The 72,089-nt window shown below is 36.8% G+C and overlaps 2 protein-coding genes across 2 annotated transcripts; both read left to right on the top strand.

Moving 5' to 3' along the window:
• The first annotated feature begins 36,172 nt into the window (after positions 1–36,172).
• LOC128996224 (uncharacterized protein K02A2.6-like) lies at positions 36,173–37,378 on the top strand. The gene has a single exon (XM_054421380.1). The coding sequence runs from the start codon at positions 36,173–36,175 to the stop codon at positions 37,376–37,378; it is 1,206 nt and encodes a 401-aa protein (XP_054277355.1).
• A 9,552-nt stretch (positions 37,379–46,930) lies between these two features.
• LOC128983251 (deoxyhypusine hydroxylase) lies at positions 46,931–71,855 on the top strand. Its single transcript, XM_054402486.1, has 4 exons — positions 46,931–47,569; positions 55,864–56,187; positions 62,994–63,115; positions 71,597–71,855. The coding sequence occupies exons 1-4, from the start codon at positions 47,290–47,292 to the stop codon at positions 71,777–71,779; spliced, it is 909 nt and encodes a 302-aa protein (XP_054258461.1). The 5' UTR covers positions 46,931–47,289; the 3' UTR covers positions 71,780–71,855.
• Positions 71,856–72,089: the final 234 nt, after the last annotated feature.

Raw genomic sequence — 72,089 nt, 5'->3', positions numbered from 1 at the left:
TCCAAACCAATTATGGCAATAAATAAACTGTATAATAGCAGTCATAACATGCTAAAGCTAATGGAGTATAATTGTACCGCGTACTGCAGCTACAGTAATGGAAACACTATTTGCATTGAGTTATAGCTCTCTTTTATGGAGTTCCGTGTTTCCTTAGACAACCAACTTATTTTCGGTTAACGAATATTACAACTTTGTGTCAAAATGTTGATTATTCATCTTGGTGTGCATGTTTCGAACTTGTTACAGTTTATCATCAGAATCAGCTATCAGCGTAAATAATTTTAAAACTATAGTACTCATTGTTCTATGTTTGTCAAGTACATATGAACACACAAACGAATGGCACGAAATATTTACATTTGGTAAACTCGTCCGTCACATATATGTAGGCGTACGCTAAACCGGACTGGTTACAAGTTGTAGGTCTTGACGGTCTATCTTTATGTATATATATCCTAGGCATATTAGGGAAGTTAGAAGAAAGTTTAGGTACAGTCCTAATCACCACTTTTCATTGTAGTCTAGTAAAATTATGATTTGACCTGGGCAAAATTGCTTCATAAGCGATTGAAGTGGTATTCTACTCAACAAATGTCGCTTTACAACATATCCAAAATCCGACAAAATCCATCCATGGGAAAGTGACTAAAATCAGAATTTAAAATGGCGGCTTTTCCCAACATTGGACAAATTGAAAAAAAAAAACATATTTCACATGCATTTGTTATGCACATTTTTCGAGATATTGACTTAGGACCACCGCCTGTATTTATTGGGTGGTTAGTACTTCATTTTGATAGGGAACATTTTTTTGGCCGCCATCTTGGATCCGCCAAATTGGACATACATAATTTTTTTCAATGCAATGATAGTGTTGTGACACATCGTTACCAACTACATTTTTACACTGATTTAAATGCCAAAATCCGTTTTTAAATATCTTTATTCATTTAGAAGATATATTCAAACGAAAACTCTCCACCATACATTTCTTATGGACGTTTCGTAGTTTGATAATTGTTTTAACATTATGTTTCTTATATCTCCAGTTCTTATTGACGCTTGTAGTTCGTTCTAGGCTTAAAATATTCAGTAATGTAAGGGCTTTCATTTGAGCTCTTGATCATTAAAATCAGACGAGTTAAAGACCAGCTACGAAGCCTCAGAACAATATTAAATTTAACTTTTTAGTAATATATTTTTATTTGATTTATAACTCGGGTTGTTAATACGTCACAAAGCTATTTCTGGTCTCAAATTACTCAGTAAATGTTTGGCTTTAATTTTATTGGTCATTAAACAAAATCTGACAATTTTAAAATGAGTCATGGACCATAATTTAACATTAAAATGTATTTATATTGAAATTTCTCTTTAGTTAAAGACGTATATCCCCAATTCTAAATAACTCCCAAAACTCTTTATAGTCTTGAATAATTCACCAAATTATTGACTTTTATTTTAGCTATGGATTACTTTCCGGGAGTTATTAGGGTTTGGGATATATGTCCTTAACTAAAGACAAATTTCAAAATAAATACATTTTAATGTTAAATTAAGAACCATGACTTATTTTAAAATTGTCAGATTTTGTTTAGTGATCAATAAAATTAAAGCCAAACATTTACTGAGTAATTTGAGACCAGAAATAACTTTGTGACGTATTAACAACCCGAGTTATTAATCTTTTAATAAAAATATATTTCTAAAAAGTTAAATTTAATATTGTTCTGAGGTTTGTCGCTGGTCTTCAACTCGTCTGATTTTAATGATCAAGAGCTCAAATGAAAGCCCTTACATTACTGAATATTTTAAGCCTAGAACGAACTACAAGCGTCAATAAGAACTGGAGATATAAGAAACATAATGTTAAAACAATTATCAAACTACGAAACGTCCATAAGAAATGTATGGTGGAGAGTTTTCGTTTGAATATATCTTCTAAATGAATAAAGATATTTAAAAACGGATTTTGGCATTTAAATCAGTGTAAAAATTTAGTTGGTAATGATGTGTCACAACACTATCATTGCATTGAAAAAAAATTATGTATGTCCAATATGGCGGATCCAAGATGGCGGCCAAAAAAATGTTCCCTATCAAAATGAAGTACTAACCACCCAATAAATACAGGCGGTGGTCCTAAGTCAATATCTCGAAAAATGTGCATAACAAATGCATGTGAAATATGTTTTTTTCAATTTGTCCAATGTTGGGAAAAGCCGCCATTTTAAATTCTGATTTTAGTCACTTTCCCATTGATGGATTTTGTCGGATTTTGGATATGTTATAAAGCAACATTTTCTGAGTTGAATACCACTTAAATCGCTTGTGAAGCAATTTTGCCCAGGTTTAAGGGTAATTTGTCTTAGTTTGACTGGACTATTGTGTTTTTTGGGTCGCAGAACATGAATATGAGGTTTGCTGGCATATTTTATGCCCGGAACATTGTTTTTTTTTTTTTTTTTTTTTTTAAGAAAACCCTTCAGAAGTACCAAAAATCTATGTATTTAATACGCTAGGCATATTTTTGTCATAATTGTTTTGGAGCAAAGGTGCTACCGATCACCATGTCCAAGGTGTCGTTAGAAAGGTCTTAGAATGTAGTTTTGCCATCAAACAAAAAAACTTTGGAATTCCATCAGGGCTTTGCCCCAGTGGCTTTTTAAGTTCCCATGTTATTCTTAGGGAGAAAATGTTTGTTTACATTTGAACAGATAAATACTTTGAAATTGACACTAATATTTGGAACAGCTGGTTATACTAAAATTGGAGACATGTGCTATAAGGAGTTATTAGATTGGTTAAACCAGTTTTTATTTGCACAAAATCAAAGCATAACCAAAAAATCGTTCGCCGTAATGGAAACTATAAGACGTCGACCAGGATGGCCAACAGGAGGAGGCTGACGAACTTTATTTGGTAGACGCGAACGAAATACAAATAATACTATTGTCGTTGATAGCCGAATACTATGTTAACGTTTTAAAGGTGAACGTTCGGATATATACCTAACATCAGAAAGAGACTGGAACAAGATTGGGAGATGGGCCATTATGAAACTCAGTTTGTCACAGGACATGAACAATTTCAAGGTGAATTTGTGGAGATTTACTTGGTGGAAGAGGAAGTATGTAGATGTGGAGAAATAAAAACCGCGAGTCACGTATTTATAAATTGTTCACTTCAGGAGACAAATAGGAGAGAACAGGAAGAAACAAACAAAAACTAAGAAAGAAAAGGAATGAAAACTTGCCCATGAAGGGGAGAGGAAAGGTTAGAGTGAATCTCAATGATACCTATCGCTCAGGGCGGTACGGGGAAGGGAGTCGTGCTGTTAGGCTTTTGGGAATGAAAAATGTTCATTCCTTTTCAATTTTTCATAATGTGTCTGGCCGAGGATTGAAAGTGGCTGAAGCCGAAAAAGAAAGAAGATTTTCATGGGGAATCGGCCTGGCAAATAAGTCCCAGACATAGGCCAGAGGTGGTGGTGGGAACGAGTAGTTTGCTACAAACATTTACTGACCTTGTTGAAATGAAATAGCCTATTTTATTTTTGAATTTGTGTTAGCGTAAATATTACAATGGAAAAAAGTGAGAGAGCCTGGATAATTTGATATACTAAAAAGAAAACTGAGTTAACACTGTGCTGCATTTCTTAGTAATCATTGAAAGAGCAAATTTGCAAACTATGGAAACGTAGGAATGTCATAGAACACCACCAAGGAGAAGAAATAGAAATAATGTTTTTTTTTTTATTTATAATCGTTATTATGGACAACCTAATGCGGCTATGAGTAAGGCTATTTATAGAAAACACTATTTACAAGAAATGTTGATTATATCGATCTGTTATATGCATCTTGAGTATTCCCATAATCTTTGAGTAGATTTTTTTTATAGTCATCAGAAATTATGACTGTTATTCGTTTTAAAATAACGCCTGTAATACTTAGCAATTGCTCGAATTCGAACAACAGGTACACTAGTGAAAATAAACGCTGCCGTTTTACATTAGGTTTCCATGGAAACCACCCATGTTACGATAATTTTAACTATTTTATTCAAGATAATAAACTGAAACAGACTTAATAAATCTGCGCCATGGTGTATGACTGGCTGCATGAATGAAAGTCATTGAAGAGTCGTAGATCAGTTTAATTTTAGTAACGTCAAATTCGAGTGTAGGACTTTCGGCCTGGGGTGATTATGAGGAACTTACCCTCTACAACAAACAATAGGGAACATGGGTAGCTCTGAGTCTGTTGTCCCAGTAAGATTACCTATAGGTTAATTTAAAAGGTTTTGTGGGTAAAAGGAAGTAGGGAGGAAGGGGAGACAGGGGTGTGTGACACAGCAAGCTGGGCAAAAACTATGAATAGGATTAGGTACTTCCATGCAGGACCTGAGCCCCAGGGCACTCTAGAGCAGGCATTAGATGGATTAAATTCAATGTCCAGACTGGCTTAGCAACCAAACACCGATCTTGAAATTGTATATTAACACAACAGTAACAGTAACAGTTTTTAACCGACTTTAACGACAATTTTACCACGTATGGGTCAGCCCAAAAAGTTCTAGATACCAAAACAGTGGTGTATGTATAAATTTACCATTATATTAGTTAAAGACGTTATAGTTTTTATAGATAGGTTACTGTAGAAGGTGGGGCAACATCCGCCTCATTTAATATAGGTAATACATTTTTATAAACCATTTATAAATTAAATAAATTATTTACACGAAACATGTACACAATATTTAAAAAAGCATTTTTACGATGAATTCAACTTTTCCAGAATGTTTATACGACATATACATGTATACATAAAAAAAACAATCGGTTACATGTAATATGTTATTACAAAAAAACCAATTACGTGACTCTATTTTAACTACTTCCACATTACCGACTTTTTCGTAAAATTCGTCATGTGGAACGAACTGTAGTGACAAAAGTTAATAATTAAGACTCGTTTGCCTTAGGACTTAAACATTGAAACAAATTCCAGACCATTTAACGTGCAGAAAAACTATTTTTTTCAAATTTAGGACTCCTTTTTACCCTAGTTAAAAATTAATTGCTTAACACCACCTCACCATTTCATAGGTACGATACCATTAAACATTTTTATTAACAATTGTACACTTGTTTTTTACAGTAACAAATAAGGTGCTTAAGCGTAACAAACAAACAAACAACCACACCCATATCAGACAAACAGATCAAATTGAGTTATTCAGCTTAAAATTAAATACCCCCGCCGCAGCAAACTGTAGACTAAGCGAATTTCAACTTGACTGATTACATTTTTACTAAAATATTTCCATAAATAAGACATATTTATTCCCTATTTGAATAACACTAGATTTAACGAGTGCTTAGGTTTGCTGCTATGGGGAAGGTAAAAAGTGTTTTTGACCATACGTCAATAGTATAGGAGGAAATAAATAAATTTGCCAAATTTTATCAGTATGGGCCTATATCCATAAACAAGTAAACTACAACAAATTTAATTTTCTCCATAAGAATAACATGGAAATTTTAAATTACACTATTTTTTTTATTTTCTCCGTGACCGTTAGGCATAGAACAGTGCTTCAATATACTAAATTATTTATTTTTTAAGCTCTACAAAACGGTTTAAAATAGGAAAAAATAGTTTTTAGATCAAAATTGGGTCATTTTTGCTCGAGTTATCGCGCTAACGGACACACACACACCCACACACACACCCACACACACACATATATATATATATATATATATATATGAATTTGAACGGGTGGTGTTTTTGGCCTCTAGGGACCCCAAAATGGAAAATTTAATCGGTCCCGGGTCCAGGTCTTACCATGAGTAGGCTCTTCTTTGTTTTGATACAATTTCATAATAAACAAATGTTTAAAATAGCACTTGCACTTAAAGAAAACTCAAACCTCTACAAACATCTTTTGGCTCACATTGCCTGATGTAAATTATAAATAACATTCTACTTTATCAAAAGATTACATTAGTTTTGGTAATATGGGTGGTCACAAAAATATATTTAGGCTACTAACCTATTTCAGAAATAAATGCCTACTAATTCAAGGCTGAAATAAGTACCTACTACGGTAAAATACCTTATTCTTTACATGGGAAATTCGCTAAAAACCATGCTTAACAAAACAACAATGTATTAGCGAAGTTCTTATTTTATTGATTTAACTGGTCATAATCCTCTTGGTAAATCCGGAAAGGCAAGATATTTTATAGATTGAGGCATATATTTAAATATTACATTAGCTAATATCTAACATGGACTTAGATCCAAAATAAAATTATTTTTGCCACATTTAAAACATTTCCAACGAAATACAAAAAGACAACTCCATAGTATCAACCATATACAGAGTAAGTCTTCTAAGCTGTCCTAAACAGATTGCAGACGAACATCTTGTCTTACAGAGATGAAACAAAACTTTTCCCCACTAACTCATACCCAAGGAACAACGTAAAAATATTTTTTACATTTTAAAAATACAGGGTGTTAGAGAAAATGGGGGTTATAGGTTCGAATCTTAGAGTTTTCAATCGTAAACATATGTCATGTTATGCATAGTTTTATAGCTCTAGACTAGACAAACAATTTAGTGAAAACAGAACTCCTTTATCTTCATCCGTTTGAAAATGGCGACCATTTGTATTGAAAATGTTGATACTTACTTTAATATTATATGCGATATGTTAAAGTTTTAAAAACTAAATATTTTTTCAATGATTTTTTATGTTGGTAGCTATGTAAATAATAAAAATTAAATAGAAACATATGGCAAATGGCGTATCATTTTTAAGGTATTACAAAAACAAACAAATTATAAATTCAAACCCACCGTCTATCTTTGGTAGTTTTCTAGTAATTAACAAAAAACTCCAATTTTCCATATAAAACCCATGTTAAACGTGCAGTACTGGAGATTAGTGGATGCAGATACACTATCCAATACAGTACTGCACTTTTAAATTTTTTAAATCTAAGATTCGAACCCATGACCAAAAGTATCAACCACGTTGTTCCTTGGGTATGAATTAGTCGGGGAAAGTGTTTTTTTTCATCTCTGTATGTCAAGCCGTTCGTCTGTAACCTGTTTGGGACAGCTTAAAAGACTCATCCTGTATATTTAAATATATCTCGCTTAATTGGTATAACCACTATACAACATTTTCATCTTATGATATATTCGGATATGTAATAATATATCTAATCAAATATGAATCTGTCAATTTTGTTCAACAACTAATGCAATTTGCAATCAGTCCCCCAATTAGTTGGGCAACTGTTGCTAGACTCAAAATCGTCTATGTGCGCCTGGCCTAACAGCACGACTCCCTTCCCCATACCGCCCTGAGCGATAGGGATCATTGAGATTAGCTCTAACCTTTCCTCTCCCCTTCATGGACAAGTTTTCATTCCCTTTCTTTCTTAGTTTTTGTTTGTTTCTTTTTTTAGTTTAAAAGCCTGTATGTATCCCTGGTTATTCCTATTTCTCTAGCTACTTTTCTCAACTTCTCAATTGTTTCCTTGTCATTCATCGTGTTTCATTTTCTCATCTCTAGACCTCTTTTATCTAATACTTCTTCCAGTTATCTCCTATTTGTCTCCTGAAGTAAACTATTTATAAATACGTAACTCGTGGTTTTTATTTCTACACATATACATACTTCCTCTTCCAACAGGTGAAATCTCCACAAATTCGCCTTGAAATTTTCCATGTCCTGTGACAAACTGCGTTTCATAATGGTCCATCTCCCAAGCTTGTTCCAGACTCTTTCTAATGTTAGGTATATATCCGAACGTTTACCTTTAAAACGTTAACATAGTATTCGGCTATCAACGACAATATTATTATTTGTATTTCGTTCGCGTCTATCAGTTAAAGTTCGTCAGCATCCTCCTATTGACCGTCCTGGTCGACGTCTTATAGTCTCCATTATGTCAAACGTTTTTTTTTTGTTATGTTTTGATTTTGTGCAAATAAAAACTGGTTTAAAACAGTGAAACATCAATCTTTTCAACTAATTTAATAAATCCTCATAGCACATGTCTCCAGTTTTAGTATCACCAAGCAGCTGTTTCAAATATTAGTATCAATTCAAAATATTCGTCTGTTCAAATGTAAACAAACATTTTCTCCCTATAGCATGGGAGCTTTGAAGGCCACTGGGGCAGAGCCCTGATGTAATTCCAAACTTTTTTTGTTTGATGGCAAAACTACATGCTAAGACCTTTCTAACGACTAGCTGGCCTTAAGCTAGAGCTTAAAAAAAATAATTTAGTATATTGAAGCGTTATAATGCGCCAAATGGTTACGGAGAAAATTCCAAAAAAATGTAAATTTAAAATTCCCATGTTATTCTTATGGAGAACAAGTAAACTGTTGTAGTTTGCTTGTTTATGAACATATTTTGATAAAATTTGGAAAATGTTTTTATTTCTTACTAACTATTAACATTTTACAAAAAAATAGTTTTACCCTCCCTGATGCAGCAAACCTAAGTACTTGTTAAACTAATTCTATTTAAATATGGAATAAATGTTATATTTTTAAATAGTCATTTTAGTGTAAATCCAATCATGCAAATGGAAATTCGCTTAGTCTGCAGGTTTGCTGCGGCGGTGGTATTTTATATATATAGATTCGTTTTGATTTTATTTGATTTGACTACACCGGTTGACATTTGGGTACTTAGGACCCAGACCCCAGCTTAAACGTTCTAAAATCACTTTTAAACTATTCTAGGACATCTAAATAAATAAAATTAGAGTTTTGTCTGTACATTGCTCAGAATCATAAATTTTCAGGTTATTTTTACGTTTAATACATTAAAGAAGCCGAAACGAGCCTCATCTAAATTTCCGTCTGTCTGTCTGTCTTTCTGTCTGTCTGTAACACTCAAGATGGCATTTTACGCAATATTCTCCAGGAAAACGAGAGTACCTATCAAGATCCAAGTCATTTTAATGAATTCACTGAATTGGCGAGAGTGTCTTTAGAGCCATTAAAATATGGCCTCACTACTTTTAAATTACGGACGTTCAAAAATGCAGTTGTAAGGGTTCATAAAATTCGTGAATATTTATAATCAAACTAAACCCTTACTGGCAGAATCGCCTCGCCAATTCACCGACGTTAAGTTTCAAAATGTAAACAAAAGAAATTAGCAGATGACACAAGTTCAGCAACAGCTGATCTTGTGGTTCACCGCCGTGCCACCGGGCCGCGCATGAGTCGCCCGCGCCTGCGCAGGAACCCCAGCCACAGCGCTGGATGTGCGCGGCGCTCGCAGAGACAGTGAGTCGGGGTCGGCGAGAGTCGACAGTCAGCAGTCAGCAGGAGCAGTGGCCTGAGCAATTAGGCAGAAGAAGGACGCCCGACCCTACCCTCTCGCTCACGCCAAGTAAGTGGACGACATTCGCCGTTGTTGTACCTAGGGCGCCTAGGATAACTCGACCTCACTCGCAATCGCTTTTATTACGCCGACCGTTTATTTCCTGTTAATTAATTACGCTATTTAAGTCAAACGTCCGCGGGAAGTTTCGTCTTAAATTTAATTGATTTATTAACAGAGATCGATTTATTTAAACCGGTGGATATCCCTATCGTTTTGCTATAACATAGAGTGTTATCTGTTTTGTTAAAATAACTTTGTAAATATATAACGATCAGCTTTGATTTGTGGAATATCTCAATTTCGTTCAACAAATATTTTAGGGACCGTGAGTTCAAAGAAGTAACGGTCAGAACGAGATCCGCCCGGTTGTAATTACTTTCTGTTTTAATTGTGTTGTTTTATTTGTATTGTTTAAATCTATTCAAGTTCGATCGGTTTCGGTCACGCAAGGTGGCTTTTCATGTTCGTGTGTTTTTTTTTGTTTGCTTTGTTTATCGCGTAGGTCCGTGAGAACACGGTGTTACCGGTACCTAAATATAATGTGTGGTGTTTAGTTTGTAGTCAATGTTGTTCGTAATTACTGTAGCAGCACTTCAGCTGTGAGGTATTTTATCTATGGGAATAAGAGTTAATTAATAGTGGATTTATTAGAGTGATTTTAATACTTTGTTGGCTTCTTTACTAACTAACACGCTTTAATTTGCTTGTACATATTTCAGAACTATACTAACCATTGTAGCTATTCATTATCTTTTATACTAGAACCAGTGCACAGTAGTTATGTTCTATGTCGTTGCTTAGCCGCTGTTAAGTGTTAATGTTCTATGTAGTTGCTTTACTATATTTGCCACTTCATTATTAATTATTCATTTAGCCTTCCACTAATTATTGATGTGTTGAACAATATGCATTTAAATATTCTAACTCATGATACGACTCCGCTACTAACACACTAACCTTAGAAATTGCTTCAAATCTTAGCATAACGCTTAACCTTTGCTTAACCTTTGACTATTAACGCTTAACTAAGGCTTTGGGGATTCGTATTGGCTTTGGGAATTTTAATTCGCCGTGACGTTAGACAGTTAAGCCCCAACTTCTCTTTCCATTCTTTACCATTTCCTTGATTCCTGGACTGTTGCTAATTGAGTGATCTGTGTATCGTATGTGTTGTGTGTGTGCAGCTAACTGCTTTGGTTAGCTGTAGTTTGCTAAGTAGCTTTTCTTCTTTCTCTATTACTTCGGGCACACCGGAAATAAGTTAGTCATAAGTTAGCTTTAACCTATTCCGGAAACCCCGGAAATAAGTTAGTTATTAGCTAGATTTAATCTATTCCGGAAAACCCGGAAATAAGTTATTTATAAGTTAGCTTTAATTACTTCGGGCACACCGGAAATAAGTTATTTATAAGTTACACGTAAGCTATCCCGGAAAATCTGGGAATAAGTTAGTTTTTAGTTAGGCTTAATCTATTTGAAATAAGTCTTTGTGTGCTCAACCTGTCTGTGTGTGTGTGGGTGTGTCTCGTATGTTACTCTTTCTATAACGACCCTTCTCCGCCCTACTCTGTATGTTCGTTTGCACCTTTCCATATTCCTACTCTCTCACGGGGCTTTGAACTAGTCCACTCGCCCGAAACGCATTGTATTATTTTAAATAATAAAGACGCATCTAAACTAATTCTGCTCGGTCCGTGGCGCATGGACGTAGGGTATTAAATTAAATAAATAATTAACACTCCACCGAGGAGGTTGTGAACAGAGTCGCGCACGAAGCTATAACTACGAAACAAAATATCGCCCTCCCTTTTTTATTCACTCGTTTCCTGGCAATGATGAGGCACGAATAAAGCCAAGAGGCAAAATATTCCCGCCTGAGCCAGGAAGACGACGTTAGGAGACAAAAGCGGGAAACTCGACCAAAATTGACCCCCGGAATAACCCAGCTCGGCTAGGCTATCAGGGACGCGTAACGCCCCGACCCGACAAATTAACGAAACACACCCGGAAGCGGGTTACAAAATGGTGCCCGAACAGGGACTCTTCGCATAATATATTGTTTGAAATAGAGAGAAAAATGGCAGGCGCAAATGAGAAAAACGACGGGGTAACGCACGCGACCGTCAGTACACCCGAAACTACTATTGGTCCAGTTACGACCTTTTTAACGCACACAACGCAAACATTTACCGCTGTTTCCGTACCTTCAATAGGACAACCTATACCAACGTTTACAAGTACCGGCGCGATCCCAAAACAAAGAATGGAATCAGGGTGCGACTTGTCAGACCTTACAGCCACGCGAAAAGTAGGTTGGGTCTATTATCTTAAGAAAAAGGAATTAAAAGAGAAGATGAGCGAATACGGTCTAGACACTGAGGGTAACAGCGATACTCTCAGGAGCCGCTTTGTTGAATTCTTAAGACAATCCGCTCTGCCAGAGACAGAAGCCGGGGCGGAATTTAGTGAAGTTATACCTCCAAGCGGATATGGGGGCGATCATTACTTTACTAGTTATAGTAAAGACGACAGAAACGCGACCAGCGACGAATCAGTCGTTGTAAGGGAAATGCTTGGCCTGCCGCCTGACGCGAGCGTGGACACGGTAAAACGAATGCTCTCAGTCATTTCCATGGCAAACATCGCCGCTCTTCCGCCAACGACGCGTCATGAGGCCCATTACCCGTTGAATTTAAATACTAACACGGGTAGGTTTCCAGCACCGAATGTGCAAATGACTTCACGTCCTCAACATAATTTCCAATCAAGTAACGCACCTCTGCAGTATTCAAGGGAAACCAATTTCGCTAATCCGCTTTCCGCAGCAGCGATTTGTAACATCGCTAGAAAATGGAATCTCCACTACGACGGAGACCGTAACCCCGTATCTTTTCTAGAGCGCTTAGAAGAATTAAGACAGTGCTACGAGATAGCCCCCGCTGATATTTTGAAAGCTCTTCCTGAGCTGTTGCGTGGAAACGCACTTCTATGGTACAGAAATAATAAGGATTTCTGGCAAACTTTTGAGGACTTCAAAGAATCTTTTGAGGTACAATTCTTGCCCCCGGGGTACAAAAGAAATCTTGAAGACGAGATTCGCTCGCGAACTCAAGGCGAAAATGAACCATTTCGCAGCTTTGTTGTCGCGCTGACGACTCTTATCCGACGATGTGGTGGCTATAGTTTAGATCAAACCCTTGATCGGTTATTCCTCAACATGCGACCCGAATATAAGCTGACACTAAGAAGAGACTTGTGTATCAGTTTATCTGATATGATTCAGGAAGCTGAGAGATATGAATCTTACATTAGAGATAGAAATCTCTACCGACCCCCGCCGAACCCAGCACAAGCACTCGTACCAGAGACTGCTTACTACGCTAAAAATAGGAATCAGCGAAACGTGAACGCAGTTGCCACTCCAGAAAGACCACAATTTTCGCCGGCGAGGAAACAAACTCCCACAAACGTATTCCAAAGTAGGGGTAGGAACGTAGAGGACGATCCTCGACCCCAAAACCCACGCGTGGGAGAGTTCAATAATCCCCCAGACATTCCAGTTCGTAAGGATTGGCAAAAGCCGGTTCCTAATGCAAGGAACAATGATAGAGTTCCCACTTGTTGGAACTGCCGTGAAAACGGCCACCGGTTCAACGATTGTCCAAAGCCCAAAATAATAAAATGTTTTTATTGTCAAAAGGAAGGCATGCGAACAGTTAATTGCCCATGTAGGCAGGGAAACGCCGGGAGGGTCCCAGCCACGAGTGGACCGCTGGGGCCCACTTCGTCCAACAATTACCAGTCGAAGTAGACAAACCAACTCCAACGATAGAACCAATGGCGAGCTGTGGATATTCAAGCACGCGAGACAATAGACCCTTTGTAAATATCAAAATTCTAGGTGAAACCTTCAAGGCTCTTATAGATACAGGAACTATGATTAGTATAATTGGGGAAAAAGTGAAAGATCATCTTCAAAACGCCGGCATAGTACCTGAACAGATCAGTCAACTCTTACAGTTGGCAAATGGAGTCCAAACGTCTGCCACAAAACGATATGATTTTACATTTGAATTTCCGTCGTCAGAATATGATTTATCAGCATTGTACTTACCCAACTTAACAGTTGATGTGGCATTAGGCATGGATGTTGTAAATAAACTCCAAGTAGTGAAATTTCTAATAAATCCTGAATATGAGTCAGGATTAAATTATTTAGACTCGCCAGTTGACGCGATCGATGAGCTACAACAGCTAGACTTTGAGGTGCGCTATAGGAAAGGTTCCCTAAATAAAGTGGCTGACGCACTTTCTCGCAACGCACTCCCTGCAATCGACACTACTGAAATGAGTGAAGAGGTCGCTCAGATAAAACAGATTTCCCCGACCTGTTTAATTAATACACAAGACCCAGAGGAACCGTCCGTATCTCACGAAGAACAGAAAGACTGGTACTTCCGCATTCTTGGCAAGGTTCAGAAAAACCCAGATAGTTTTGAGAACTACAGATTAACTGAGGATGGCAAACTCCTTCGTAAAATGTCGACGCGAAATCGTAACAATAATTACGACCCTACCACAGAGTGGAAACTTTGTGTTCCACCAAACCTTCGTCCGATGGTATTGGAAGAAAACCACGATCGCCCTGAAGCAGGCCATCTTGGTATTAGGAAAACCTTGGCACGGGTAGCCGCAAGGTACTACTGGCCTGGTTGGCAATCAAGCGTCAAGTCACACGTCCGGAAATGTTTGTCCTGTCAAAAGTACAAGGTAGAACATCGCAAACCTGCAGGGAAAATGTATTTTCGACGACCTCAGGCTCCTTGGGTCACGGTAACCCTTGACTTGATCGGTCCGTTGCCGCGCTCGAAAAAAGGAAACAAATTCGCCCTAGTTATTCAGGACAACTTCTCTAAGTGGGTAGAAGTCGCACCACTGAGATCAGCAACCGCTAAACAAGTAGTAAATCATTTCCGAGAACTGGTATTATTTCGGTATGGGGCACCAGATGTGATCATCTGTGACAATGGGACGCAATTCACCTCCAACATTTTTCGCGATTTAGCAAAAGAATGGAGCATTCGCCTTCAGTTCACAGCACCGTACTCGCCTCAGGAAAACCCGACAGAACGAGCAAACCGAGTCTTAAAAACGATGATATCGCAGTTCGTGAAAGACGACCATCGCGCTTGGGACGAGAAGCTCCCCGAATTCCGTTTTGCTATGAATTCGGCGATCCACGACTCCACTAAATACTCTCCCGCAATGCTGAATCTGAACAGAGAAATAAAGATGCCGCGGGCACTTTATCGGGATACTCTGCAAGGCAGCAACGATCCAATCGAACCCCCACTTGAAGAGGTCATACTGGAGCGAAATGCTCGTATGCACGCGCTAATAGGGAAGGTAAAGGAGAATCTGGAGAAAGCGTACCAGAACCAAGCTCGATACTACAACCTCCGCCGCCGTGACAATCCGTTCAGAGTAGGCCAGAGGGTTTTAAAAAGAAATCACGTGCTTTCGTCCGCAGTAGACGCTGTTGCGGGTAAGCTAGCCGCGAAATATGAGGGTCCGTTCGTGATATCAGACAAAATAGGCGCAAACATCTTCATGTTAACTGTTAACAGACGAAAAGGGGAAGCCCGCGGGGCATGTCCATGTAAAGGATTTGAAGCTTTTTCACGACACATAAAGCACCTCACCTTACACTTTTCTCACACCAGCAGCAGCTTGCATATAAGTACCTATACCGCTGAACATTCTCGAAGCCAAAGAAAACGTATTTTTTCTTTTTGGTCATTTTCTTTTTACTTTGTCCGAAGTGGGGAGGGAGTGTAAGGGTTCATAAAATTCGTGAATATTTATAATCAAACTAAACCCTTACTGGCAGAATCGCCTCGCCAATTCACCGACGTTAAGTTTCAAAATGTAAACAAAAGAAATTAGCAGATGACACAAGTTCAGCAACAGCTGATCTTGTGGTTCACCGCCGTGCCACCGGGCCGCGCATGAGTCGCCCGCGCCTGCGCAGGAACCCCAGCCACAGCGCTGGATGTGCGCGGCGCTCGCAGAGACAGTGAGTCGGGGTCGGCGAGAGTCGACAGTCAGCAGTCAGCAGGAGCAGTGGCCTGAGCAATTAGGCAGAAGAAGGACGCCCGACCCTACCCTCTCGCTCACGCCAAGTAAGTGGACGACATTCGCCGTTGTTGTACCTAGGGCGCCTAGGATAACTCGACCTCACTCGCAATCGCTTTTATTACGCCGACCGTTTATTTCCTGTTAATTAATTACGCTATTTAAGTCAAACGTCCGCGGGAAGTTTCGTCTTAAATTTAATTGATTTATTAACAGAGATCGATTTATTTAAACCGGTGGATATCCCTATCGTTTTGCTATAACATAGAGTGTTATCTGTTTTGTTAAAATAACTTTGTAAATATATAACGATCAGCTTTGATTTGTGGAATATCTCAATTTCGTTCAACAAATATTTTAGGGACCGTGAGTTCAAAGAAGTAACGGTCAGAACGAGATCCGCCCGGTTGTAATTACTTTCTGTTTTAATTGTGTTGTTTTATTTGTATTGTTTAAATCTATTCAAGTTCGATCGGTTTCGGTCACGCAAGGTGGCTTTTCATGTTCGTGTGTTTTTTTTTGTTTGCTTTGTTTATCGCGTAGGTCCGTGAGAACACGGTGTTACCGGTACCTAAATATAATGTGTGGTGTTTAGTTTGTAGTCAATGTTGTTCGTAATTACTGTAGCAGCACTTCAGCTGTGAGGTATTTTATCTATGGGAATAAGAGTTAATTAATAGTGGATTTATTAGAGTGATTTTAATACTTTGTTGGCTTCTTTACTAACTAACACGCTTTAATTTGCTTGTACATATTTCAGAACTATACTAACCATTGTAGCTATTCATTATCTTTTATACTAGAACCAGTGCACAGTAGTTATGTTCTATGTCGTTGCTTAGCCGCTGTTAAGTGTTAATGTTCTATGTAGTTGCTTTACTATATTTGCCACTTCATTATTAATTATTCATTTAGCCTTCCACTAATTATTGATGTGTTGAACAATATGCATTTAAATATTCTAACTCATGATACGACTCCGCTACTAACACACTAACCTTAGAAATTGCTTCAAATCTTAGCATAACGCTTAACCTTTGCTTAACCTTTGACTATTAACGCTTAACTAAGGCTTTGGGGATTCGTATTGGCTTTGGGAATTTTAATTCGCCGTGACGTTAGACAGTTAAGCCCCAACTTCTCTTTCCATTCTTTACCATTTCCTTGATTCCTGGACTGTTGCTAATTGAGTGATCTGTGTATCGTATGTGTTGTGTGTGTGCAGCTAACTGCTTTGGTTAGCTGTAGTTTGCTAAGTAGCTTTTCTTCTTTCTCTATTACTTCGGGCACACCGGAAATAAGTTAGTCATAAGTTAGCTTTAACCTATTCCGGAAACCCCGGAAATAAGTTAGTTATTAGCTAGATTTAATCTATTCCGGAAAACCCGGAAATAAGTTATTTATAAGTTAGCTTTAATTACTTCGGGCACACCGGAAATAAGTTATTTATAAGTTACACGTAAGCTATCCCGGAAAATCTGGGAATAAGTTAGTTTTTAGTTAGGCTTAATCTATTTGAAATAAGTCTTTGTGTGCTCAACCTGTCTGTGTGTGTGTGGGTGTGTCTCGTATGTTACTCTTTCTATAACGACCCTTCTCCGCCCTACTCTGTATGTTCGTTTGCACCTTTCCATATTCCTACTCTCTCACGGGGCTTTGAACTAGTCCACTCGCCCGAAACGCATTGTATTATTTTAAATAATAAAGACGCATCTAAACTAATTCTGCTCGGTCCGTGGCGCATGGACGTAGGGTATTAAATTAAATAAATAATTAACACTCCACCGAGGAGGTTGTGAACAGAGTCGCGCACGAAGCTATAACTACGAAACAAAATATCGCCCTCCCTTTTTTATTCACTCGTTTCCTGGCAATGATGAGGCACGAATAAAGCCAAGAGGCAAAATATTCCCGCCTGAGCCAGGAAAACGACGTTAGGAGACAAAAGCGGGAAACTCGACCAAAATTGACCCCCGGAATAACCCAGCTCGGCTAGGCTATCAGGGACGCGTAACGCCCCGACCCGACAAATTAACGAAACACACCCGGAAGCGGGTTACACAGTTTTGTGCGATTTTTGTCAAGAGATCGTCCAATTTGTATCACATTTAAACATATATGAAATAACGAACAGCTGTTCGGATCAAGATTGTTTTTTCTAGCTGTCACTGATATGTTTACACAAATGCTGTTTACAAATACCACAACTATTTCCGATCACGTTTTGAAAGCAAATCCCAACCAAGTGAGATTAAAAACGTTTTTCTTACATAACGGATTTAATTAATCGCAAGTGCAATAATATAGTGTAACCGTAAATGAAACTAAATAACTAGGCATCATCCAGGTCAGGAACCAGAGATTCTTTGTCTATAAAATTGTTCTTGAGTTTTCATAACCAGAAAGAAGACCTTGAATCAGTGTTGATAGGGCTGGGAAACTTAAATGTATTAATGATCGTCGCCAATAGCTTACAAACAAGGTTTCCACTCATTGACGGCGCTTCAATGGCGGTTGTGTAAAGTGTAAAGTAAAAAATCACAACTGCAGTGGATGATTGTAACAGAGGTTTACGGATGATGCTAAACTCGCTTTTCCAATGTGTCACTTTCTGTTCCTACTCATCGTGTGATGCAATCGCTGGACCATACATCCAATAGGTCCATAGCCCATCTCTTGGGTACGTATTATAAATTACCAATCTAAATCCTCTATAGTACTTCATTATAGGTATATAGTGAGCCGTCATTTCGACAGCATTTCGGGTCATCTCCGGGCTAAGCAAATATAAATTGTTTATGATAAAATTTGATGACATTAACAAAGATTTTAAATACAAATTTTATATTAAATTTATTATGCTTAAAACGTGGCAAACCCCCTGATTAAGTTCTGTATTTTTGTTTTTATGTTTGTTGGTAAAGCATAATGTCCTTATTTCTCAGTGTTTCACTGAAAGGACAAGAGCACCTTTGATAATGAAAATGTCAACCCGAATAAAGTGTTAAATGGTGAGGTTGAGGTAGTACTTTAATACTTTTAACCATTTTGGATAGCAGCTTTCAATTATAGGCCTACCTTAGGGCCATGCCTCATATTATTAAAGCAGATCTATAAATGATTTTGTTAGTTTAATCATTGGATTTAACATATGGACCAACACGATCCGGGTGACATTTAATTGCAAGCATTTGTTTTGGCTTGATATACTGTATTTGCGAAGGTTTATATATAATAGTTTTGCCAGCATATCCGCAAATATGCAAACCAACTGCTGTTCTTAATATAAGAAGGTTTCAACTTACTAGGGCTTACTATAAGATCCCCGTGCGTAGAACGGGAACACAGCTAATCAATACTAAAACCTTATTAAAGGATATTTACCGACATTTGAATTGCCAACCAAAAATTTGGTATACCAACATAGTCCTGACATTATTAAATAAATCGTCCATAAGTTAACTTGGAAAACACACATTTGGAGAAAACGGCAACAACTGAATTTAAAATTTAATCAGTTAAACTGACTCGTCGGAAGAAAATCAAAACTTAGTCTAGAAAACAAATTACTGCTATATAAAACTAGGTAGGCTATATTGAAACCAAATGGACATATGGATTGCAACTATGGGGCTCGGCGAGTACTTCTAATATAGAAATTATCCAAAGATACCAATCGACAATGCTGAGGAAGATAACAAATGCGCCTTGGTATGTCACCAATAGAACACTACATCAAGACCTTAAGATGCCTACAGTTAAGGACGAAATCATGACCTTAAGTGAACGATATATTACGAAATTGGAATCTCATCAAAATCATTTAGCATCTATATAATTAATACGCTACATGAAACTTTGTCGGAACTACTCCTTTGTCATTTCTTAACCGATTTTATCCATCGACGTCACATTGGAAAGAGCGTGTCACGTAGATTTGCAAACTGGCCTTACATTTTTGAAAAAGTCCCTTGGGCTCTGCCCCAGTGGCTTTGAAAGTTCCCATGTTATCCTTATGGGGAACTTAATTGTTTACATTTTGATCAGCTGTATAATTTAATTGCTGTTGTTTATTTTTCAATTCAGACGCATTGAGTATATTTATTTACTATATAAGTTTTTGTAAACATAACCCCCAAGACGGATCGTGTTAGTATGGTTGTATCTTAAATTTGTGTTTTATCGTTGTTTTGTGTAGCTATAATTTGTATATATGTTGTTTCTTTCTTTTAAATGCCTCCGACGCGAAGACAACGAAACATAGACAGGAGGCGTATAATCGTGATTACGACAGCAGCTACAGAACAGTGGCACGTAATACCACAGAAAACATACTAACGGCGTAATCAATCAATCAATATTTAATTATTGAGATGGGGACGCCACCTAGGTGTGTATTTTAACCCAAATATGAGTGAAGGATGAGTGTAGAATGGTGTGTGATGACCTGTGTAGCTTTGTTACTGACTAAGATCAGCGGTTTCATTAGTCAGGATCATTTATTTAAAGCCCAATGATCAGCTATCAATAAGCCTTAACTCATCATAGTCTGCACCTGACCCTGGACAATCTCAACTATTAGGTTACAAATGTGCCTTAACACTACCCCAAAACGACTTTTCGTTCTCAATTGGCCCTTTATCAATAACCTGTGTTGCCTGTACATCAGCGAGGCATTTTGAGAAGGAGAAACCCGGCCGGAATGCTTTAGGTTTATCAATAACGAAGATAAACATGGTCTGAGTTGCACACCGGTAATCTTTGAGTTGACTCTTTTAAACTCATTGTAAATATGAATGTTATTGGTTTTGAAATAACTCCTGTAATACTTTGCAATTGCTCGAATTCGAGCAACATGTACACTAGTTAAACTTATTAAACAACACGGATACAATTTACAGACTTAAGAGGCCATCAATTCTGGACCTGCCCTTCAGATTTTTGTAAAGTGTTATATTGAAAACTTTATTGTTGACAGTGCTTAACAGCTATTTTTAATGCTTAAAAGTTAATTTGTTTTATTACATAGCATTTACTTATTGTTCAATATATTATAGAACAAATTGAAAAAAACCTATCCTTTGTATCAATTTTACTGCATTAACTGAAATTAGTAAACAACGAAAGGTAATAGTATATTTCATTACTAGGACCGAAAGTGGCATTTTCCGTCGCGCGCCCAAGTTTTTGTGTGAGGCGAAGCCGAACACAGGGAACCCCAATTTCACGTGCGAGGCGAAGCCGAGTATGTGAGAGCTTTTCACGTACGAGGCGAAGCCGAGGACGGGAATAATGGAGCAAGTGCCGGATAATAACTTTCGGTACGAGTTATGAACGATACTTTTCATCACAACGCAAAAATACACAAACACAGAATAGCAGACCTCAGTATATTAAAACAATTTGATTTCTCAATTAATTTGATTGAACATCAAAATAAAATAAAATCTTCTAAAAAGAAACCTACGTATATTTCTCAATAAATGTTGTTTAAACATCAAAATAAAAGAATAACACAACTTTTAAAAATACATACAGCTGATTAAAATCATTGAATTAAACCGTAACAAAACACTGGCGCGCGTAGTGAATAAATGGAGAACTAATTGAGAGCGAGGGAAAGAAAATTTAGAGCGAGGGAAAATCAGCTGATCGATTTTCCCTCGCCCTAAATTAGAGCTTGGGAAACGACTACTTTCATTGATATCAGCTGTTATCGAAAATAGTTACTTTCGTTAAGGAGTGATGAAAAAATAATGACAGATAGAGTAGATATAATACCAGAAAGATACCCCACTTTCGGCGTTTTGGAGGCACTTTTAGGGCACTTTTTATAGGGGAAAAATGAGAAAAATGAGTGGCTCATTTTTTTGGCCACTTTTTTAAAGACCCAGCTCTCGACCTATACACCTCTATATAAATTTTCTACTTTTTTAATACTGAAAAACACGTCTGGAATATGGCTCATTTTGTTGGCCACTTTTTAAAAAATCCAGCTTTCGTCCAATACACCCCTATATAAATGTTCAAACTCTATTAACATTTCAAATCCACATCTATTCACATGTATATTCTCAAAATCATGTGAGATTTGCACGTGAACTCGGGCGCGCTCCCAGCTTATGATGTGCTCCCTTGGACATCCTTAGTGGAAATCCATGAGTTCTGGCTACTTGGGAACCCAAGCCATTTGACATACAACGAATCACCCTTTCTCCTAATTACCTTCTCTACCAAATACATGTCCTTATACTTGGTCTTTAACAACTCCTCTGTATAGAAGCCTCCCCTGATTATATTGCCATTTTCATCTTTCAAGATATAAGTCACAGGCTTTGTATTCTTAACTTCTGCTATTGTAAATAGTTCCCCTGTCCAATTTGGAGTATAACCTTTACTAAAAACATGTTTATACTTGGAAATCCTTACGCTATCACCTACCTTATATCTTGGCTTTTTAACTTGCACTACTTTAGAAGTCAACCTCTCATGCACATATTTACTATTCTTAACATTCACTTGGTTAGGCTTCATTCCTATAGATCTATGCACCTTATTATTATATTTTCGAATTAACTTTGGAAGTAAATCCAACCATTTATAACTCCCCTGAGCACTAAATTCTCTATATAACCAATTCTTTAAAGTTCTCTGAAACCTCTCCACAATTGCAGCCTTAGTTGTAGAAAATGTGTGATAGTGATTAATATTTAATTTTTTCATTAGTTTTCTAAAATATTGATTAAAAAATTCTTTTCCATTGTCAGATTGAATGTTTTTAACCCCCTTTGGTAGAATGGTTTTAATGGCTTCTGTAACCACCAACCCTGTCTTATTCTTTAGTGGAGCAGCATAAGCTTTTCTAGAAAATGTATCTATTAAAGTTAAAATATATTTATTGCCAGAATTTTCTCTAGCATAGTTTTGCATATCAATTAAATCTATTTGTATGGTTTCGTTTATACCCAATACTTTAAAAGACCTTCTAATGAAATTCTTTCTTGCAGGCTTATGAAGTTCGTATGCAATTTCATTCATTTTTTATAACATCATCCTTTCCTGTAACTCTAAATACATCACCATTAGCCCCAATCAATAGATTATCTTCCATTCTTTTAAATACATAGTTTTCTGGTATATATGGTCTATTATCTATATACTTAAATCCACTCAAAGATGTGGGGTCAGCAACTAATAAATCAGGATTATATTCCATCAAATTAAAATTTTTTTCTCCATATACAAATTTTGATCTATCGTAATGCATAGATTGTGACATTAGACAAATATCATCCAAATGTTCCCCCTCTGGTAGATTTCTTATAAATTGTTTTTTGGCATCCCAACATTTTTCTTTTTTATCATAAGTTATAGTCTGTTCTTTTATAACACAGTCAGTGTCATCAATGGCAGGTTTAACACGTACTAACCTTTTACTATTAAAACTCCAATAGCCTGCTTCCATTTTTGGAACTTGTGAAACATTCACAGCATCTTTACTATCTGTACCTTCCATCAAATTACTAATTTTCTGTTTCTTTGCATTCCAAACACCATTCTCTGATTCTAAAAATTCATAATTATTATCATCTTGTACAAATTTACCATCTTCTTTTCGTATTAAAGTCTGTTGTAAAGTGGGCACATCATCTAAACTTTCACCCTTTTCTACATTAGTAATTTTCCGTTTCTTAGCATTCCAAACGCCATTCTCTGTTTCTAAAAATTCATAATTATTATTGTCTTGTACAAATGTACCATCTTTTTTTCGTATTAAAGTCTGTTGTAAAGTGGGCACATCATCTAAACTTTCACCATTTCCCACATTAGTAATTTTCTGTTTTTTAGCATTCCAATTTTTATTCTTAGATTCTGAAAACTCATATTTAGTTTTACCTTGTAAAAAGACATCACCTTTTCCAGTTAATGTCTGTCCCAAAGTTGATACATCATCTACAAACTCCCCATCTTTAACATTACCAATTTTACGGTTTAAACAATTCCAACTATCGTCTTGTAAATTTAAAGTAGGTTCATTACTAGCCCTAGGTTCTGCAGGCTTATTATATGGATTATATAAACGATAAAATTTATCTATAAACATATTTTTATTTAATAAATAATTCCACTTTCTCTTAATTCCTCAATAATGGAATCTATTTCATTATCCACTCCTGAGTTACCGGCTTGGCGACTTAGCCAAAGAAGTCTTAACCTTTCTACAAGCTCATTAGGATCATCCCAATAAATATAGTCTATTTTATTACCAGTCACTTGTCTCAAACCTTCACCAACAGATTTAAATAGAGGTTTAATTATATTAAGATATTTAGTATGTCTATTACTTGAAATTGGTGCACCATTTTTGTAACTCTTTAAATGTCCATTTGTAGCTTCCAAAATCTCTTTATAATTTTGCAAATCAGCCGGAGTATAATCCTCAGGTTCTTTTAACGTTAACAATTCCCATAAACCTTTTGTCCCCTTGTAGGTTTTATTTGCAACTGTAACATCATCATTGGCAATATCAACTTCCTTATTTCCAATAAAAAATTTATTTGCTTCTCGTCTAATACCATATGTAGTGTCTGTCATACTACTTTTACTGAGGTAATTTCCTAAATAGTCTGATGCTAAAAGACCAAAATCTAATTTCTGTGGGGTGGATGGTTGTAATGGTTGAAATGGTTGTAATCTTGGTATCATTGATATTCTAGATGGAGTCATTGGGAGTATCTCCATTCGAGGCCTCTCTGATGTGATTTTCTTTAATTCTTGTAATGGCTCTATTAAAGGTTGGAATGTTTGGAACCTCTCTTCAGCCTCTAGAAACTTGCCACGTTTTAAAGCTCTATATTTCTCTCGTATTTGATTTGCAGAGTCAACCAATTCTTGTTGAATGTTTTTCATCTTTTATTTACATTTTATTTATCTCATTTGACAAAGGATTGTACTCAAACACTTTATCATGTATTATCAAACAATATGCAGATGTATTTGCTGGTACATTTTCTGCAGTTTCAATCTCTAATTTAATATCAACAATTCCTTCCTTCACTGTTTCGTTCTGTCTAGAACAGTCTATTACAATTAGTGGATATTTCTTCATAAACTCAGCCCTACTAATCATAGGATCTGGGATAGTATTATAGTAAGTCTCTCTAAACCTCATAAACATCTCATAAGCTTTAGAGACATCTCCATTTTCAAAGTCGAGATTTAAATCACTATAAGGATAATATTCAGAGTTTAGAAATACTTTGAGATTTTTTAACTTACAGTGATCAAATTCATCAGTTCTTTTTCTTGCACTATTATCCCTAGCTGTTTGGAAACCAAATATAATATGCCTAGGCTTCTCCAAACTTGAAGATGTCTTTACTGACCATGTATGTCTTGTAGTATTGGGATATGATGGAAGTTCATGCAACTCTAAGCTTCTAAATGCAATTTGCAAATTTTTATTTTGCAGTAACATCTTTTGTAATTGTAACTTCTCCCCATCTGATGGTATTACATGTGGCATCACCCATTGAATTGAGTTAAGTGTAATTTTAGGAATCATATCAGCAGTACCACTGGCTGGAGCACTAGTGGTTGTTAATATACAATTCAAATCATTTTTCGATCTTTTCAACACCAATTCTTGTTTGACATTTACTAATACCTTATTAAAATCCTCAAATACACCCATTAACAGTTCTAATGGCAAACAAGTACTATAGGTCGGCCGCTTAGAAAACGACCTCCTCCAGCATTGGTTTAGCATTAGCGCGCAGGTCGTTTTCTAAGCGGCCGAACTATAAACTTGCCACCTTTATGGAACTCTTTTAAATTCGTGTCAGAATCAAATGCCACATTTGACAATTTAGTTGTTTTATTGTAAGAGCTCAATATTTTCATAAGACTAGAAATTCCTGGGTTTCTTACAATGTCTATTTCTTTACCTGCGACTTCATAATATAATTTCATCAAATAAGAATGCAAATGCATTATTTATAAAATGACCTTTATCATGATTTTCAATTTCTCCCTTAATATACAGATAACTCCTACATGGGAGAGTTAGCAAATCTTGATTATTAATACATATTCGAATTTCATCAGAATTATTTATTGCCAAAGTGTTGTGGGGAACATAGTGATTTGTAATTTTAACCACACTATCGTCGAATTGGGATTTCCCTGTAACGTCTAGAAAATCTTCCATTTTTATTAATAGAAAATTTTAACTTTAGTCCTATTGACTTTAGGAACCTACCATTTTGTACTGAGCCGTGACTTGTCCACCAAGCGTCCCACCAATGTCACGCCTCAGTGTTTTTTGTATAGTGCGAGTGCTGGCCTTGCGCCGGAACTCAGTCGGTTTGGGTCGGGCAGCAATCCTGCAACCCAGAGTCAATGTCCGCCTTCTGTCACATTTTCACCAGAAGGCCGGCGATTGTCAATTTGTTAAGACTTGGGTATCTTCGATGAACATCAGTGTTAATCCTTTAATGTCACTGTTAATATTGTTCATCCGTTCTTCGTAGACTCAAGTCATGGTCATGGTTAAGTGTTTCGCAAACGTCAGATGAGGTCCCGGATGGAGGGTTTTCAATCGGCTGCTGTCCTCAGAGAGGGTCGCCCGGGGGGGACACTCTACCTTCTCCCTCCGCTGCCTACGGCCCTGCTTCTCTCGACACCATTATGTCGTCTTCCGCCATCCACTTTCCAAGATGGATCACCGCCGCCCACCACTAGTGTGATGTGACAAAAATTTGCCACCATAACCGCAAGTTGCCTTGAACTTTATGAACATTTTTAATAAGAAAAAAGGATTGCTTTTTTAAAGGGGCCCCAAAATAATTTATTATTCCGTTATTGAATTTTGATAGTTAACGTTATTTATTTAATTGTTAATTTTTTCAAAGTTTAAAGTATGTTTACAGTTACCATCTTTAATTATTTCTTTGTTAGACCTAATTTGTTACTGGAACCAGTTTTTGTAATTTAGAAGGGTAAATTTTTTGAAAGATTTTTAAATTAATTCTTTGGATGGCTGACATTGTTGTTTATTGTTATTTTGTTGATTTTGATTAATTATAGGCTTTGTTGACAACTGTTTGTTTTTTGATATTCACCCACGGCCTTTCATTTTTGTTAGGGATGTGGGGCGGCCACTCGCACTGTGACTATGGGGGGCATGCTTCCAATAGTTGTTCGTCTGGGGGCGGTGCGAGGGGTCGGCTCAGTACACTTATAGATAAATTCTTATAAATTCTCATATCTTTTTTATATGACAAGTAATTGTAGTTTCTTCTCCGTTAAAGTCAATTGCCTTGTCGTGCTGATCGGCAAATGTAATACTGACAACATCTAAACTTCTCTTATTTACAGGAAAATATATAATATTTCTTGGAACTTCAATAATTTTGTAGCCAGGAGGAGCTTCTGGATAAAAGCTATGTATGGTGTGTGATTTGTTGCCATTTAAATAGGACCCGTTTGCAATATTACATTTTACTCTAATCACATTTACATTATTAATGTTTATTTTATTTGTAGATTCAAACTGAACACCAGGAGTAGAAACACCTTTAAATCCCAATAAAACAGACCCTAAACATGGTTTTGTAAAATCAAACACGTGGCTAGAAAGTAATGTCGCTTTCATAGTTTTATTATTAGCTGTAAGGAAAAAGTTTGGAATTTGCTTTTGAATTTCCTTTGCAAGCTCAACCACCTCATATGTTCCTTCAGAAATTTCTATTGTAACTGGAGCATTGTGGTTATAATAGAAAACATCATCACCTTCTCCAATGGTTAATTTGTTGCCTTTAAGTTGATTTAATTTTGGAATAAGCCCTTTAAATAAAAGTTTGGATTTAGTATTAATTAATGCTTCTCCATTTTTATCTATTATAACTTTAAGTTTACCATTTAATAATTGGTTTAAATCATCAACTAAGATCTCTCCCTTTGGTAAGGTTATTTTCTCTACTTTGTAATATGTTAAAGTATTTAGTGGTTTTTTAACATTAAATATAGAATTATAACTTTGAAAATCTACTAATCCAATTACATAATCATCATTTAATTCAATTGGAGGAAAGAACACTGACTTTAGCTCTGGCTCTGTACCCGAAAATGCTATAGTAAATGAATCCATTTTTATAAAAAAAGATTTTTATGAATGATAAACATAAAATTCCACAAATGGAACTATTTAAATCTTGTATTTGATCAGTAGTATAGAAGATTTTATGTCCCTCAAAATATTTAATTACTTCTTTTGGAGGTTGGATTCCAAACGGGTCAAAATAAATTACAATATCTTTATTTTTACGATATGCTGTCCAATGTGTGCCAGATGAACTGTCTAAATTAACTATTCCGCACTCTTTTACTCTTGGTGTTAGATTTTTTAGCTCGTTTTTTAGGTACACCCCACGGAAGTGACGTCTTTTGCGGCCTCTAATAGCTGGTAGTTGTCCATCTTTTTTATTACATTTTAATCCCATTCCCATTTTTGCTTTTGCCTTCATTAAATTTGTCACGGCATAAGCAGCTGCTCTTTCAGCAAGATTTGCGTCCTTGGCCGTTACTCTAGTCCAAGCTAAGTCTGCTAATCTCATGTCTGCTTTGTTCCGAGCAGCAGTATCGGGATTATTCATGTAGAATATGTCATGCTCTTTACAATAAGAGTCTAGCTTATTTTTTGGAGGTACATTTTTGGCTAGATTTTGACGTATATTCGTTCCAGGTCCACAGTACCGATATGATGGTATGTGAAGTGGAAATGGAAGATTATTTATAAGAGTATTCAATAACCCTCGACCCCTGTAAGGCTTTAAGAATAAACCTTTGCCCTTTTTACATGTTTTCTTATTATTTTTTACCATTTTTATTATATAAAAAATGTCTTTTATTCAACAAAAACATAAATTTAAAATAGTACATACTAAGGAAAATATACCAAAGAAGTTGGGTCTATTTTCTACCAATATTCGATGTGTTATTTGTGGTCCAAGTGGAAGTGGGAAGACGGTTGTAATTTACAATTTAATTGTAAGAAAGGAAGGATTAAAATTTACAAACTTATATTTAATATCTAAATCTTTAGAACAAGAAAAATATAAAAAAATAATTGAAATATTTAGTTTGTGTGACGAAGTGAAATTACACACGTTTACTGACTGTGAAATCACACCAAATGATGTAAAATCACAGTCAGTTGTTGTATTTGATGACATAAATAGTCAAAATATTACACAATTTTTTTCAATGGGTCGACACAAAAATATTAACTGTTTTTACTTGTGTCAATCTTACAGCAAAGTACACAAACATTTACGTGATAATGTAAATTTCCTAATATTATTTAAACAAGATGATTTAAATTTAAAACATGTATATAACAATCATGTTGGTAATGACTTTTCATTTAACCAATTTAGAAATCTCTGCCACCAATGCTGGGATAAAACTAAATATGGCTTTTTCGTAATAGACAAAGAAAGGTCAAAAAATAATGGCAAATATAGATTTATGTTTGATCAATTTTATAATGACCAAGTGCAAGAGTATTGATACCATCTTCCAGAATAAACCTCTTGTCATCGTCAAATGATAGTACTTTCTTGTTCATGGTTAAGGTTTGAAGATGATGATTTGTAGATTTAATTCTTGTCACATTCTCATAGTAATTTTGTCCAGTTATAAGACAGTTTAAATAATGTTGATGTCTGAGGAGATGTTTAACTGTAGCACCATCAGCTCCTTTAGCTTTTTTGACCTCTAAAGCTTGCTTGTCTTCTTCATATAACCATTTTAGAGGAATATAAGAATATAACTTTGGTCTTAAACCACAATATTCATACATAATATGACCATCTAATTCGTCTTTAAACTTGCCAGTGACTTTTTTATTTTTATCAGAGTATAAGAAATGGTCTTTACTATATCCAGAGGTATCAAAATAGTGCAAGTCACATTCTATTTCCTTGTAAAAGTCCTCTGTAACTATAGAATACATTAAAGAATCTGTATCTGTCATAAGAAATCTTTTGTTCTTAAATTTTGACATATAATTATATTGGAAATCGTACATTATTATTTTACTAATATCCAAAATGGTCATTCCCAAATATATCGGCTTATTAAACTTTACAACTAATTTATTTAAATGTATAGCATGTAAATTGTTATCGAACTTTTTGCTACAGTCGAACCTTGGATTAGTGACATATTTAGTTAATAGTGACTCATCCTTGAGATATATATCACGAAACTTGCGTTGGTTCATAATTGTTCGACCAAAGAGACTATTATTTAACAATTTGTAAAAGTCTTTTTCGAAATCATTTTTAGCACATTTGCGTTTTTCAATATTAAAAATAATATAGGGCGCAAGCCATTTAGACTGTCTAAATTTTAAAATTCTATGGTATTTTGTAACAATCAAACCCAATTCTTCATATTTTTGTAATGCTTTATAATGTAAAATATATTTAGTTTTGTCATTTAAATTAGGTATTAATTTGCCATTCATTTTCTCAGGTGCTAATGGATAGTCATTATGTAAATCATGTAAGCTTTTATCATATTTTAAATCAACTTCTAAAATGTATCCAAACTCATCATTTTGATTGTATTTGTAGTCTATCTCATTCGTCCAACGAAATCCATCCATGGGTAGTGTCTCACACATAGCTGTGGAGTATAGCGAGTTACAATCTAAATATACTAAATACACACTCTCTTGTTTGGGGTCATAATGTTCACCCATATATCTATTATTGGCTTTAGCGTAACGTGTGGAAATCATACTGACTCCTCCTCTGATTGCACTTTCTATGAACAAATGCATGTCAATATCTTGAAATAATTGTAATTTTATGCCAGTCATTCTAAGACAGGCCTCCCATGTTAATCCAGGAAGTGAATATATATGTATGGGGTCAAATTGTAATCTTTTAAACATAGGTCTCTAAATGTCTCAAACACATCAGCCAGTAGCAATACATCTGTTTTAAGATATAAATCATGATATTCTTGTAAATTGTTTATATTAAAATGGGTCCAGACATTTTTAGCATGTTCATATTCTATGGGAGAGATATGTTCTTTAGTTAAAGTACTGTAAAATTTTTCAATTGGAGGTAGAGACTCTGCAAACTTATCTGGTCCTGTTATATATTCATAGGGAAATACGCCTTTGCGTTGTAGTAGTGGATTGTCTATGAATCTAAATGTATTTAAATTGGAAGCTAATTTGTATAATGGAAGGGACAGAAAGTTATAGGAATCTAAAAATACTAAATCATCAACAGAAAATGAAATGTACTTTTCCATATCTTTGGCTATGCAATTTAATTTACGATTAAACTTTCCCAAGTGTTGCATTATTAAATGTCCATCATAATTTTTCAAGTTATGGAAGAATACTGGTATTTTCTTTGTTACTTTATAGTTTAAATTACAATCATTGTGGGCAGCTCCACGGTATTGGCCATTTGAATGACAATGTTCCCGTACCCTATCAAAATATAGAGGCTTTTCACAAATATGACAATGTGTTGAGTTTTGGAAAGATGCCTCTTGCTCAGGAGTCATTACAAGGGGAATATATATTGCCATTTGATTTTTAATGAAGTCATAAGTCTCAAACAACCTTTCAAAAAACACATCCATAACATTTGTGCCACTATATAACTCTTCAGAAATAATCTTAGACTCTTTCACTACAACGAATGCAAATCCCGATGGAATATGTATATTGGAGTTTATAAAGCACTGAAAATCTGCATAAATTACAAATGGGGCTTTAAGTTGATATTTATAATTTGTAAATTGTAATGTATCTTGTTTAGACATTTCCACTCGTTGGACATCAAAGTTTTTACAATATGTTATATGACGCTCCAATTTATCTTTGGTGTAAAAATGTTGTAAACAAAACTTGCAAAAATGCTTTTTACTGTTATCTTTTGTTGACCGAAGCATTAACCTATTAAAATCACGAATTAAACAGTAATGTGATTTACGACCTTGTTGTAATAATAATAGATCTATATGAGTGTTACTATTCAGTTTGGTTCTTCTTAATGGATATATAAATTTTCGGTCTTCAACTCCAAATACATTAACACTTATATTATTTTGTCTTTCAAATTTATCTATATCAGATATTTTAACAGGATACTTTATGTTTGTCATATTTAACTGATTTTCATAGGGTGAATAGCTAGAGACTCTATTAGCATGTTTAGCATTCCTTGGATATAAAGCTGCTAAAATTGACCAAAGTAAGCATTTATTATCAACATTCTTTATATTTAAAACTGCATGTTTTGATTGAATACTTTTTGGTGTGGGAATGTATGACTTTGGAGTTAGGGGCTTATACTTGTAAACGTGCAACTGCCAATATTTAGTATAGTCATATATCCATCCACTACCTTCGGCTTGGTATTTGTGCATGGAAGTGTCAATCTTTAAAAGAGCATTTTCAATTTGATGCTTTAAATCTCTCTTCTCAATGGTTAGGATAGTAAGGCTTCTAAAATCTGCAATACATTCTTTCTCATTAACTAATTTTCCATTTTGATCTATTGTATATTTTATAAATTTGATTCTCCTTACTAAAGTCCATTTCATCGGTAGAGGACAAGACTGAAGAGTACTTTTAAGTTCAGTTTTAATCGATTCACCGACAAATTTAATCATTGTATATGGACATTTGTTACAAGAATTTACGTGTCTTTTAAAATGACCAACAACATTTCTTTTACAGAAATTACAAGTCTTGTGACTTTGTAATATATGAGATTTTAGAGCTATGTTACTATCACAGATTAAATCACATAGTTTACATACCTTCATTTGATGTATCAATTTGTAATGGCGAATAAGGTTGCTTTTTTTGGAGAGCGATGCGAAACAATGTTGACATGTGGTCTTCATTTTTATATATGAAATTAAAAAATAGGTTGGCATCTTTTATATAGTAGAAATTACATTTTTACAATTTAAATTAATGAGAAGTAATAATTCAAATCATAATTCTAAATTTTAATATTCCAAACAATTTTATACAATAATATTTGGCAAATATAATTTTCTAAATCAAAACTAAATTCTAAATCTTAAATAAAAACTCTTTTTAGCAGAATGCTGAGTCTACATTTATACAGAGTTAGTGTTAGTTATATAGAGAAGACTACCTATGAAAAAATTATATAGAGATTGAATTTCAGCTAAGTTTAAAAAAAATAACTTGTACACACTTTTGACTCAAAGTCCCCAGTGATTGAGATTCGGCTAAGTTTTAAAAAAATAACTTGTACACACTTTCGACTCAAAGTCCCCAGTGATTGAGATTCGGCTAAGTTTTGAAAAAATAACTTGTACACACTTTTGACTCAAAGTCCCTCAGTGATTGAGATTCGGCTAAGTTTTAAAAAAATAACTTGTGCAGACTTTTGACTCAAAGTCCCCAGTGATTGAGATTCGGCTAAGTTTTGAAAAAATAACTTGTACACACTTTTGACTCAAAGTCCCCAGTGATTGAGATTCGGCTAAGTTTTGAAAAAATAACTTGTGCACACTTTTGACTCAAAGTCCCCAGTGATTGAGATTCGGCTAAGTTTTGAAAAAATAACTTATACACACTTTTGACTCAAAGTCCCCAGTGATTGAGATTCGGCTAAGTTTAAAAAAAATAACTTTTACACACTTTTGACTCGCTTAAAAATAGTAATAACAAAATAAGGTTACATTTTGGATAGGAAAGCAGCATACAATTGACATGTAACTAAAAAACTAGGTTGACATCTTCTATATATAGTAGAAATTACATTTTAAAAATTTCATTTAATAAAAATAATAATTTTGAATACTAATTTTATATTTTTAATATTCATAATTATTTACACAATTAGATTTGGCAATTATAATTTTCTAAATCAAAACTAAATTCAACTAAAAGAACTAAAAGAAACTAAACTTCAAACTAAAAGAAATACAGAATATGAGTACAAGCATCAATTGGTCACAACCAATTGATCCCATGACCCGACACGCGACAATATATTAGGCCTACACTAGTCTAGCTTACATGTTAAAACAAGAAGATTCAGGTGATGAGCAAAGTGGTCCAGGCGGGCGAGGTGGTCCAGGCGAGCGAGGTGGTCCAGGCGAGCGAGGTGGCCCAGGCGGGTGAGGTGGTCCAGGCGTACGAGGTAGTCCAGGTGGGCGAGGTGGTCCAGGCGGGCGAGGTGGTCCAGGCGGGCGAGGTGGTCCAGGTGGGCAAGGTGGTCCAGGCGGGTGAGGTAGTCCAGGCGGGCGAGGTGGTCCAAGCGGGTGAGGTAGTCCAGGTGGGCGAGGTGGTCCAGGCGGGTGAGGTGGTCCAGGCGGGTGAGGTAGTCCAGGCTGGCGAGGTGGTCCAGGCGGGCGAGGTGGTCCAGGCGGGCGAGGTAGTCCAGGCGGGCGAGGTAGTCCAGGCGGGCGAGGTAGTCCAGGCGGGTGAGGTGGTCCAGGTGGGCGAGGTGGTCCAGGCGAGCGAGGTGGCCCAGGCGGGTGAGGTGGTCCAGGCGTACGAGGTAGTCCAGGCGTACGAGGTAGTCCAGGTGGGCGAGGTGGTCCAGGCGGGCGAGGTGGTCCAGGTGGGCAAGGTGGTCCAGGCGGGTGAGGTAGTCCAGGCGGGCGAGGTGGTCCAAGCGGGTGAGGTGGTCCAGGCGGGTGAGGTGGTCCAGGCGGGTGAGGTGGTCCAGGCGGGTGAGGTGGTCCAGGCGGGCGAGGTAGTCCAGGCGGGTAAGGTGGTCCAGGCGGGCGAGGTGGTCCAGGCGGGTGAGGTGGTCCAGGCGGGCGAGGTAGTCCAGGCGGGCGAGGTGGTCCAGGCGGGTGAGGTGGTCCAGGCGGGCGAGGTGGTCCAGGCGGGCGAGGTGGTCCAGGCGGGCGAAGTAGTCCAGGCGGGTGAGGTGGTCCAGGCGGGCGAGGTAGTCCAGGTGGGTGAGGTGGTCCAAGTGAGTGAGGATACGATAGAATCTCCCCCTTTTATACCCAAAAATTGTCAAAAAAAACCTGCCCCAGACAGACTGGCGCCAGACAGGCAGAGAAAATTAACAATTAGTTTTGATTGGGGTCATTGGGTTACACTCAGTCATTCATTAGAGTCAGGAGCGGGAGCATGGGGCAGGAGCCCGACCATAGCATGGAGCACGCCATGAGTCAAGAGCATGCCAAGAGCACGCCCGCGACCGGGAGCACGCCATGGGTCGAGAGCATGCCTAGAGCACACCCGCGACCAGGAGCGCGCCCGAGTTCGCGTGCCGAGAGCCGGGTCTTTAAAAAAGTGGCCAAAAAATGAGCCATATTCCAGACGTGTTTTTCAGTATTAAAAAAGTAGAAAATTTATATAGAGGTGTATAGGTCGAGAGCTGGGCCTTTAAAAAAGTGGCCAAAAAAATGAGCCACTCATTTTTCTCATTTTTCCCCTATAAAAAGTGCCCTAAAAGTGCCTCCAAAACGCCGAAAGTGGGGTATCTTTCTGGTATTATATCTACTAGATAGACAGCAGATAGTTTGTTTTGAAACAGATGTTGAGTTAAAACAACATTCATTTGAAAAAAGAACTTGTTATCTGTAGAAGGAATTTGAAAAAGTAAACACGCTAGTAAGTGTGTTGTTATTCATATGTGTTTGAAAACATATGGTGTTAGAATATTATTTGTTTAGTTTTTGTTGGTAAACATTCTGAATCTGGTTTATTATTGTAAAAAGCTACCTAATAAAGTATTTGTCTTATTAAAACTATATTTTAATTTAACTTGCGATAACACTACATGGTGGCAGCGGTGGGATCCGAACCCACGCCTCCGAAGAGACTGGTGTTCACGTCTTGTCATTGTCCCTAAAAAGGACAATTCAATAAGACTTTGCGTAGATTTTACTAAACTTAATGAGAGTGTTAAACGAGAACTATATCCTGTGCCCTCTGTAGACTACACTCTGGGACAATTAGATGGTGCTAAGGTGTTCTCGAAACTAGATGCTAACTCGGGTTATTGGCAAATACCCATAACAGAAGAAGCTTCATATTTGACTACTTTCATCACACCTTTTGGAAGGTTCAGATTTTTACGACTTCCTTTCGGGATTTCCACTGGTTCAGAAGTATTTCGGCGTCAAATGTCTGAATCACTTGAAGGCCTTCAAGGTGTTGTTTGCCATTTCGATGAAATAACTATATACGGGAAAGATATGGAAGAACATGACAAAAATTTACATCGTGTTTTGTGTAGGCTCCAGGAAAAGGGCTGGACACTTAATAGATCAAAATGTGTGTTCCGGCATGACAGTATCAGTTTACTAGGCCACCTTGTAACTAAAAATGGTATTAAGCCAGATCCCTCTCGTGTTGAGGCTATCCAAAAACTCAAGACGCCAACTAATGTTAAAGAACTAATGAGAATTCTAGGTGTTGGCAATTACGTATCCAAGTTTATTCGTAATTTGTCGACCATAGTTCATCCACTACATGCTTTACTGCAAAGAAATACAGAATTTGTTTGGGGGCCTGATCAAGACCAAGCTTTGGAAAAGATTAAACTGTCATTGATGTCCGAACCGTGTCTCGCTTTATACAGCATTTCTAAAGAAACCTTCCTCTCAGCGGATTCCTCGTCATACGGTATTGGAGTTGCACTAATTCAGGTTCAAGAAGATGGAACTAAACGTCCGATGGCCTATGCTTCGAGAAGTTTGTCATCAGCCAAACGTAATTGGGCTCAAATAGAAAAAGAAGCTCTGGCGATTGCTTGGGGGTGTGAACGGTTTGAACACCTCATTTTAGGGTTGCATTTGCATATTGAGACAGACCATAAGCCCTTGCTCTCCATATTCAAGATAAAAGACTTGGACAATATTACTCCCAGGCTTCAGAGAATACGACTCCGACTGATGAGATATACGTATGACATTACCTACGCGCCCGGTAAACAGTTGATTTTGGCTGATCCACTGTCTCGAGACACAGAGAACTCTGAAGAGGAATGGGAACTTACAGAGGAAATCCTTGCTTATATACAAAACATTGACACTACTCTACCATCAGTTTCGGATGAAAGGTTGCGAGAAATAAATCAAGAAACTATGAAAGATGAAACTCTAAAACATGTGTCACAGTATTGTGTGAAAGGTTGGCCAGAAAAATCTAAGATTCCAGAGGATGTATTGCCCTACTGGTATCATAGAGAACATATAAGTGAGCAAAATGGTATACTTCTCTTTGGAAGTCGTATTATAATACCAAATTCTCTAAGAGCTAATGTACTAAGAAGTATTCATGAAGGACATCAAGGCATAACAAAATGTAGATCTTTTGCAAAATTGACTGTGTGGTGGCCTCGTCTTTCTCAACAAATCAAAGAACTAGTAGAAAATTGCAAGACATGTGCAGAAAATCGCGCTACGAGAGCAGAGCCGCTGATACCAACCCCTTATCCGGATAGACCTTGGCAAATAGTGGGTACCGATTTGCTGAAGTGCAAAGGTCACTGGTATCTCTTAATCTCAGACTATTATTCCAGGTTTATGGAGATTGCTAGACTAAATGACTTAAAAATGGGCACTATTGTGACATATACAAAGTCCATCTTCGCACGTCATGGTGTACCTGAGACAGTGAGAGCAGACTGTGGTTCTCAATTTGACTGCTGTCAATTCAAACAACTTGGTCGTGATTATGGATTTAAATTGATTACATCAAGCCCAAAATTTCCACAAAGCAACGGCTTCATAGAAGCGCAAGTAAAAAAACTTTAAGTACCACTTAGAAAAAAGTTATGATCCCTACAAAATGCTACTTATGTTAAGAGCAACCCCTCTGGAAAATGGGAAAAGTCCAGCGGAATTACTTTTCGGGAGAAGGATCCACACTTATGTTCCGATAATGTCTGATCAACTAATACCCTATCTGGTAGACACTGAAAAGTTAAGGGAAAAGGAAGAAGCAAGAATTGATCGTCAAAAGATTTATTTTGACAAAAGACATAGAGCCACAGAATTGCCTACTCTACCTGATGGAGCTCAAGTCCATATAAAGGACAGGAATCAAGAAGGAACTATATTAAACAAACATCCTGCACCTCGATCCTATATAATTCAAACGCAAGATGGTTGTTTGCGGAGGAAAAGAAGATCACTGCAAAGATTTAGCACTACTATGCCTTCTGATCAACCAGCACTGCAGACCAGTCTCTCAGAAAACCTGAGAAGATCAGAACCATCGCAGACAAATCCTTTAGCGAATCTAAGAAGATCAACAAAACAATTCTAACCTACCCGGAGGTTCGATCTTTAAAGGGGAGATGTGTTGTTATTCATATGTGTTTGAAAACATATGGTGTTAGAATATTATTTGTTTAGTTTTTGTTGGTAAACATTCTGAATCTGGTTTATTATAAAAAGCTACCTAATAAAGTATTTGTCTTATTTAACTTTCGATAACACTACAGTAAGCTAGTGACGTATTTTTTCTATGTTTATTATTCATATCGTTATCCATTCTAATATATGTGATAATTACCCACTATCATTAAATCTACGTAAGGTGGGAGGCTATGGATCTGGGAAGTGGATATGAGTTTGATGTTCCAGATGGTATATATACAGGGGGGTTTCGGTTTAATATGTTTTCAACCTATATTTTCGAGGTGAGAAATTCAATGGAGCAAACGCCGTCCCTCTATCTAAGTGTCGTTTTCGTGTTAGAGGGGGGTATATGGATCTGGGAGTGGATGTGCCCTATTGTCTGTGATGTGCCCAATTGTCCATAACCTCCCATTTCACCAGTTGTTTGTCATGAGCAAGTAGACACTTAAAAATTAAACTATGACGATTGCATTTATAAATCTCAAAACACATACATTGTAGGCTACGGCCATATCCTTTTTAAGCTGTTTACTGACTTTCTAAAGCCATTATTAATGCCTATATCTGTGTCAAACTGTCCAAAACCTCATATTTCACCTGTTATTTGTCATGAGCAAGTAGACATTTTAAAAATTAAACTATGACAAACTTGCATTCATGAATATCATAACATAGGCCTGTAGATTGGGAAGCCATATTTCCTAAAAGCCGTTTGGTGACTTTATAAAGCTATTTTTTACGTTTAAAGTAGAACTTTGCCCAATTGTCCGAAACCCTCCCATTGCATACCTGTTATATATGTCACGCAAGGGATGCAAGCAAGTATAGACACGTTTTTTTTAACCTTACGTTTTTCTCCATTTCATAGATCTGTCACAATATGTATAGTGTATCAAATCACTGCCGCCTTTAACTCCATAAGACATAAGACATAAGACATGTATTCATCATTTTTACATATGTAATGCATAGACAGGTCAAATTGTCGGTAAATACATCTCGTATTCAGTCTTGAGTAAATAAATGTATAAATATATAAATAACAAGTAATTCAGTTAATACAGTCAATATAATACAAGAGTTAAAATTGAAATTGAGCGACGAGCAAATAAATACAAAAGTTACAGACCATGGCAAGAGATAAAAAAATTGACAGTAATAAATTTAGAAAATCGTGCAACTTATATCTAAATCACAGTTACATCCTATTTCAAATATTTTTTATTAACTTATCAGACATGCTAAAAAAATCTTCGATACGGTAGAGAGGGTTGTTTACTAGAAATAAAAACAGCCTTTTCTTAAAATTCTTAAAGTCTAAATCTGTCACAGCCAGAGGTAATTTATTTAATAGCCTGATACCCATCACAACATGTCCTGATCTTGTTTTTTCCAACCGTACCTGAGGCAGATCAATCTTTTTGCAGTTTCTGGTACTAATACTGTGCACTTCATTTCTCATTTTGTATTTAAAGCTATTCTTAAAAGTAAACAATAATAATTGATAAATGTATAAGTTAATGACGGTCAATATTTTTAATTCAATAAAAAGGGGTTTACAGTGTGCTTCACTATCCTCTTTACACATTATTCTGATGATTTTTTTCTGAGATAGAAGTACCTCGTGGATTTTAGGAGAGCTACCATAATAAATTAAACCATATGAAGCAATTGACTGAAATAGCGCAAAATAAGCAGATTTTACATAATCAAAAGGGACATAGTGCACTAATCTAGAGAACAAGAAAACAATTCTTGAAAGCCTATTTGTTAGTTGATCAATCTGCTGTGACCAGGTTAACTGTTTATCAATCAAAACACCCAAAAACTTAACATAATCTTGTGAATCAAAAACATCAGGTACTTTTCTTAAGCTAAATATAACAGATTTTGTTTTTTCATTGTTCAAGAGAAAAGAGTTTGCTGCAAACCAGTCTGAAATGTTACCAACTACATCTTTAACATGCAAACTTAATAAATCTATATCAGAACCATGCACAAGAAAGGTCGAGTCATCAGCATATAAATAGGTATCACAGAGAACATTATTAGGCAAATCATTTATCGATACTAAAAATAGAAACGGCCCAAGTATGGACCCTTGCGGGACTCCGCATACTACATTAGACATAGCTGACCGCTCGCCCTTGATACAAACCACTTGTCTTCGGTTGCTTAAGTAAGAATTTAATAGGTTAAGGGCAGCCCCACCGACTCCGTAGTGCTGTATCTTGCCCAAAAGCATCCGATGGTCGACGCAATCGAAGGCCATGCTAAGGTCGCAGAAGGTGACCCAAGCAAAGCCTCCGCCCTCAAGAACATCATGTATTTTTGCAATCAACACCCCAACAGCGTCGGTGGTGCAGCGCAACCTCCTAAAACCGAATTGTGATTCATAGGCCACGGGTGGTAGGTTAGTTGCGCAGATAATGACCCTAGGGCCATAAATAGGGAGGTTAGTTCCGCATTTGAATCTGGTGGGCCCAGTAACTTTAGCTGTTTTGTTTGGAAGCAGCTAATGGCATTTGTGTATTTACGAATGCTTGGTTACTGGACTATTAAATTATTGACTCCGCTTTAAATGTACAGGATATAGATTTTCAATTCATACTTGTTTTGTTTTTCAATTCCGTATGTTTTATTTTCAATTATTGAATAAATTTATGTTCATAAATTTAAATTTATTGATTCGTCTACACCATGTTCATTCCGTAACGGGATTTTAAGATCAATATATATAATTGAACGAATTGTGTTTTTGGCCTCTGGGGACATCAAAATGAAAAAGTAAATCGGTCCCGGGCCTAGGTCTTACCATGCCACCTACGGTAATAACTATACTTCCCTATAAATTCGTTAAAACACATTTGAGAATAAACAGTACTGTTCTGCTGCATTTTTTGGATGTACAACAGGCTTTTGACAAAAGGTGTGGCATGTTTGGACTTCTGTTTAAACTCAAACGTCTCTCCCCCACTCTTTGTAAAACCTTCTTAAATCATATCTGGAGTACCTCAGGGGAGTGTCCTTGGTCCCTTGCTATATTTGATATATACAGCAGACATCCCCTATGGTCCCCCAACGTCACAGTTGCTACGTTTGCTGATGACACCGCACTGTTGTCGAGTCATGTGGACGTGGACCCTCAAAAGTCGCTTTCATTAATCTGCAAGCTGCCTCTTGACTGAGCTCCAATATTGGCTTAAAAAGTGGAGCATAAAAGTTAACGAAAACAAGTCCAAACATATTGTTTTTACTCTGAGAACAGAGTGCAATCCTCCAGTAACCGTTAGCTTTAACGAAGGTAGACAGTGTTCAATTATCAATCAATTATCAATTATTTAAGATGGGGACGCCACTGTGTGCGTATTTTAACCCAAATATGAGTGAACGACGAGTGTAGGATGAGTGGCGCGATCTTGTAGTCTTGTTAGTGACTAAGGCCGACATTCCTTAGACACAGCTGTTAATTAATAGCCCATCACAGCTAATGGCAACTAAGGGAGGTACAGTTTATTGTGGAATCCGAACCACATTTTTTCCTTGTAATCAACGAATTGGTCTAATTATTAGGATAGTACTGCGGATAGTCGTAGTACTCACTAGCGCGGACGTTAATCCACAAATATTTAAATATTGTAAAATATTTAGGTCCAACTCTTGACAAAAAATTAAATTGGGAATCTCATATCTGGAGGAAGAGACAACAAATGGAATTAAAAACTCGTAAACTCAATTGGCTACTAGGTACGAATTCAAAATTATCATTGGCTAACAAAATTTTACCATATAAAGTTATGATCAAACCAATTTGGACATACGGAATTCATCTTTGGGGGACCTCGATGAAATCCGACATCGAAATTCTTGAACGATTTCAGGCTAAGATTCTGAGAAGAATTATTGGCGCACCCTCTGGTTCGTATCCAACACTACAATTAGGCATGACTTAAAAATTACATCAGTGAAAGTAGAAATTACAGACTTAGCAAAAAGTATCAAGAAAAATTAGAATATCATCCGAACAGTCTTGCCTTTAATATATTGGACAAAAGCCAGTGCATTACTAGACTAAAAAGTGTTGTACATGTGCTGGACCTAAGCTACAGATTTCTGTAAATATTTAAATGATTGACCAAATTTTTGGCAAGACTTGTTGTTGAACAGGTGCTTTGCTTCCTGCAATTTTTTATGTTAACTATTTTACTTATTGTTCTCATATTCGTTTGAACAAATTGTAAAATGAATTCTGATTTATTAAATTAAAATTAAATTCAAACCAATAAAGTGTGAATTAATGAGCTGATGACCTGTCTGCCATGTTATCTTATGACTCTAAACAACCCTACTTGCGACCTAGCCAATTCTACCAGGCCGCGGCCTGGAGTTAAAGGTGGCCGTGATCAAATTCAGTAATTACCATATTTACAGCATCCCATGTAGCACAGATGGTTGGGCCAACGTTGGCCAACTGTGGGACAGTTGGTCGATGGTTGGTTGGAGCTTCCACAACCAACCAACCGTTGTCCAACTGTATATCTCGTAGTTGGGCCAACCAATATTTACAACTGTGGACCAACATTGGTTCATTGTTAATGAAATACATTAATATGCATTGCTGGGTATCATACATCAAGCCAACCGTTGTCCAACCGTTTTTCACTCCGTTGGACCAACAAAAGATACTTTTGTTGGACCAACAATGGTCCATAGTTGAGTTTACACGACTTTCATTCTCTGGGTCTAGCTTTCACAACATAATTATAATAAAATATCTGGTTTTACTATACCTTTATCAGTTCCAAAAGTTTCCAAAAGTTTTTGGAACTGATAAAGGTATTGTAAAACCAGATATTTTATATATTACAGTTCCGGCGCTACAACAATGAATTTTAAATAATTTTAATAATGCAAATATTTTTTAAATTAATATTCTTTAACTTATTTGCAACAATTTAAGGGGAAAGAGTAATTAATCATATAACAGGCAATTATAATAGCATTAACAATCTAACGGTAATTAATTAATCTATATTCAAATACCAGTATCCTCTCTAACTCCAAAACTACTTATGATGCCTTAACAGATTAACAGAATCATATTATACTGTGTAGTATTAAAAATGTTTGAAGTATTGCGACCATTGCAACTGTCGGCTACTCTTTCACCACTTGAAAACTCTCTATATCAGCAATCACAGATAGCTCAGTGGTAATGTAAGAGGCTCATAAGTCGAAGGACCCGGGTTCGAGACCCGTCTGGGCCAAAAAAATTTTGTTCTAGTTTTTTTTCAAAATTTGTTTTTATGAACTATTTAATCAATTTACTCAACTAATAATTATGCTTTTCGTACTAAATCTTTATTATTTTGTGTGAAATAAAACGGTTGGACAATGGTTGGCTGGAAAACAGTTTAAAGAGGTGACATTTCTACCGTTGGCCAACTGTGTGGCTCCACAATTTACCAACGTTGGCCCAACCATCTGTGCTACATGGGCAAACACTAGTGTTTCTATAGTCAATAGTAATAGTAGTCAATAGTAAAAGGTGGTGCTACCACTGAGATGGCTGATGCCGGTGGTGTAAGGCTAGTAGTTAGCAGAAAATTCGACAACTCTATGTACTTGAAATCACACAGCTGTTAATTAATTGCCCATACAGCTAATGGCAACCAAGTGAACTAAGGGACCTACAGTTTATAGTGGAATCCGAACCACATACAAGTGACCAAGTGACTCAACACTCAACCATAGACTAACGTTTTATCTATGACTCAACTCAACAGTCAACCGTTTCAAAAATAGGGCCCCAGAACACCGACCTATCTATTTATTTCTATGAACCAGGACAGGACCACTAAATAAATGGACAAGGAATGGAACTGGAAAGTGTGAACGTCGTGAAATTATTGTTCCTCTGAAATCGAAGAAGTATGACGTCAAAGAGCGTCCCGTGAGCCTTGCAAGAACTGGACCCGGCGGTCGGTGGAATCGGCACACGGGAGGGACTAAGGCTAAAGGTGTAGTGACGTCATATCTCTAGTAGCTAATGTCATAGATTAAACATACTCCTCCTACTTGAGGAGTATGTTTAATCTATGCTAATGTCTACTCTTGAGGCAACACGATTACCGTACGAAACGATGTGATTTCAGCGGCGTTCGTGGCATAATTGATAGCGTATCGGATTGGTGTTCTGGAGGTCCCGGGTTTGAATCCTGCTAGCAGCACTAACTTTTTGTCAACAAATTTTTTATATCAGCAAGTTTGGTTGGTTAGGTTAGGTTATGACAGTTTGATTTTATGATACTAAATTTTAAAATTAATTTTATAATTAATGTTATAATTAATTAAAAATTATAAGTAATCATTAATTCGATTTTTATCTTATACAGTTTTTATATTATCATCAAGTCTGGTTGGTTAGGTTATGTTATGACAGTTTTATTTTGAAAAATAAAAATTTATTTTAAAAACAATATTTGATAATTAAAAAGTTAATTTTATAAGTAAATACCCCCGCTGCAGCAAACCTGCCGACTAAGCGAATTTCCATTTGTCTGAATTGATTTTCAGTTAAATATATTTTAATAACATTAGGTTTAACGAGTACCTAGGTTTGCTGCTACAAGGAAACTAATAAAGTGTGTTTTTGAGTAAAATATTGTTAGCTTAGTACAAAATAAATAAATTTGCCAAGTTTGATCAAAATATATTCATAAACAAGCAAACTACAACATTTGACAATATTCTCCATAAGAATAACATGGGAATTTTAAATTTACAATTTTTTTAATGTTCTCCGTTACTAATAATCGAACAAAAATACTTTTAAATACTAAATTATTTGTTTTTTTAAGCTCTTTAAAAAGGTCTAAAGAGAAATTGGGAAATTTTGTGTTTTGAGGGGCAAAAGTGAGAAAAACCAATTTTTACCCCATAAAACCCCCCGTAAAGCCCCGTTCCCATGGTCCGATCGTGCTGGTTCGCGAACTCATTCAAGTTTATCCCGCTTTACACCTTTAAACCAAATTTCATCAAAATCGGACAAAAATTACTCAAGTTATCGCGTTCACGGACGTATATATATATATATATATATATATATATATATATATATATACATATATAAAAATTTGAACGAATGATGTTTTTGGCCTCTGGGGACATCAAAATGAAAAAGTAAATCGGTCCCGGGTCTAGGTCTTACCGTGCCACCTACGGTAATAGCTACTTCCCTATAGGGAAATTCGCTAAAATAAAATAAAAAATTAAATTTTTTCAACTTAGCGGTTCTAGCGGCGAACGCTGGCACTACAAGATATGTTAGCCTTAGTCCCTCCCGTGTGCCCCACCGGGCAATCGGTGGTACGGCTAGCGAAACGGCACACGGAAGATTTCTCAGGTGCCGTTTGACGTCACTAACTGCTGACATCTGACATCACTTTGAGGGAACACCAATACCGCAACGATACGGTATTGAGCCATTGGCCTCGGTGGTGTAATGGATAGCGTTGCGGGCTGATAAACCGAAAGTATCGGGTTCAAATCCCGCCGGCGGCACTAACTTTTTATCAGCAATTTTTTTCACATCAGCAAGTTTGGTTGGTTTGGATAGGTTATGACAGTTATTTTATAATTGAAAAATTATAAAATTGAATTTTAGGCATTTATAATTTTATTTTATTAACAAAACTATTTTTTTTTATTAGTAAACCTTTATTCGATTTTTCCATTATCAGCACGTTTGGTTAGGTTATGAAAGTTTAATTTAATAATAGAAAATTATAAAATTGTCTGTTTCTTCAGACGCAGCAGTTAGTGACGTCAAACGGCACCTGAGAAATCTTCCGTGTGCCCCACCGGTACAGCTAGAGCTAACTAAGGATAGCGCTGGGTTCACAACGATATGGTAGGCATTCGGTTAAATATCGAGCTTGTTTTCTACCGGATGACAGACATCGACTTTTTAGACGAGACCTTCAGACCTAGACCACCGACCTACGGCTGTTCAACGTATCGTTGCGGTCACTGAGCTAGCGGTAATGGTGTTCGCTCGAGCAGTGGTGGGTGGTGGTGGGCGGTGGCGGTCTGTCGGCAAGGGTTAATCTTTTACGAATCGGCTCTGGCTCACCGGCTGTCTCATGGTGGAAGTAAACTATTGCCTTGGTGCCTTCTGCTGCAGCTGCTCCTAGCTCATATGTCTGTCGTCAAACGTCATAATGTGGCCTTGACGACGGAAGGCCATAATTTAATTCACAATCAGTGAGAGTGAATGCAAATAAATAAGTACAACATAATATCTGAACCTGGCATAAAATTTGCCAATGAAAATGTTTATTATCCAATTACAGTAAGGCTAATAACCAGCATGATGAATATATAAGAACTTAAATTACGGAGGAATTTTAAAATTAATATTCCAGTAACTTGCGCAATTAACGCCAGATAAATTACCGCCCCCCCCCCGCCCCTTACTTTTAAAAGCGTTTAGATGCCTTGTTTTTTTGTTGGTGCCTTTGCAGGCACCATGAAACTGATCAAAAGGAACAAAGTTGGAATAAATTAAATAACATAATTAAATCAAATATGTTCCTCTTCTTTTAGGCTAGTGCTAGTAGTTTTTGTTGTCTCTGTCCTCTTTCTTCTGTCTGTCGGTGTAGGTTGGTTTGGTTTTTTTTACAATCTGTCTTACATTAAACAATAACATTGATACGATGACATTTTTATAAATAAAATAAAAAATTGGAAAACATGAGTTAGCAGCTAAACTCGTTTGTTCACGTTTTGGTTGGTTGGTTGCGCTCGCAATGGAAGCCAATCGATTTACGATATTCGATATAGTAGTTGTTTTCATACTACGATGATCGATACTTAACCGTATGCCTACCATATCGTTGTGAACCCAGCGCTATCCGCTAACTAAAATGTAAACAAGAAAAAAGGTTTTGGCCGTTTTAACTTTAAGGTTATGTTTAATTTCAGTTTACACATACAGTAGGGAGTAGGCCTACAAACGAAACAAGTACACTGAACTGACTGTAGGCCAGGCTACTGTCTGCTATCGTTCTTTCTTGTCTCTGTCACTGACACTTTCACGGTCAACTGTCAAGTCAGTGTTAGATCACACTAGTAGTATAGTTAGTTATTAGTTTTACTAAGTTTTTTTTTTATTTAGGTGTTCTTTCTTTATCGTGGTCTTCTGTTTACACTTAACGTTGACCTAGGCCAATACCTTCCATCCCTATTAGGCACCTAACTTTCACATCCCACATTTAAATCATCTTCAGAATAGGTCTAATATGTTGTCAGTTCCAGAAGATAAAATAAATGCAATTGGTCGTGTTCTGAACGACCCAAAAAGGCCTCTAAAGGAAAGATTCAGAGCATTATTCACGTTAAAGAATATTGGAGGAAACACTTCAATAGGTTATATTAAAGATTGTTTTATGGACCCATCGGCACTTCTAAAACATGAATTAGCATATTGTCTTGGGCAAATGCGAGATAAGGAAGCTTTACCAATTTTGCTACAGATACTTGAAGATAAATCTCAAGAAGCTATTGTAAGACATGAAGCAGGTAAGCTTAACTTATGTTAGTTGGTAAAAGATGTGGCTTCGGCTTGTTAGTTAAGGCCCGCCGAACATTGAAGCGAGGCGAAGTGCAGGCGGGAGCGAGGACTATTTCGTGTCACCACACATTGAAGCGAGGCGGATAGAGGTTTCCTAGCTTTGGTCGTACTTTCGGGAGTAGAGGACGATTTTTTTATGTTACCTGATTCTGATTGTGAGTTGAATAGTTTAGTTTTAGCCTACTCTTAAGTATTCCCTATCCGAAAAACGTAAAAATGTTTTTGCAAATGTGATTAGGCTACATAAAAAAAGATTAAGCCATGGAGAGAATGTTTTAACTACGGTAACTGAACTGCCAGACCGGTCTATTAGAGAATATTTTTGTGTGAACAAACAACAGTTTGATGATTTCCATAATTTTATTGAAAGTGGCATTAGCGAAAAGGAATGCAATGCTCAACAACATAAGTTATAGCCATCTGAATTCAATGCTCCATTCCTATATCGGTTATAATTCCGTATAGGTGCCTCCAAATGAATTTTTAATTTTGATATCTTACTTTATAGTTTTTTACCTCCTGAATCCAAATATAGATCTACCATTATTTTTCACAGCTGATGGATATTTCTCAAGATATCGCCGTAATAATATACAACATTACAATAAACAAGGTAGGATGGATGACATTTACAAGTGGAATGAACTATGGGTTAAGTAAACCAACAGCTGATTGTTTTCAATCATAGTCAAGCAAATGTAAGTGTCAACTTTAATTAGCTAACTCTGATTCTGCAATATGAAAATCACCTGATTAAGTTACACTTTTCACTTTCTAAGACCAATAAGTTATTAATGTATTATTGTTACCAGTATTTTATCCTTATTGATACCGGTACATTATTGATTTATATTTCGCCGTTTAGAAATTACATAATAAAATGGTGCTATTCTAACATAACCTAACCTAACCAAACCTCTAGAATGTAAGCAAACTCCTTTTGATGTCAGAAAAGGCATGTCAGGGTGGTAGGTCGTGCTTTATGTGAATTGGCGACTGCATTAAGTCCTTTGAAGGTAGGTTAGATTAGGTAAGTTAAAGTTTAGGAAATAATGTATCGAGTTGTTAGTTTATGTTGCCTGCAGACTGTTTTTGTAAAATTAAAATCCTGAGAAAAACACTTCAAATTACTTTTTCAAAAATGCTTGCATTTTTGAAATAGTACCTTCCTAATCTAACCTAACTTCAAAACACTTAATGCAGTCACCAATTCACATACAGCACGACCTACCACCCTGACATGCCTAAACAAGAACTACACAAGTAATTAGTCTACCAGTCCATCTATATCTCCATAATGTGACGAAATTCCTATTATAGAGAACATGTTATTTGACTACAAGAATCACTTGAAATGTTATCCATCCTATCTTGTTTATTGTAATGTTAAGTATGTTTTTACGGTGATATCTTGATAAATATTCATCAGCGGTGAAAAATAATGGTATATTTGAATTCAGGAGGTAAAAAACTATAAAGTAAGATATCAAAATTAAAAATTCGTTTGGAGGCACCTATACGGAATAAATACCCTTATATCTTTCACTCACAAAACACTAGAAAACCAACGCAGGCGCAAGCAAAGTGCAGGAAAACTGTATTCCAACTACAACGCTGCGGAGGCCTGACAGAGGCTGCAGCTGTGCTGCCTCTGCTCAATGTGCGGTGCTCCATTTAAACACGTGTATTGCAGAATCATCCTTGCCTTACCTGCACCTCACCTCGCCCCAATGTGCGACGGGTCTAAAGCAGGAAACCCACTAGGCCCAATAGTCTGTGGCCTACCACTCCTTTCTGGCTCCGAAGCCTACTGCCCTTTTTTTAGGTAATAACCCTTTGGTCTGTCGGACTCAGCAACCAAAGATGAATACCTAGGCCTAACTTACTAAATAGTCGTGAGGAGTTATTTGTGCAGCCACGTTGTTTTTGTACTAACTATTTTAAGTTTTAGCCTAACTATTTTTGTATGGTGTGTTTTCACCTGGTGTTAAAGAAGTCCAAAACAATAACTTAATTATGTTAATATCCAAACCTTTAAATAATTGTTCCTTGTATGGGGAGCATACAAATTCAGCGCTCGTTGGGGATTTTGTCTAGTTTTTCAAACACACAATTTTTTTTCCTAGGACGCTAGGCATGAGCCTGGGATTGTTTTTCACATTACTTCAGGCATTATCACTTAGATAAAATCCATTGGTGACTTGGCGGGGATCGAACCCTGGACCTCAGGGACTGAAGTCCCACGCTCTAACCACTAAGTACGCCAGCTCGCTCCCCATACCACGTTGAATATACCGGTTCTCAAACACACAATAACTTAGGCCTACCACCTGATATTATAGGCCATTTATCAAACTTTTCGGTACTTTGGTAAAAACTTATACAAAAGCCACTTATTTTACAGCGTGCTGCGGTATTTAGGCCTAAGTTATGTAAGTTTGGGTTATCATAAATTTGTTTTGAAGGACTTTCCTCGTTTCGTTATGAATCAAACGATACCTGATGAGTCGTAGGCTACTTTCTTATGAATACCCAACCTAACATAACCGCCACAGTGCGCTGTATTAGGGTGGCCTCCGTATAATACCAAAGTAAGTTACAAATTCACTCTTTTTCCCCATATTGTCCTTCCTGTTGTCAAAACTCCCTAACTGCTTTAATTAAAAGTTCGTCTACACTCATATCACACATGAAGCTTGACAGTGAAAGACTAAAGCTTAGTGGCTATATTAGCAAACGGAAGGAGAAGGGACGGAATGGTACGAAAAGGATCAGAGCGGACAAATGGGTTACAGTTCCTTTTTAGCCTTGCAAAGCAATTTTGAGGGAAGGCAACGGAGACTGAAAGGAACAGAAGGCGAAGGAATAGTGGGTTTCCTGCTTAAAAAGAGTTATTCATATCTGTGTACAGTAGGCCTACCGGTACTTGTGAGTACAGTTCTGCAGAGAACCTGTGATACATTGTCTGATTAATTAGGCCTAATCATAGGCCTATATATCAACTTTAACCCTCCAACTGGCAGCGCGACTATAGGAGTCGCTGTAGGTGGTTTCTGTAGTGGCAGCGACTATAATAGTCACGTTTTGCAAGACTTTGGTTAAATCCAATTAAATGATTTCGATTGTAAAATGGAATAAGTTAACTGTTATACCTTTAGAAAGATAAGATTCTAAACTTACACTTTGTTACATAGATGAACTTGATCTCAAAATATGATCACTGTAATTAGGCACTAAGGTGAACAAAAATTTCAGTTGCACCATGTACAAAACTGCCAAACATGGTTATTTTCAAAAAAATATCGAGGGATATTTTTTGTCTACAAAGAAACGAGTGGTACCACTGCAATAAGGAAGAATTTTCTTATAAGTTATTATGGTACAAACATAATTTTGATATAATTACCTACATATGATCTCACAACAACAAAAACAAATCAATCAATCTTTACGTGTTCGTGAAGTGTCAGAGCGACTAAAATAGCCGCAGTCGTAAAACACGTTTTATTCACTAAAATATATAATTATCCATATGATAAATTATCTCATTTGAAAGTCCATGAAATTCCGTATATATTTGATTGTTTTATATTGCGCCACTGGGGCTGAAGTTATCAGCTATTACTTTTCGATTTACATCATTAACCTTTCAATCTTACAACGGCTGCTATTTTTGACTCATTGAGCTCAAATTTACAGTATTGTATTCTACTAATAGGCCTAAAGACCAATTTGATGTGACCTATGCTTACATTTATAATTTTTTCCCGACTTGTAGCTTAAACAGCCCTGTGGAGACACAGTCTTGACTTATTTATTTCCTTGCACTTCTAGGGATAGCATAGGGCCTCGACGAACACTCTCCAGTGGTCCCTTTGGTTGGCCAGCTCCTTTGCCTAGCCCATGTCATACCCTGACTCTGTAACTCCCTCTCCACAGTCCGCCTCCACATGGTTCTTGATCTGCCCTTTCTTCTGTTTCCTTGAGGATTCCATTCCAGGGCTTGTCTTGGGACTATCTTCGCTAGAGATTACTTCAGGCTACCACACCCTGAGAATGGTTCGTAAACATATATTAACACAAGTCTGCAGTTTGCGTATGCTCAAGTTTGTCACCCTCCATGTCTCACTGCCGTAGGCCTAAAGGACTTCCTCAGAGACTTTTTAGTTTGAGTTCAAGATTCTGAGTTTAGTTTTCCTCTTATTTCAGAGCTTCTCCAAACTGTCCTCAGCAGGGCAAATGCCACGCTTGCCTTGTTCAAGCGATTTTCAATGTCCAGATCAGTAGGCCTACCTCCTCCTTCAGTCAGCATTTGCTTAGATAACAAAATTCATTGGCCTGCTCAAAATCATCCTTGCCCGTTCTGAGGGGAGTGTTGTTCCGGTTATTTAACCTCATTTCCTTGGTTTTCTGGCATTTATTTTGAAGCCCACCTGCTGTGGTTCTACTCTTAGGTCGTTTAGTCTAGCTTCTATATCTCTGAAGCTTTGGGCCATAATGCAAAGATTATCAGCAAAATCCAGGTCTTCAAGCCTTGAATTGATCTCCTACAGGATTAACCCGTTACGGTTCATCGCTTCCTTCATTACTAGGTCTAGAGTCATAAGAAAGAGAATAGATGATAATAAACATTCTTGTTAGACTCCGGAGTTACAGGTTATTGGCTCTGACAAAGACTTGCAGTGCTCTACTTTGCAGGAGTAACTCTCATACGTGGCTTTTACAAGCCTTTTCACCTTTGGAGGCACTCCGAAAACCTTCATTGCTTTCCACATATTCTGTCTGTTTTGATCGAGTCAAAAGCTTTCTCAAAGTCAATGAAGACCAGATACAATGCAGCTTAATGTTCTAAAAACTGCTCCAGAATTATTCTCAATGTAGTTACACGATCAACATCAGATTTGTTCTGCCGTAATTCCGCTTGTTCCTTTCTAATTTGTTCTTTTCGGCTGTTTGGTTCTATTTAAAATAATCAAGCAAGGATTTTACTACAAACAGGAAGAGCATTATACCCCTCCAGTTGTTGCAGTTGGAGAGATCACCCTACTTAGGAAGCTTTATCAAGACACCTTTTTTCTATTCATCTGGTATTCTTTCTGAATTCCATATACTGACCAAAAGAGGATGTAAAATGTGGATTGATAGAACTGATTCTACTTTAAAGGCTTCAGCTGGGATGTTATCGATGCCGGGTGCTTTTCCGGGTTTTATTTCTCGTACTGCCTCCTTTTTTCTAACCCTGGCGGTTCTATAGATACTCTGGGATATGGGATTACTCTTTATTTCCCTATTTCTTCATAATTCTTATTTACTTCTATACCTCCTGCAACATTCAGGACTTCTTGAAAGTATGCATGCCATCTCCTAATTTGTCCTTGTTCTGAGGTAAGAATTTACCCTTCCTTATCCTCAACTGGTTTAACCCGTCTAAAATGTTTCCCTGCAAGCTGTTTAATGATCTTATACAATTCTCTGGAGTTTCCAACATCGGCTGCTGTTTGAGCTTCTGCTGCCAACTGGTTAATGAAGTCCCTCTTAGCACGTCCCAATCTTCTTTCAACTCTATGGTTTGCTTCATTGTATTCTCTCAGGGCTTCCTTAAATGGTGATAGTATGCCTTTCGTCTTCTTGTGCGGCTGTTATTCAACACTGCTTTCCTATGCCGCCCTTCCATCAAGATATTCCATGATTCCTCTGTTATCCACTCTTAACGCCTTACATCATCTTGGAAGCCTAAATACTCTTCACATTGTCTCCTTAAGTGTATTCCTTATGTTTCTCCATTGGCTTTCTGTGTCCTCCTTGTGCAGCCAGTAACTCCTGAAATCCATTCCTTAGTTCTATTGTAAAGCGTTCCTTTACTTCTCGATTCTTGAGCTTGCTGGTGTCAAAATGTCTTTTTCCTCCAAATGTCTTTCCAAATTTAACTGCAGAAATCTTAAGACGTATTGTTGCAATCAGAGATGGTGGTGATCACTTCCTATATGGGCTCCTCTCTTATTTCTCACATCCATTAGAGATCGCCTTCATTTTCGGTTTGTTGCAAAGTGGTCTGTCTGATTTTCTGTATGTTGGTCGGGAGACACCCGTGAAACCTTGTTACATGTTTTGTATGGGAAAATTTTCCCTGGAATAACCAAGTTGAATTCTGTACATGTTTCTACAAGTCATTCCCCATTCTCACTCACAATGCCAACTCTATGCTTGCCCATAATTAACTCTCTCTCGGCATTTTCACTCCCCATTTTAGCATTAAAGTCTCCCATCAAAAATATTATGTCTGTGGTTATTGAGGTTATTGTAAATGATTTCTTTGAGTTTTATTTCAAAAACATATGTTTTGTAATTATTTGGTACCTTTTCATTCATAGATGTTATATTTTCTTACTAGCAGAGTACCTGTACTTCGTTAAATGTTAAATGTTAAATTATGGTCCATGGCTCATTTTAAAATTGTCAGATTTTGTTTAATGATCAATAAAATTAAAGCCAAACATTTACTGAGTAATTTGAGACCAGAAAGAACTCGGTGACGTATTAACAACCCGAGTTATAAATCTTTTAATACAAATATATTTCTAAAAAGTTAAATTTAATATTGTTCTGAGGTTTGTAGCAGGTCTTTAACTCGTCTGATTTTAATGATCAAGAGCTCAAATGAAAGCCCTTACATTACTGAATATTTTAAGCCTAGAACGAACTACAAGCGTTAATAAGAACTGAAGATATAAGAAAAATAATTTTAAAAAAAATATCAAACTACGAAACGTCCATAAGAAATGTATGGTGCAGAGTTTTCTTTTGTATATATCTTCTAAATGAATAAAGATATTTAAAAACGGATTTCGGCATTGAAATCAGTGTAAAAATGTAGTTGGTAATGATGTGTCACAACACTATCATTACATTGAAAAAAAATTATCTATGTCCAATATGGCGGATCCAAGATGGCGGCCAAAAACATGTTCCCTATCAAAATGAAGTACTAACCACTCAATAAATACAGGCGGTGGTCCCAAGTCAATATCTCGAAAAATGTGCATAACAAATACATGTGAAATATGTTTTTTTAATTTGTCCAATGTTGAAAAAAGCCGCCATTTTAAATTGTGATTTTAGTGGTTTTCTCGTGCACCGATTTTTGGCAACTTTTAGTATGTCATTCTGCAAACCCAACTCTACAAAATAAAACCATAAAACGTTTTCTTGCAATTTTTTTAAGGTCATATCCTATATTTACCCGACTAATGGTAGAGAACCGGTTTAAGAAAATTGGATCTTTTAATTTACGGTATGCTATAGTATAGCACATCTACCATAGCCATAATGTTCTACCACTGCACCTAAACAATAGAAAAAAAGTAAAGTTTGCATTGTATATCACAGCTTTTTGTTGCTAGTTGGTTCATAATTGATAAAAAAATTATGCTGCAACCTGTTGGTAAACCTTATAACTTTTTAATGCTATTTAATATCATAGAACCAACTTGTATAGTTGAAACAGCTGACAAAATTCTTTAATTCCTTTTAATTATGAATACTCATAAGGTTATCATGGGAAACTTTAGAGCCACTGGGGTGGAGCCCGAAAGGATTTTTGAGATAGAATATGTCTATATATTAATCGGGAATGTGAGCTATCACCATACCAAATTTCAGCCCAATCCAACCAGTAGTTAATGTTTGATTGATCTTCAAATAAACAAAGACAAACATTCACATTTATAATATTAGTAGGACTAATGTAATAAATCTTATAAAATGGTCATTTATGGTATTCATTTATCACTGTTCAACCACATATATCTCTCTTTTTGACATTTCTTAGTGCAACACTGAGATGGCCGTAGAAGTCATCTTTACTTTCATTATCAGTTGTCTCGGTTGGGGCATAGCACTGAATAATAGTGATGGGTCTCACTCTGGAGTGGAACCTGGCTATTATAATCCTGTCAGATACTGGTCGCCATGATAAAAAGCTTTTCTTGGCATCTTTTCACATCAATATCCCCGCACCACTTCCATGCGCCTCCCCCTCTTCTCTTCCAGAATAAAGCAGCTTCCTTCTTCCAGCTGTGTTTCCCCATAGCCTGTCCATATAGTTTCACTGATTTCTAGGATTTCTAATCCATATCTGTTCAACTTAGCAACCTCTTATTAGCTATTGAGTAACTACTCGTAAATCACTTCACTGTTTAGGCTACATTGTTTTCCCTTGCTAATGAAATTTATGTCTCCTTAGCTGAAGCTGTTGGAGCGATAGCACCAATTGGAGATAACCAAATCAGAGAAACTTTAAAAAAATATAGTCAAGATACTGTTGTAGAAGTGGCAGAAACATGCCAGCTTGCCCTTCAAAGGATAAGTTGGTTTGAGAAAAACTGTGATAATGACTGTGTATCTCCCTACAACTCTGTGGATCCAACACCACCGAGTCAAGAGGAGGATGTAACTCGTTTGAGAGCAATCTTATTGGATGAAAACGAGAGTCTGTTTGAAAGATATCGAGCCATGTTTGCGTTGAGAAACCTCAATTCAGATGCAAGCATCTCGGCCTTATGTGATGGTAATGTTAGTAACTAGGCTACGTTAATCGCACATTTGATCATTAGGGTACCTACTATATATTTATATAGAGTTAAATTTTTTTCTATAGGAAGAGCAGTTACCTACAGTGGGTGTTCTCAATAGGAAACACATTAATTTATATACAAACATGATGATGTATTTTACAGTCACTGGCCACTTTGACCATCACAAAGAAATAAATTTCATTTCATTATTACAGTATTATGAAATACTTTTTAAATATAAGCTAGGCCTACATAAAAATATAATATGTATAGAACATTATATATTGCCAAACTCTATTATGTTTAGGGTGTCCACCGACCGGGAAAACCGGGAATTATGCGTGAATTTTGTATCTAACCGGGAACTTTTTACCGCGATCGGGCATGAGGACGATGACGTATCCGTGACCGCGGGAGACGACGATGACGTTTCCGTGACCGCGGGAGACGACGATGACGTTTCCGTGACCGCGGGAGACGACGATGACGTTTCCGTGACCGCGGGAGACGACGATGACATTTCCGTGACCGCGGGAGACGACGATGACGTTTCCGTGACCGCGGGAGATGACGATGACGTTCCCGTTACCGCGGGAGACGACGGCGACGATCCCGTGACCGCGGGAGACGACGGCGACGATCCCGTGACCGCGGGAGACGACGGCGACGATCCCGTGACCGCGGGAGACGACGGCGACGATCCCGTGACCGCGGGAGACGACGGCGACGATCCCATGACCGCGGGAGACGACGGCGACGTTTTCGTAACCGCGGGAGACGATGACGACGTTTCCGTGACCGCGAGAAACGACGATGACATTTCCGCGACCGCGAGAAACGACGATAGCGTTTCCGCGACCGCGGGAAACGACGATAGCGTTTCCGTGACCGCGGGAAACGACGATGGCGTTTTCGTGACCACGGGAAACGACGATGACATTTCCGTAACCGCGGGAGACGATGACGACGTTTCCGTGACCGCGGGAGACGACGATGACATTTCCGTGACCGCGAGAAACGACGATAGTGTTTCCGTGACCACGGGAGACAATGATGATATTTCCGTGATCCCGGGAGACTACGATGACGTTTTCGTGACCGCGGGAGACGACGATGACATTTCCTTAACCGCGGGAGACGACGATGACATTTCCTTAACCGCGGGAGACGACGATGACGTTTTCGTGACTGCGTGTGACGACGATAACGTTTCCGTGACTTCGGGAGACGAAGATGACGTTTCCGTGATCGCGCATGCGCACGATGACGTTTCCCTGACCACGTGAGACGATGATGTTGTCCAAACGGCCGCGTTTAGTGATTTTGCCGCGATAACGCATGCGGACGATGACGATTCTGTGACCGCGGGAAACGATGTTGACGTTTCCATGACCGCGGGTGACGATGACGATGTTTCCGTGATCGCGGAAGTCGACGATGACGTTTCCGTGACCGCGGGAGACGACGATGAAGTTTCCGTGATCGCGGGTGACGATGACGACGTTTCCGTGACCGCGGGAGACGACGATGACATTTCCGTGACCGCGGGAGACGACGATGACGTTTCCGTGACTTCGGGAGACAGTGGTGATGTTTCTGTTACTGAGTGAGATATTCAGGATTTTTCAGTTATCGCAGAAAATGATGATGGTGTCTCTACGACTGTGTTAGATGATTACAACATAACCTCGAGTTTGGCTTGACCAACAATTTCAAAATGGCACACTTATAGAAAGTTTTTTTATTATTTTTTGGTAATATCTTCACCTTTAACGTGGTACGAGGTATTAGCCTGTCCTACGTACGGGAATTCAGTAGTCAGTTAAAACCGTGTACAATTCAGATCTGTTCACATGTAGCAGGAATATAAAAAGTAAACACGCTACGCTAGTAAAGCTAATGACGTAATTGTCAATGTTTATTATCCATACCGTTATCAGTTCTATCCTTGATAATTACCCAACCTCATTGAATAAATGTACATCGTAATTTCCCATATTAGTTAATTTCAACTACAATATATTCATAGTTGAAATAAAAGTGATATTTTCACGTTTGGGGGCGCTGATATAGGTGCCCCCAAACGTAACCACAACTGAACCCGATTTCATAAAAGGATGGTTTGTCTAATTGCAGTATCCAATGATGATATTTCCGTGATCCCGGGAGACTACGATGACGTTTTCGTGACCGCGGGAGACGACGATGACATTTCCTTAACCGCGGGAGACGACGATGACATTTCCTTAACCGCGGGAGACGACGATGACGTTTTCGTGACTGCGTGTGACGACGATAACGTTTCCGTGACTTCGGGAGACGAAGATGACGTTTCCGTGATCGCGCATGCGCACGATGACGTTTCCCTGACCACGTGAGACGATGATGTTGTCCAAACGGCCGCGTTTAGTGATTTTGCCGCGATAACGCATGCGGACGATGACGATTCTGTGACCGCGGGAAACGATGTTGACGTTTCCATGACCGCGGGTGACGATGACGATGTTTCCGTGATCGCGGAAGTCGACGATGACGTTTCCGTGACCGCGGGAGACGACGATGAAGTTTCCGTGACTTCGGGAGACAGTGGTGATGTTTCTGTTACTGAGTGAGATATTCAGGATTTTTCAGTTATCGCAGAAAATGATGATGGTGTCTCTACGACTGTGTTAGATGATTACAACATAACCTCGAGTTTGGCTTGACCAACAATTTCAAAATGGCACACTTATAGAAAGTTTTTTTTTTATTTTTTTGTAATATCTTCACCTTTAACGTGGTACGAGGTATTAGCCTGTCCTACGTACGGGAATTCAGTAGTCAGTTAAAACCGTGTACAATTCAGATCTGTTCACATGTAGCAGGAATATAAAAAGTAAACACGCTACGCTAGTAAAGCTAATGACGTAATTGTCAATGTTTATTATCCATACCGTTATCAGTTCTATCCTTGATAATTACCCAACCTCATTGAATAAATGTACATCGTAATTTCCCATATTAGTTAATTTCAACTACAATATATTCATAGTTGAAATAAAAGTGATATTTTCACGTTTGGGGGCGCTGATATAGGTGCCCCCAAACGTAACCACAACTGAACCCGATTTCATAAAAGGATGGTTTGTCTAATTGCAGTATCCTAGGTCAATACAATGTTGACGTTGTATTCAATCTATGTCATCCATCTGTTTATCTTTGTATAAAACCCGGCTGAGGTTGTGGTGGTAATTTAAAATCGTGATTCCTGATTATTCTTGATCTTCTTTTCATGACATCAATATTTCCAGGCCTAATCCAATTAAAGTTAAAGCAGACAAACATTAATTGTAAACAAAAAGCTACCATGAAGAATTAAAACATGTAAACATTGTTATTTTTCCATCCTTTCCTTGAAAAGTAGAGTAGTAAAATAATTTGCATTTATCCTTTTTTATTAAGACTCGTGTACAGAGCCTCGATTTGTACTGTGGTTTAATTAACTTTGGTCTAAACTATTTTAAACTGTGGTCTAATTATCTCTACTAATCTTACTTATTTCCTATAATAAATGACAAAATAAGAGTAAATAAAATAACCTCATAGTTCCATAGTTTATATTTAACCAGCTGTTAGTTAAAACAAATTATATTGCTCTAAACAAATCGAAGATTACAAAGATTGCTTTAAAAAAATAGTTTGAACATCCTAGTATTTTACTATGTATAATTTAATTAATATGTCATCCTCTTATAGAAGAATTGAACGTATCAGTGATTAGTATTACACATAGTATAAATAAGTCAACCCTAAGTATGTCTTTACATTTTTATCCAAATGCTGAATTTGTGACACAAAAGCTGAATGTTTACAGCTGTTATGTTAAGCACATTATTTTATGACAAAAGCTAGTTTAGAATCTTAGCATCGGCTGCTAGACTTTAAATTAATTAATTAAAAAAATTAAAACTTAATTTCTAAAAAACTGGGACCCTAAACTAAAATTATGGCTTCGACATTCCCTAGTTTTCAAAATTATCTTTCTTTCAACACAAAAATCATGAAAATCCGTCGAGTCTTTGATTCAGAATCGTGAAATAAAAAAACACTGTTTCGTTTTAATATTATAGATTTATTTAATGTGTTTAGAAGGGTTTAAAACATAAATTGGCTACGTACAATTTTTGTAATTTAGCATTATTATTTCTGTAGGCCACTTGGAAAACAACCCATTACTTCAAAATTATACTATATGAAAGTACATAAACCATATAGGGTATGGGTTGGTGTAGTAATCCTTCAGAAAATTTGGTAAAATTGAAATGATCAATATTAAGAATCTATTTTTCATGTGTCTGTACAGAGATTCGATACATTTTGGTATCAACATATCATATCACTATTTTTAGGAAGTAATTAATAAATTGCAGGTTTAAGGATTAGTTTTTAACTTTTTTATTATTTAATCAGTAATATATAAAAATTTAATACTTGTGTCAGGCAATATTACAGCAATCATAATTTTTTTTTCTTAACTGAGAATGCTCTTTACGATAACTAAAATAGCGAGCTGTGTTAGCGCTAAAACAGCATTGCGGGAGTTGGCGCAAAACACGTTGGAATTTTTTTTACTCATGGATTACTCATGAATTTTTTCTGGTTGGCCTGGTGGACACCCTGTTTGTCATGTGCTAAAACTGTTAGCAAAGAGTAAATTTACACAAAAAACAACTATCAGAACTACTTAGGGATTAGGATTATTAATTTGTTTGTATAATGACTATAGGCGTCATTCACCTTTGGATCTTATGATGATTGGAGTGTCCAATCGAAATCGATCACCACTTACCATCTTTTTTGTATATTTACCGTCTTGTGAGTAACAGTATGAGCATAAATGAGTGATAATTTTGAAACATGCGTTTTCAGGAAAAGCACTTTGAAAATTTTTTGTTCCGTTTTTTGAAACTTTAATTATTGTTTTATTTCATTAACATTTTAAGTTTCATAAAATGTCCATGGTAATGTAATATCTTTGGTGATTTATTAATAGAGCATCTTTGATGAAAAAACACAAAATTTTGTCACTCGACCATCACGGACATAAAACTGAATATTAAAAATAGTTATTATTATTTTTATAACTATGTTTTGCTATAAATTAATTTACTTTTAGCGCCATTATACAATAAAGAGCTCAATAAGCTTTTGATATGTTTGGTCTTTCTAGAAAAAAAAAAACTCAAAAAATTGAAAAAAAAACCAATAAAATCATTTTAAGTTTGTATAACTCCGAAAAAACTTACCTGAGACCCGAAAAATTGTTATGTTTTTATAGAGGTGTGCTTCTTTTGTGTATAAAACATTGAAATATGGTGATATTTTAATTTTTGAAATTTTTATGTTAGAAATCATAAACGTGATGGTCAGGGACAAGCGGTACGGTCGTGAATTGTCTGGAACAATCTAAATCTTTCTAAACAATCCTTCAATTATTCTGTAAGTTATAATAAAAATATGTGTTTCAATTGAACTAAACTGTTCAATTTACAATAATATTTAAGTTATTGTCACAACCAAACACAGTATAATCCATAAGGCTGGATTGGTCGTGAAAAAACCCACGATGGTCGTGAAACTTTGCTCAAGACATTACGTGTTATTTGGCTCTGTTCTGGCAGTAGCCCTGCACCTCATGTTCGAGGATACAAAGTGGACTTCTAGGTTAATCTAGCAATTGAAATATCTTATAAACACCATATATACTTCATCAAATGACTGTGTACAGTCATGGACACACCAAAATTACAAAAAACACAAACTTGCCTATTTATTAATCTTGTAATTCACTCTTTCAACTCTAAACGGCCGGCACTACAATCCTGACGTACACTCCAAACTAGTCTGTAAAACCAACTGATTCCATCGACGCCAGGCTTGCCACTGTCGTGCTCCAAAGTTGAAAATTTTTCCCTAATGGTCGTGACGTCAAATCGAGGGACAGACCTATTTAGTTATGGTACAATCAGTTTATAATGAAAACAAAATTATCATATGCTCCTTTTTCGTAAGTTTAATAACAATTGATGTAATAAAAATATGAAATTATGTATTTCGGCATGAATAATTATTCCAAAAACAGCATGAAAGTTGCAAAATGTAGGCCCTACCCTAGGAACACGTGAGGGTCGTGAGTTTTGAGATTTTAAAAATACGAAAAAAATACCTAGAACGTATTTAAAGCCAAATAATTGTGTGTAACATGTTGCCCCCGCCCCAAAAAATATTAAAACACATAATGATAAACTACATATTCAGTATCTACGAAGTAAAAGGCCAGGGATATAAAAACGTACGTTTCAAAGTTTTCACTCAAATATGTGTTTAAGCAAATTTTCATCAAACTTGGTCCAAAATTACTCAAGTTATCATGTTCACGGACGTATCTATATCAGTGGTAAAATAAATTAGCTCGTTTTAGCAATATTAATCCAAGCAATATTTGTGTTGGGACAAGTGGCATCTCCCAGTAGTGTACAGTAGTCAGTTAGTCTGGGCGCGCGGACCCTTGCGTACTAGCCGCGCTGAGAATAACGGCTCGCTCACCCCCACAGCCTCGCTGAACAACCCCAGAGAGCCGTTTGGGCCAGATGTTTTTAGAAATGAGCAATAAACACTCCCCTCTACACCTTCCGCCCTAGCGCAGCCGCGCGCCCAGACTAGCTGCGACTACTGTAACTGCTCTGACTGGTGCTCTAGAAGACTCATCACAGCATGTGGTGGTGTATGTATATTAAAAGATCAGCTTTACATTGTGCAGGCCTGAAGAGTGGAGGTGCCCTGATGAGACATGAGGTAGCGTTTGTGTTGGGACAAGTGGCATCTCCCAGTAGTGTAACTGCTCTGACTGCAGCACTAGGAGACTCATCACAGCATGAAATGGTATTGAATTTATCAAACCTTATAATTATGATTGTTATTAAATTTATTACTTACTATATGGAACATATTTTTGTAACAAATCAGTACTACCATAGCCGCCGTCTAATACAAGGCCGCAGCGAGACAAAATTGGCATCACCGCTGTCCTGTCAAACTGAAACAGCTGTTGCACTAATTTATAATGGACAGTATAGGAAATGTTTATGTTTACGATTTTGTTATTTCTGTTATTACCATGGCAATAGGCATGGCGTTACCACATACCCATGCTGCGGCCTTGTGCTAGTGGAGGCTATGGTTACCACCCCTTAGTGTACAAATAAAATATAAATCAAAACTTAATATTTTTACTGAACTGTAACAATTTATGTTTGATGTTGTGGCTAGTTAAAACAAATTATTTCCAATATTTAGGGATACCCACCAAAATTTGTAATACCTACTTAAAACGGCAAAAAGGGTTAAGCTGTGAATTCATCTACCAAAGATTAAAAGTTGACTGGGCTGCTTTCCTATCCCCATTCATCAAAACTTTCAATGACAGAATTGTAGTTTATTCTCTATGACCTCTTTTAAATCATTGATTCTTCATAATTTTGGATAGAGATGAATCGATACCCAAATTTATTGATTTGTAATACCGACACTGATAGGCCTACCTGACAGATTGATGCCAATTTTTTTGTTTTTTTTGTTTACCAAACCATAATTTTTAGAGAAATGCAACAAAAGATAAGCCAACAGGAACAATGTCATGTACATTATGTTATATCCCCACTTTACATCCTAGGACTCAAAGGCTCTACCCTGGAAATGTTTTACACATTAATTCAGACTAGTTTTAGAGGGTAAAGGCATTATCAATTATCACATAGATAAAATCCATTTGTGATTGGCGGGATATGAACCCGGGATCTCAGGCTTTAAAGCCCGAGCTCTACGACTAGACCAGCTTGCTCCCCTATATCATATGAATGAATATATATATGTCTGAATGAATAAAGCATTCTTGAGTTGTAGGAACAGCTCGACCAGATCTGCATACACTAAAGCAAGAAACACATTAAACTCGGCCATAAGAAGCGCAAAAAAGCGGTACTTCTCAAGTCAATTAAAGAATAAGGACCCAAAACGTTTTTGGTCATCGTTGAGAAGCAATGGCGTACTGGGCTCGATCAGAGAAAATGAGTGTACCTTCTCTCCTGAGGACTTGAATAAATTTTTCTCCACAATGGGCAGCAAAGGTTGTTTAGACAGGAGCAGGATTGAGTTCTACGCTGAGAACCTAAGTAGCCAAGTGAAGAATAAATTTGTCCCTGACTACTGGCATTTTTCCCAGTGCCTGAAAACAGAGTATTATAATTCCGCTATCAAAAAAGACCAATGCTTCATGTGTTTCTGATTTCAGACCCATTTCAATTCTTCCAGTGCTTTCCAAAATATTGGAAAAAGTGATTGGAGAGCCATTAGTCTCGTATCTTGAGTCAGAGGAAATTCTTCCTAAAACACAGTCAGGTTTTCGAAGGGGGTTCAGCACTAGTTCAGTTCTTCTGAATGTCATCGATGAATTGATTTGTGCAAGAGATAGAAATTGGGGTAGTATTGTAACTGGATTGGACTTTTCACAGGCATTCGATTCAGTTAGTTTCGATTTTGTGTTAGCCAAACTGAGTTTTTACCAATTTGATAGTCGATCTGTGCAGTGGTTTTCCTCCTATATCCGTAATAGGTCACAACAAACTCGAGTTAATGATTAGGTTTCACATTTGTCCGGGGTTCCCCAGGGCAGTTGCTTAGGTCCTATCCTCTTCCTGATGTACACTGCCGACCTTGAGTCACAGCTTAGTCACTGCTCTGTCCATTCTTACGCCGACGACTCGCACCTTGTTTTATCTTACCCTTTGGCTGAGTTTCCTGAAGCAGTCACCTGCATGAATAGCGACTTGATAAGTGTTAATAAATGGTCTAATGATCATGGTCTTCAGCTGAATCCTGACAAGTGTTCTGTTTTAAGAATCGTAAACTACTCTGTGCAAAGCCAAGACAACAAGGATACCGATTGTGAAGTTCTTCTAAATGATAAGCCGTTGCCTGTTAGCGATTCATTAAAATTCCTTGGTGTCAAATTGGACTCTAGGCTCAATTTTTCTGAACATGTGAGACACATCTGTAAAACTGTTGTTGCTAAATTACGATTATTTAATAGGTTTAGGTTTGTTCTACCAATGTCAACCAAACTTGAAATAGTTCGTGCTATAATTCTTCCAACTATTTATTATGTTCTTCCCTCTTTTGGTAACAGCCTTACTCAAGAGAATATAAATATTCTCACAAGACTTCAGAACAGTGCTCTGAGATTTGTCTTCAACTTAAAAAGGTCGGATCATGTCAGCGAGTATAGGTCAAGGGCAAACATCTTGACAGTTAAACAATGCTGTGACCTTCAAACCGTTCTCATTGTTCATAAAACTTTGTTAACGGAGTGTCCCCAATACATCAGAAGGAAACTGGTTTTCAGGTCTGAGGTGAGCGTTCGCCTCACTCGGCAGGAAGGCTTGCTACACTTGCCACGGGTCAGAACGGAATTCGGGAAGAAAGCCTATTCTTACTTTGGGCCCCAAGCCTACAATGCCCTTCCAACTGACCTCAAATCAGTAAACCTCTCTAGGTTTAAAAGGGGTTTGAAAGATTTATTTTATGCCAATAATAATTATAGTCCAGGCAAATTAGATCAAATTTAGGGTGTGCTCCCCAAAAAATCGTCTAAAGCTGGAAAGTGTTTTAATACCTTTTGGGGGTCCCAAATAAGACATATTTTCACTTATAACTCCTAAAAAACGAATCCTAAGGAAAATGTTGTTTGAAGGTGTCTTTTAGTGCATTAAATTCTGCGTCGATTGGTGTTAAATACGTCGAAATCGGCCGAGCCGTTTAGCCGCTGTAGCTTTTCAAAGTTGGGATATTTTCATCAACATGGCCAAAAGGTTGATTATTTGACCAGTTTTCGGCTTACAACTCCTAAACGACGCATGCTATACAAAAATGCACCTGTAGTTAGTTAGGAAAACACAAAATTCTGCGTATAATGTTTTTTTTATTAATCAATAACGGCAATTGATTGTTACTTACTTCGTATGGTCGCCATTTCATTGAAAAAAGTATTAAAGTTAAAGCTGGGAAATTTTACTAAAATTGGTAACAACATAGATCCGCCACCATTTAACTTGCCCAAGCGTGCTTCCAATGTAAACGCAGCCTTAAATGGATTATAAATTATTAGATAGTGGTTTATTCCATGATGGTCATCCAGAGGTTTATCTAATAAGGTGTGATGAGAGTAAGACACCCTATGTAATTTTAAGTCCAATATTGTTGTCTGAGGTTCCGAAAATTCTAGGATTCATATCCCAACCACCCATTATATACGATCTATCCCTGTATTCATCTTTCAGATTTTGGCCTACATCCCCTAACGCATGTTATAAAAAAATGTTCCTGTAGTAGTTTCCTGTAGAGCATAAACGTCTGCGTAGAATGTTTTCCAATTCATTAAGATCGGCTTCACCATTTAACCGCTATTGATTGTTAACACTAGATCAGATGCTTGTCAAGTTTCCGAAGTTTAAAATCTTACCATTGAAATCTGGTAAACAACCAGCCTAATTACCAAAAACATAGGGGATATGGCAGTGAATCTATCCACTAGTGTGACGTCATGGATCCTGCAGCATGGCCTATGAACAAGTAAGTGCTCATGAGAGCAACATCTAAAAATAGTAAATTGTTTTGCAAGTGAAATACCTTTGTACTCGACTAAAACAAAAGTGGATGGTTTGGCTTGCTGACCACCTTTTAGCGAATTTCCCATATAGGGAATAAGCTATTACCGTAGTACTCATGGTAAGACCTGGACGCGGGACCGATTTTTTTTTTCGTTTTGAGGTCCCTAGAGGTCAAAAACACCATCCGTTCAAATTCATATATATATATATATATATTTATATATTTATATATTTATATATATATATATATATGTGTCCGTCAGCACGATAACTCGAGCAAAAATGATCCGATTTTGATGAAATTTGGTACAAACGTGTAAACCTACGTTTATTCGAACGAGTTCGCGATCCAGCATGATCGGACCATGGGAACGGGTGTTTACGGGGGGTTTTATGGGGTAAAAATAGGTTTTTCCCATTTTTGACCCAAAAAACATAAAATTTAGCAATTTATTTCCAAACCATTTTGTAGAGCTTCAAAAAACAAATAATTTAGTATATTGAAGCGTTATTATGCGCCTAATGGTTACGGAGAAAATTCCAAAAAATTGTAAATTTAAAATTCCCATGTTATTCTTATGGAGAATGAGTAAACTGTTGTAGTTTGCTTGTTTATAAACATATTTTGATCAAATTTGGAAAATGTTTTTATTTCTTACTAACTATTAACATTTTACAAAAAAAAACAGTTTTACCCTCCCTGATGCAGCAAACCTAAGTACTTGTTAAACTAATTCTATTTAAATCGGGAATAAATGTTATATTTTTAAGTAGACATTTCAGTGTAAATCCAATCAGTCAAATGGAAATTCGCTTAGTCTGCAGGTTTGCTGCGGCGGGGGTATTTTACAGTTTGGATGAATTTTTTGCAGAACATAATTGTTATGGTAAAATTGTTATCTAGTTCTTACTTAGTCCCTAGTTAACTGTTACCTAGTCTTTCAATCACTTTGTTTAAGTATCTTACTTTTTGTTTCTGTATATAGTTCTGTTTTTTTTTTCAAATTATTTTTAACTATTTTCTTGTTGTCTTTGTTATATTTAGTGAAGATTCCATGTTATACTATCTAGAATCGATGGCCCTTTTTGGCACCTTTTAGCGAATTTCCCTATAGGGAAGTAGCTATTACCGTAGGTCTCATGGTAAGACTTAGGCCCGGGACCGGTTTACTTTTTCATTTTGATGTCCCCAGAGGCCAAAAACACCATTCGTTCAAATTTTTATATATGTATATATATATATATATAGATTTATATATATATGTGTCTGTGAACACGATAACTTGAGTAATTTTTTTCCGATTTTGATGAAATTTGGTTTGAAGGTGTAAGGCGGGATAAACTTGAATGAGTTCGCGATCCAGCATGATCGGACCATGGGAACAGGGTTTTATGGGGGGTTTTATGGGGTAAAAATTGGTTTTTCTCACTTTTGACCCTCAAAACACAAAATTTCCCAATTTTTCTCTAAACCTTCTTAAAGAGCTTAAAAAAACAAACAATTCAGTATATCAAAGTGTTTTTGTACGGTTATTGGTTACGGAAAAATCTAAAAAAATTGTAAATTTAAAATTCCCATGTTATTCTTATGGAGAATATTGTAAAATGTTGTAGTTTGCTTGTTTATGGATATCTTTTGATCAAACTTGGCAAATATATTCATTTTCTACTAATCAATAATTATTTTACTTAAAACACACACTTTATTAGTTTCCTTGTAGGAGCAAACCTAGGTACTCGTTAAACCTAATGTTATTTAAATAGATCGATTGAAAATCAATTCAGCCAAATGGAAATTCGCTTAGACGGCAGGTTTGCTGCGGCGGGGGTATTTTTATTAACGAGGTCTATTGTAACATCTGTTATTTAATGACCAATAAATATTTATGATTTATGATTCATCTTACTGTGGAGAGCTTTTCCGAGATAGGGGAATCAATGATGGGGATCCAGCCCGATGGTTCGCTGGCAGGCCCATCGCAGTGAATGCTACCCATCAAATGAAGGGATATTGTGGGATCACCTCTTCAACATATTATCAGCAAGTTGACAATATAAACTCCACGGATACGGTGGGATCAAAAAGAAATTCATCAAATGGTTTCAGTGTCACGACCCATTTACTGAAAATAGTTCGCTCATGTCAATCAGCTCAGCAGTTATCCAATATGATAGCTTCAACGCGAGATATGTATAAAGCATAATGAAAAGGCACAGCTTGCCAGAAAATCGTAAATAGGCAAGCCTATAATGACCATAAACTGTGCAGAATAAAAGGAAGTGGTGACCTTAATTGCGAGCTGTGATGGCACCAGGAAGATTAAAGAAGAATTTGCCCCCCTCAGTCAGCCCGTGATATTCCACAATAAATCCAAGCCTCATTTTTGAATCATACTTTGGATTAAAAATAGGTCCGCACCCACTAGCGCAGTTTGATGAAGAAAGCGTGATGTAGAAAAGTCGAAAATCTATTCATGTAGCCTAAAACTACTCATGCTGTTTACTCCAATCAATGTAGATCTCGCTGTGTTCTGACGGGTTACAACGCTTGGCGAAGTTGCAGAAGCAGGTTGGCCCTATACATGGTTGGGAGCAGAAAATATCCAAATCAAGTGAAGGTTGGTCTCTTCTAGAAGACACTTTCAAACTAATTTTGACATTGATTCTAACAAAAGGGGCTGCTCATCCACCAATCCTTTAGAGCTCATTTAAAAGTGTACTTAATTCAGAGAGATAGGTATGGAAAATTAACGCCAATGGGTTAACTCCCATTGATACGGTTAATCCAACGGTTCGACAAGAGCTTCTCAACTCCGTCTACCTATCTCGACTATCGTGTACATGTTAAAAAAGGTTTACATTATCTTGCTCCTTTTGAAATGCAGGGATATAATGCACTACTGTCTGAAAGACTTAGGGGCACGATTATCTCAATTCTATATCTGACGAAAAAGATGGATGGTACCGAATATCACCATTTGTGGCAAGACCAATAAGAGCAAAGAATGAATTCTTAAGATTCCAATGATGAGAAGTAGAAAACTTATATGGTAAAATCTACGAAAACTCCCAATTGTTTTTTATTATAGGCTAAATACATAGTAAAACTATGTACATCTGTCCCATTATCATATTTCGCTTATTAAGCTAAAAATAAAATTTTTGCTATATTTAATAAAATCTTTCTCGTTGTAATATCTTATTATATATTAGAATTGCTTAACACCCTTTTGGAGTGTCCATAGATGGGATCGTATAAATGGGAGCTTAGAACGAATCCTAGAATTTTTGTAACCCCAGATAACAATATTAGATTTAATATTACATAGGGGGTCTTGCTACCCTTCCCTTCACACATTCTTGGATAAACCTCTGGACGATAACCATGGAATAAACCACTAACTAGTAATTCATAATCATAATTCTACGCCGAATTTTGTGTTTTTCCAAACTAACTACAGGTGCATTTTTGTATAGCATGCGTCGTTTAGGAGTTGTAAGCCGAAAACTGGTCAAATAATCAACCTTTTGCCCATGTTGATGAAAATATCCCAACTTTGAAAAGCTACAGCGGCTAAACGGCTCGGCCGATTTCGACGTATTTAACACCAATCGACGCAGAATTTAATGCACTAAAAGACACCTTCAAACAACATTTTCCTTAGGATTCGTTATTTAAGAGTTATAAGCGAAAAACTGAAAAAAGTGCAAAATTTTCATAGTTTTTCGACTCCCAAAACTTAAGCAGACGTCAGAATCCGTCGCAAACTCACAGGAGTCTTATTTGGGACCCCCAAAAGGTATTAAAACACTTTCCAGCTTTAGACGATTTTTCGGGGAGCATATGTCTAATTTGCCTGGGCTATTAGCCAGTTGATCTAAAATGTATTATTGCAATATGTCTTGTATAAGCTGACCAATTACGTTAAGTGTTTTGACAACAGTTGTATTGAAAAACAAAGAACTGTACTTTGATGCTGGCTCAATAAAGACGTTTTTCATTTCATTTAATTTCATATGGTTGTACTATCATTTAATTCAAATACCCTGCCGCAGCAAACCTGCAGACTAAGCGAATTTCCATTTGCCTGATTGAATTTCCATTAAAATATCTCTCTAAAAAGACATATTCATTCTCAATAGGCCTACCTAAATAACATTAGTTTAACGAGTACTTAGGTTTGCTACTTCAGAGAAGGAAAAAGGTAATTGTAAGTCAAATTTTAATTGTATAGGATAAAATTATGCGTATAGTATAGGATAAAATAATTTTGGAGATAGTAAAAAAAAATTGAATTTGAAATTCCCATGTTATTCTTATGGGGAATAAATAAACTGGTGTAGTTTGCTTGTTTATGGATATATTTTAATAAAATTCGGCAATTTTTGTTTATTTCATACTAAGCTATCAACATTTAAATAACAAACCCACCTCAATACCTTCCCTGTAGCAGCAATCCTAGCTACTCATTAAAATTATTTTTTTAATAGGAATTAAATCTAATAATTTTAAGGAAATATTTTACCAGGGATCCAACCAGGTGTATGGAAATTCTCTTATTCTGCAGGTTTGCTGCGGCAGGCGTATTTAAATTGTTTTATGAGTTAGAACTAGGCTCCAAGGACTCACTATGTTAACATAATTTTATCCTCAAATGATTTATTATAGTCTCTTAACTGTTTTCCTTCCATGTCGTAGGTGAGACATGAGTGTGCTGAGGCTCTAGGGGCTGTGGCCTCGGATGAATGCTTCACAATCCTCAGACAATACTTAACCGATGAGAAGCGAGTCGTTCGAGAGAGTTGTGAAATTGCTCTGGACATGTGCGAGTATGAAAACAGCCCCGAGTTCCAATATGCTAACACACTACTAAAGGTTTGACAAATCAAACATACAAATTGTATACTTTTTTTGTTCAAATAAAAACATTTTTAAAATAAAAGCTTTTTACACTTTACAGCCATATGTTATAACCAGTTTACCTTGTAATTTTTTCGGCTGACTAGATAGTTCTCAATCCATTCCTTGGTAGCTGCATTTCTTCTTTTATACGAATTTCCTTCTAAGAAGCCATTACCGATGACACCGTTGGTGTACCTAAACCTGGGACCAGGTTTACTTTTTTTTATTTTGACGTCCTCTGAAGCCAAAAACACCATTCGTACCAATTTTTCATATACGAATCTCAAAT

This window comes from Macrosteles quadrilineatus, unplaced genomic scaffold (genome assembly GCF_028750875.1).
Source record: "Macrosteles quadrilineatus isolate MER2022 unplaced genomic scaffold, UCM_ALF_1.0 Scaffold_1__1_contigs__length_201487025, whole genome shotgun sequence".
In the NCBI taxonomy this organism is placed as follows: domain Eukaryota; kingdom Metazoa; phylum Arthropoda; class Insecta; order Hemiptera; family Cicadellidae; genus Macrosteles; species Macrosteles quadrilineatus.
The sequence above is the reverse complement of the archived record's forward strand: the minus strand, read 5'-3'. Positions and strand labels throughout refer to the sequence as shown.

What these genes read in the sequence shown, in the direction of transcription:
- LOC128996224 (XM_054421380.1), top strand. Translation starts at nt 36,173, where the DNA reads ATGTCCGAACCGTGTCTCGCTTTATACAGCATTTCTAAAGAAACCTTC.
- LOC128983251 (XM_054402486.1), top strand. Translation starts at nt 47,290, where the DNA reads ATGTTGTCAGTTCCAGAAGATAAAATAAATGCAATTGGTCGTGTTCTG. An exon ending in TATTGTAAGACATGAAGCAG is followed by an intron (nt 47,570 to 55,863) that starts GTAAGCTTAACT and finishes ATGTCTCCTTAG; the next exon opens with CTGAAGCTGTTGGAGCGATA. An exon ending in ACTCATCACAGCATGAAATG is followed by an intron (nt 63,116 to 71,596) that starts GTATTGAATTTA and finishes TCCATGTCGTAG; the next exon opens with GTGAGACATGAGTGTGCTGA.